Below are 72,089 nucleotides of genomic sequence, written 5' to 3'. Positions count from 1 at the left end.
CCTGTCTGAGTTGTATTACTGGCCTCACCCCAATATGATCAATGCAAAACCTTTCAGTTATCAACTGCCTGGTTGTCTTGTCTTATTTATAGTCATGTTGAGTCAGTAAAAAATGTCCTTTGTCAGGCAGATGGTAGGGTGAGGGATTGAAGACTTAAGAGAGGAATGAAATAGAGCATGTTCTCAAATCATATGCATTTGCATATACATTTGGTCACTTTACTGGCTCAGTGTACTGGTATTCTGTATTTGATTTATTTCATAAACCAATAGTGCTCTTTCAGCACAGCATTCCAATAAATCTGTAAAGTGACATTGGAAATGGATTGCTCCATAAAACCTTTTAAGGATTTTGTTGCATGGAGTGATATGGGTTGTATGGGCTGTGATACTGAGGTAAATTAATATGATTTTTCTACAACTGTGAGTCAGCACAAAAACATCCTGCAAAGTATATCTGAAAGACCGACATAAAGCTTCTCCAAATCATTCTAAATGTTCAGCATTCTGATATCAGCAGACAGCCTGTCAATACCGACCTACCTCCGTTTCTCTGTCTGGTTTTGCTTCAAGTCCACCGATTTGAACATTTTGAACTGTTATCTGTTATGCAGTGGGAAGAACAACACTGACCTTGATTTAAAGTATGTTATATTTCAACCTGTCATAAGATTAAGGACAAAACAATAAATTGACACGTAAAATGCACAATCACTCAAACTGAGCCAGGTTGATTTTTCAGCAGCACCTACTTGGCAGACTCCCAAACAACATGTTTAGAGTGATCAGTTTGTATGCATCAAAGTCAAGAGCATGTATTGGGTAGCAACAAATGTTTGCAATCAGGGGTGTGTGTGGGTGTGTGTGTGTGTGTGGGGGGGGGGTAACTGTTGGGGAGTAATTGTTTGCAGAGTTATTCTAAACAAGAAAGTAATCCCAAGTTTGTCGTATAAATTCTAAATTTTGTTGTAGGACAGTGGCTTGTTAATGGGAACTCTATACAAATTAGCTCATCAGCTCAGAGCAGTGCATGGTGGAGTAGTAGCTGTTTAATGTGGAGGGAATTTCCGTATTAATTAGCCTCATTCGGGAAAATGAAATTGAGTCAAAAGGTTGAAATAGAAATGAAAAGATCTTATTGCAACCAGAGGAACTTTCATGGCTGACCTAGAGAACAGCCACTTTATTTCATTGTATCATCGTCCTAGCTGTTGACAATCCAAATGGTCAATGAGATACAGCAGTAAGCATTTTACATGTCAGTTGTACCTGTGTGACATAACCCTGGCTACCGCCAAGGGCTGCTGTAGGGATTAAAGATGTGGATTAGTAGTGTCCTCATTAAAATACTTGCTGTCTCTTTTAATGTGTGTAAACATTACAAGATGTTTGGGATCACATGCTTTGGGATTTAAAATGGAGCAAAACAGGCTGTCTAGTTGAGATTAACTTGGTGTGTTTTTGAAGTCAGTGACAGTATATTGCAGGGATTCTTCTTATTCTCTGTGGCAACTTGAACTAACTAAATAAATAACTTAAGGCATTGTAACTAAGGACAGGTCATTTTGTTGCCTACCAGTAGACCATGTACCAGCTCAACATTCTTGAACCCCATGTTTGAATCATGTTTAGAACTTGTTTGAATCCCAAAACACTCATAGACAAAATAACTGCTTGAGGGGGCTGAACTTGACTAAATTAATGAGATTCGTGGATCTGTTTTCCAAGAGAGGAGAGAAATGCCAGTAACACAAAGCATCAAGTGAATATCCAGCACTGTCTACTGCAATTTCACATTTTCTCTGCTCAGTCTCCATTGTGTATCACGCATGTCTATCCAATTGTACCCCAGGGAGCAATAGGCATTCATTTCTTCAACTGTAGCCTTTAGACCACATCTGATTTCATGAGGCCATAGCTCTAAAGCAGACTTGGATTCAAAAACCAGCAATAACAAATGCAGTATATATTTTTTGTTACTTTTTTTGCCTTTATTTATCACCCAAACCACATACTGTAGCGAAAAACAGAGTGAAGAGTTTTTCTTTACATCACAAAAGTCAATCACTGTTTACAGAATTGTTTGTGGGCCATATCTCAACTATGCACACCTCTCTGAAATCAATCTCTGACCTCTACAGTAACCCAATTAACATCAACCTCTCTTTTTCCTGTCACCCAGTCAACCTCCATTGGGCCAAAATATAAACATTATTTTGAATATGAACGCCTGAATTTAAGTGTGATGCTAAAAATGGTGATTCATCCTTATTTTTTGTTTGCACTTTGCAGTTTGAAACTGTCATGTTTTGTGATGCTGTGTTTGATTCACAAGGGGAAGCATTAATTTGTTTGAGAGCACTGGATGGAATGAACAGAGGCTGATCATGCATGGGTTTTACATTCAAAATAGGTTTTGTTTGAAGAACTATAATTGCGTGTTGGGCTTTGATGTGATCCAGAGTGTGATACATGTCGAGGAGTGTGTTAGTAATTGAGGTGTCTATGATGCTTGAAACAATACCACTGGTATTCATGAGCCTCTCTCCTTTATTGAAGGGTCTCACTGTGCTGTCTGACACAATGGTGTCTAAAACCCACAGTAGATAAATCAACAATCTATGTCAACAATTGGTTGGAATTACCAAAATGGTGGATTTTTTTTTAGCTGCAATCAGTTGCTTTTTTTGAGAATATGATGATTTTTGTTCAAGGTAACATTGTGAGTGTACGCCTATAGCTCTTGAAATTTGTCCTGTATGTTCCTGTCACGCCTTGGTCTCAGTATTTTGTGTTTTAGTTAATTAGTCGGGCAGGCACCGTGTTATGCAGTGGTGCGCATGGTGTCCCCAGTGCGGGTGCATAGCCCGGTGTGGTATATTTCAGCTCCGCGTATCGGCCGGGCTAGATTGAGCGTCGAGTCAAATGCCATGAAGCCGGCTCTACGCATCTGGTCCCCAGTGCGTCTCCTTGGGCCGGCTTACATGGCACCAGCCTTGCGCTCGGTGTCTCCGGTTCACCTACATAGCCCAGTGCGGGCTATTCCACCTCGCCGCACTGGCAGGGCGACCCGAGAGTATTCAACCGGGTAAGGTTGGGCAGGCTCGGTGCTCAAGAGCTCCAGTGCGCCTGCACGGTCCGGTCTATCCAGTACCACCTCCACACCCCAGGCCTCCGGTAGCAGCTCCCCACACCAGGCTTCCTGTGCGTGTCCTCGGCCCAATACCACCAGTGCCAGCACCACGCATCAGGCCTACAGTGAGCCTCGCCTCTCCTGCGCTGTCGGAGCCTCCTGCCTGTTCATCGCTTCTAGAGCCTTCCTCCTCTACAGCGCTGCTGGAGTCTCCTGTCTGTTCAGCGCTATCAGAGCCTTTCTCCTCTCCTGCGCTACCGGAGTCTCCCGCCTGTTCAGCGCTTCTAGAGCCTTCCTCCTCTACAGCACTGCCGGAGCCTCCTGTCTGTTCGGAGCAGCCAGAGCTGCCAGTTTGCATGGAGCAGCTAGAGCTGCCAGTCTGCATGGAGCAGCCAGAGCTGTCAGTCTGCTTGGAGCAGCCAGAGCTGCCAGTCTGCATGGAGCTGCCAGTCTGCATGGAGCTGCCAGTCTGCAAGGAGCTGCCAGTCTGCAAGGAGCTGCCAGTCTGCAAGGAGCTGCCAGTCTGCATGGAGCAGCTAGAGCTGTCAGTCTACATGGAGCAGCCAGAACTGTCAGTCTGCTTGGAGCAGCCAGAGCTGCCAGTCTGCATGGAGCTGCCAGTCTGCAAGGAGCTGCCAGTCTGCAAGGAGCTGCCAGTCGGCAAGGAGCTGCTAAAGCTGTCAGTCTGCATGGAACAGTCAGAGCTGTCAGTCTGCAAGAAGCCGCCAGAGCTGTCAATCAGCATGGAGCAGCCAGAGCCATCAGTCAGCATGAAGCAGCCAGAGCCGTCAGTCTGCCAGGATCCGCCAGTCAGCCAGACTCTTCCAGATCCGCCAGTCAGCCAGACTCTTCCAGATCCGCCAGTCAGCCAGACTCTTCCAGATCCGCCAGTCAGCCAGACACTTCCAGATCCGCCAGTCAGCCAGACTCTTCCAGATCCGCCAGTCAGCCAGACTCTTCCAGATCCGCCAGTCAGCCAGACTCTTCCAGATCCGCCAGTCAGCCAGACTCTTCCAGATCCGCCAGTCAGCCAGACTCTTCCAGATCTGCCAGTCAGCCAGACTCTTCCAGATCTGCCAGTCAGCCAGACTCTTCCAGATCTGCCAGTCAACCAGAATCTTCCAGATCTGCCAGTCAACCAGAATCTTCCAGATCTGCTAGTCAACCAGACTCTTCCAGATCTGCTAGTCAACCAGACTCTTCCAGATCTGCTAGTCAACCAGACTCTTCCAGATCCGCCAGTCAGCCAGGATCTGCCGGATTCAACTGCCTGGCTGGGCTTCCTCTCAGTGCTGGGCTGCTTCTGTCCCGAGCTGCCCCTCAGTCCCGAGCTTCCCCTCAGTCACGAGCTGCTTCTGTCCCGAGCTGCCCCTCAGTCCCGAGCTGCCCCTCAGTCACGAGCTACTCCTCAGTTCAGTGGGGTTCTGGGTGAGGACTATTAGGCCATGGTCGGCGTCGAGGGTGGATTATCCCAGGACGCGAAGGGGAGGAACTATGACATATATGGAGTGGGGTCCACGTCCCGAGCCGGAACCGCCACCATGGACAGACGCCCACCCGGACCCTCCCTATGGTTTTGAGGTGCGTCCTGGAGTCCGCAGCTTAGGGGGGGGTTCTGTCACGCCTTGGTCTTAGTATTTTGTGTTTTAGTTAATTAGTTGGTCAGGCCAGGGTGTGACATGGGTTTATGTTATTGTGTTGTCGTATTGGGGTTTTTGTAGGCATTGGGATTGTGGTTGATTAGGGGTGTGTTTAGTTTAGGTTTGGCTGCCTGAGGCGGTTCTCAATCAGAGTCAGGTGATTCTTGTTGTCTCTGATGGGGAACCGTATTTAGGTAGCCTGGGTTTCACTGTGTATTTCGTGGGTGATTGTTCCTGTCTCTGTGTAGTGTTCACCAGATAGGCTGTAATAGATTTCACGTTCCGTTTTTTTTTTTTGTTGTATTTATTAGTTATTTCATGTATCGTTCCGTTTTTCTTCATTAAAGACATGAGTAACCACCACGCTGCATTTCGGTCCGACTCTCATTCAACAAACGAAGAACGCCTTTACAGTTCCTAAATATTTTGAAGCTCTTACAAATTATAATTACATTGTGATCTTTGATTACGAAAACACTCGCCATAGCAGGATTAAACTGTTAATTAATATAAGTATCAGATCAAATTGGGTGATTTAATGAATTGTGTATGTGTAAAAAAAACTAAAAACGAAGATAAAAGTTTGTGTTTGAAGAATATCCTGAAGATGAAATAGAATAAGTATTTACTTAAAACAAGTTTTTTGGGGGGTGATTTGCAATCATAAAAGACCTGGAACTACTTCAATAGACTAGACTTGAGGGGTAGACTTCTGCTACATTACAGAGGCAGTAGTTTGATTTATAAACTGTTTTACAGTAAGTAGTATGTACTTTCACAAACTAGAGGCTCAGGACTTTGGAGAAATGAGCCTCTACGATGAATTCCTAAATGAATGATGTGTAGTATGATACAATGGCCTAGCAGCTGATGGATCACCACACACACACACACACACACACACACACACACACACACACACACACACACACACACACACACACACACACACACACACACACACACACACACACACACACACACACACACACACACACACACACACACACACAAAATATAGTCACTTTCTCAGAGACCATATTATTCTACAGTGTTGGATGTCCACAGTGTTGGTTGTCCATTGTAATCCTTGATTGCACACAGTTGTTTTTCTGTGGTACAAAGCCAATGGTTTACACCTGAGGGAAAAAGCAAGATATATGTCAGCAGGACAAAAGAGCTATTCCTTCCTGTCAATTCTTACATGAAAACACTTTATCTTAACCCAAAGCAAATGTGTGTGTGTAGAACCAATGACAGATTACTGAATCCAATGCTTTACAGATCCAATGGTAACAGTGTTGTGTTCAATACTTATCTGTGTATTGCAGTCTGACTATAAACCTAATTTCCTATGGGTCCGGTCTTGTTTGTTGTTGATAGGGATGACAGGAATTGATGATAGTGACAGTTTGCACTATAAATATAATTAGAGTTTGTACTCCAGGGAGCAACAAATCCACAGATGATGCCATCTCTATTGCACTCTACACTGTCCTTTCACACCTGGACATAAGGAACACCTATGTAAGAATGCTAGTCATTGACTACAGCTCAGCGTTCAACACCATAGTGCCCTCGAAGCTCATCACTAAGCTAATGACCCTGGGACTGAACACCTCCCTCTGCAACTGGATCCTGGACATCCTGACGGGCCGCCCCCAGGTGGTAAGGGTAATAACTCTACTGACATGTACATATTACCTCAATTACCTCAACATATTGACTCTGTACCGGTACCCCCGTATATAGCCCTGCTATTGTTATTTTACGGCTGCTCTTTAATTATTTGTTATTCTTGTCTCTTTTTAGGTATTCGCTTAGAACTGCATTGTTGGTTAAGGGCTTGTCATGTCTTGAACTATAATTAATGTGAAGACTTATATTATCAAATCAATTCTCTATGTGTAATTATTACGTGATTAAACTAATCATGTAAACATGAATTAACTAGGAAGTTGGGGCACCACAGGAAAATGTTGTTTTTTCCCAGATTTAACTCCCGTCAGATATTTTCATATCTTATCGATTACAGTCACTTATTAATATATTACCTCATCAGTTATATTCTGAATGTTGCAAACTCCTGGATGTCTGCACCAACCCTAGCATAAATTATGAATCAACGGCATAAGAAGGTAGGTAAGAAAGAGCGGGAGAAAAGACAAAGGACTCCACTATCGTACACACAGCTGATAACTAGGCTCATGGAAATGCTAATACTTTGCACATGAACAACCGCTCATTTGAAAAGAAATAGCAAGTCTTATTTTATTGGTCACATACACATGGTTAGCAGATGTTAATGTGAGTGTAACGTAGTGCTTGTGCTTCTAGTTCCAACAGTGCAGTAATATCTAACAAATAATAGAACAATTCCCAACAACTACCTAATACACACAAATCTAACAAGTAATCTAACAATTCCCCAACAACTACCTAATACACACAAATCTAAAAGGGTGAATGAGAATATGTACATATAAATACATGGATGAGCGATGGCCGAGCGGCATAGGCAAGGTGCAATAGATGGTATAAAATACAGTATATACACGTGATATGAGTGATGTAAGATATGTAGACATTATTAAAGTGGCATTATTTTTAGTGTCATTGTGACTAGTGATCCATTTATTAAAGTGTCCAGTAATCGGGGCTCAATGTGGGCAGCAGCCTCTCTGAGCTAGTGATTGCTGTTTAGCAGTCTGATGGCCTTGAGATAGAAGCTGTTTCTCAATCTCTCGGTCCCAGCTTTGTTGCACCTGTACTGACCTCGCCTTCTGGATGATAGCAGTGTGAACAGCTGGTGGCTTGGGTGGTTGTTGTCCTTGATGATCTTTTTGGCCTTCCTATTACATTAGGTGCTGTAGGTGTCATGGAGGGCAGGTAGTTTACCCATGTGATGCATTGTGCTTACCGCACCACCCTCTGGATTGCCTTGAAGTTGAGGGTGGTGCAGTTGCCGTGCCATGCTGTGATACAGCCCGACAGGATTCTCTCGATTGTGCATCTGTAAAAGTTTGTCAGGGTTTTGGGTTACAAGCCAAATTTCTTCAGCCTCCTGAGGTTGATAAGGCGCTGTTGCACCTTCTTCACCACACTGTCTGTGTGGGTGGACCATTTCAGTCTGTCTGTGATGTGTACGCCCAGGAACTTAAGACTTTCCACCTTCTCCACTGCTGACCCTTCTATGTGGATAGGGGGGTGCTCCCTCTGAGGTTTCCTGAAGTCCACGATCATCTCCTTTGTTTTGTTGATGTTGAGTGAGAGGTTGTTTTCCTGACACCACACTCCAAGTGCCATCACCTCCTCCCTGTAGGCTGTCTCAATGTTGTTGGTGATCAAGCCCACCAGTGTTGTGTTATCTGCAAACTTGATGATTGAGTTGGAGGCGTGCATGGCCATGCAGTCATGGGTGAACAGGAGTACAGGAGAGGGCTGAGCACACACCCTTGTGGGGCCCCAGGGTTGAGGGTCAGTGAAGTGGAGAAGTTGTCTCCTACCTTCACCACCTGAGGGCAGCCCGTCAGAAAGTCCAGGACCCAGTTGCACAGGGAGGGGTTGAGACCCAAGGCATCCAGCTTGATGATGAGCTTGGAGGGTACTATGGTGTTGAATACTGAGCTGTAGTCAATGAACAACATTCTTACATAGGTATTATTTTTGTCCAGATGGGATAGGGCAGTGAGCAGTGCGATTGCCTCATCTGTGGACCTGTTGCGGCGGTTTGCAAACTGAAGTGTGTCTAGGGTCGCCGGTAAGGTGCCGGTGATATGCTCCTTGACTAGCCTCTCAAAACACTTCATGATGACAGAAGAGAGTGCTACGGTGCGGTAGTCATTTAGTTCAGTTATCTTTGCCTTCTTCAGTACAGGAACAATGGTAGCCATCTTGAAACTTCTGGGGACAACAGACTGGGATGGGGAGCAATTAAATATGTCCGTAAACTCACCAGCCAGCTCGTCTGCGCATGCTCTGAGGATGCGGCTAGGGATCCCGTCTGGGCCAGCAGCCTTGCGAGTGTTAACATGTTTAAATGAGACGGGGAGGGGTGGGCCGCAGACTTTGTTAGCATGCCGCGATGGTGGCACTGTATTATCCTCAAAGCGGGCATAGGTGTTTAGTTTGTCTGGAAGCATGACGTCGGTATCTGTGATGTGTCTGTTTTTTTTGTAGTCTGTGATTTTCTGTAGACCCTGCCACAGGCGTCTCGTGTCTGAGCTGTTGAATTGCAACTCCACCTTGTCACTGTACCGGCATTTCGCTTGTTTGATTACCTTGCGGTGGAAATAACTACACTGTTTATATTCAGCCATATCACCAGACCTCTCTCCGTAGTTAAATGCGGTGAATCATGCTTTCAGTTTTCTGCGAATGCCGCCATCCATCCACGGTTTCTGGTTAGGGTAGATCTTAATAGTCACAGTTGTTACAACATCTCCAATGCACTTATTTATAAATGCACTCACCGAGTCAGCGCATAGATCAATGTCGTTCTCTGAGCCTGACTGGAACATATTCCAGTCTGCATGATAAAAACAATCTTGGAGCGTGGCTTCTGATTGGTCAGTCCAGCGTTGAATGGTTCTCGTCACTATTACATCCTGTTTAAGTTTCTGGTGAGCGATGTGCTCGTTTACGAAGCCTGACCAGAAGACCGCTCCATCTGCTCCTTCTGCGTCGCCGATGTTTTCGGTCAACTGCTGGGATTTGATCCATTGTCCTGGGTGGTGGTTTGAAGAGAGGATCTGTTTCGGGAAAGTCGTATTCCTGGTCATAATGTTGGTAAGTTGATGTTGCTCTTATATCCAATAGTTCTTCCGGCTGTATGTAATAATAATTAAGATTTCCTAGGCTAACAATGTAAGAAATAATACATAAAAAACAGAATACTGGATAGTTTCCTAAGAACGCGAAGCGAGGCGACCATCTCTGTCGGCGCCATCTTAATTTAAATAGGCCTGTCTGTAAACTAGTTGTAGCTTGTTCCCTTTGTTCTGCAAGCGTCTGTTATAATAGATATGTCAGATGTACCAATGATTGTTTGATAGGGAAATGTTCTCCAGAATGGATCAATCAAAATACCACCCGTTGGTTCTCCTTCGCATTTACCAGACTAATTTACTTAAACAGCTGCAGAGACTGAATGTTCCATTGTAGTCTTTAGTTTTGTAGATATTTTCTTCTTCTCTGCTGAAAGTTTCAGAGTTCTAGCCATTATGTCCCTCTCAGCTAACGCTGTTGGTCTCGTTGTCCTAATGTACATTTTGTCGGAAATGGGTTTTATACACTTCTGGGCAAAGGGGGTTCCATGACGCTGATGTGGGCATGGCCACTGACTTGGTTAAGACTTCATATGAAAAACAATAGAAGGCTAACATCACATTACATCTTCTCACAAATAGTTTCATAATTAAACATATACATTCCGCAACATTTTGATGTGACCCTGACAACAGGGAAATATATACATTCAGAGATGCAGTTATGCTGTTAGACTGTCTTTAGTTACATCACAAATTATTAACAAATTTGACATGATTGTTCTTTAAATACCCACAGACTATTCCAAATGTTTGGAATACAGAAATACTGTTTAATTATTCAACCTTTGGATGTTACCGGGCTCTGGCTGGGCCACTCAAGGACATTCAGAGACTTGTCCCGAAGCCAGTCCTGCGTTGTCTTGGCTGTGTTCTTAGGGTCATTGTCCTGTTGGAAAGTAAACCTTCTCCCCAGTCCTCCAGATGTGGCATTTAGGCCAAAGAGTTCAATCTTGGTTTCATCAGACCAGAGAATCTTGTTTCCCATGTTCTGAGAGTCCTTTAGATGCTGCCATGTGCCTTTTGTGGCTTCCTTCTAGCATGACCAGCGGCTTCTTGGTCACCTCCCTGACCAAGGCCCTTCTCACCAGATTGCTCAGTTTGTCTTGGTGATTCCAAATGTCTTCCATTTAAGAATGATGGAAGCCACTGTGTTCTTGGGGACCTTCAATGCTTCAGAATTGTTATGGTACCCTTCCCCAGGTCTGTGCCTCAACACAATCCTGTCTCTGTGCTCGACGGACAATTCCTTCGACCTTATGGCATGGTTTTTGCTCTGACATGCACTGATAAATGTGGGACCTTATATAGACAGGTGTGTGTCTTTCCAAATAATGTCCAATCAATTGAATTTACCACAGGTGGACTCCAATCAAGTTGTAGAAACATCTCAAGTTGATCAATGGAAATAGGATGCACTTGAGCTCAATTTCTATTGTCATTGCAAAGGGTCTGAATACTTATCTGTTTTTTATTTTTAATACAGTTGAAAAAATGTCTAAAAACCTGTTTTCACTTTGTCATTATGGGGTATTGTGTGTAGATTGCTGAGGATGTTTTATTTATTTAATCTATTAAGGCTGTAACACAGAATAAGGCTGTAACACTTCAAAATGTGGAAAAAGTGCTTTCAGATTTGCAATATACAGATTAATCTAAAAATGCATTAGGGCTGCAAGAAATATTTGATTCTAAGGAGAGAGACAGGAAACAGAGGGAAAGCATAATACATCCTTGATAAATCACCAATAATTGAATGCCAGTCTCAAGATGCTGCAAAATCAAACCAGGCAAATAATTTTGCTTTGTTTATTTGTACAGTATATGTGTTTGTGTGTGTGTGTGTATATGTGTGTGTGTGTGTGTGTGAAAACATCATCAAACACATCCCATAATGTTACAATCTTTATTATGTTGTACGACTTCCTCTGTTATTATTTTCATTATCAAGGGCTATCAAATAAGGGCTATCAAAGAAGAACTATTAACATGCACACACTGAAATTGTGAGGCCATTTTATAGCACAATGTTTTTCTGCTTTAAAGATAGAGGCACAATACTGTACACACGGGACACATGAAAAACCTCCAGCTTAAACATAGAGGGATGTGAAGACTATTTTTCCTGTTTCCTCCAGCCAGAGGAGTGGAGAGTCATGTGGGCTGATAGATTCTGTCGTGTCTGTCCTACTGTTTTGCCAAACGCTTTGTTGGCTACAACTAAAAAAAGATGCTATCTAGAACACAGGAGGCTGCTGAGGGGAGGGTTCATAATAACGTATGGAATGGAGTGGATGGAATGGTATCATGGAACACATGGAAAACATGTTTGGTGAGTTCGACACCATTCTATTCATAGCGTTCCAGCCATTACTATGAGCCCGCCCTCCCTAATTAAGGTGCCACTAACCTCGTGTGATCTAGAATCTAAAAGGGTTCTTTGGCTGTCCCCACAGGAGAACCCTTTGAAGAAGTATTTTTGGTTCCAGGTAGAACCCTTTTGGGTTTAACCTTTTGGAGTGTGTAGAATGAGTGTGTAGAGTAGAGTGATGATTAGCTCTAAGCCGCCTTGCATTCTCTTCCCCTCCACCTGCAATGGCTCAAAAGAGAATCTAAGCCATATCAATAATAACTCTAATCTACTTACCAAGCTGACCAGATGAAAGCACTGTGCAGTTGTCCATTCACATTTTCAAAAGACACTCAGCATTCATCAAGTACAAAGTACCAATAGGTCATACATATGCTCTGGGAAGCTATTTAAATATATTCTGACAAACTGAAATCAATCACTACACCTGTATTTGAATCATTTTAGGACCTGGACATCAGAATAAAGAGGGCTGATTGCTGAGTGCTTTAGACACATATTAAATATACAGATCATTCATTTCTCTGTCTACGCGTACAGTGTATGTCAGTACATACATTTCTCTGTCTACGCGTACAGTGCATGTCAGTACATACATTTCTCTGTCTACGCGTACAGTGCATGTCAGTACATACATTTCTCTGTCTACGCGTACAGTGCATGTCAGTACATACATTTCTCTGTCTACGCGTACAGTGCATGTCAGTACATACATTTCTCTGTCTACGCGTACAGTGCATGTCAGTACATACATTTCTCTGTCTACGCGTACAGTGCATGTCAGTACATACATTTCTCTGTCTACGCGTACAGTGCATGTCAGTACATACATTTCTCTGTCTATGCGTACAGTGCATGTCAGTACATACATTTCTCTGTCTATGCGTACAGTGCATGTCAGTACATACATTTCTCTGTCTATGCGTACAGTGCATGTCAGTACATACATTTTCTCTGTAAAGAAATAAAGTGAAAATGACACCATGTCTGGTTTATTTTCTGAAAAATATTTTATTTCCAGAGTAAAATAAATGATATATTGCCATACAAAAAAGTGTAAGAAAAGGGACAATGCCAAAACTTTAACTGTAGAGAAAATGGAAAATAAGAAGTTAGATGTGCCATCAAGCCTTGAGGGTTTTCAAATAAATATGTCAAGGGATAACAAAATAAGAACGCCTATTACCTTGTAGGATTATCAGCCATTGCATGTAAATTAGTCCAAGTACCTTTTGTGAGACTTCCCATGTAGATTCTGCATGCCTAAAGCAACAAGCAGTGTTACTCTGCCCTATGAAAAGCCCTGTTTTAGTTTGCTTTGATCTTGTTCATTGTTTTGTTTCTTATTCCTTTCTTGTTATGACATTGGCTCCCATTCCAACTGAAAATGTCTTAATAATTAAATATCAAATTATTATATTATCATCTCAGTTTAGTTATCTCTAATTAAATATTCTGAACCTCACAAGTACAAATATATAAACTTTAATATTCATGGTTTAGCTTGAAGAGATATGGTATGTCATTATAACACACACAAAAATACTTGTTGATTTTCCAATCTTTGCTTTTCCCACTATGGTCCAAAAGCTATGGTCCCCCCCCCAAACATAAATAATATTCTTATCTAGTAATCCCTCATGTTAAAAAATATTAGGGTTTAATAAACTAGGCAAATAAAAAGCAAAGACCCTTCAGAAATGAGTCTGCAGAAAGACAGATATACAGTATCTCTTTCACAATGATAGAAATGGATATGAATAATATAAGATAACCCATAGAAAGACAAACTGTATTCTATGTTCATAGTCAAAAACAGTGTTTCTGTTCCAGCAAGAGTACTGTTTTTGTACAATGTATGCTGACATTAACACCATTTCAGCTACCTCCTCTGAACTGCATTCTGACACTGAAAGCATACAGTAACTTCAGACTATCATCCTACATAAGCGTTCTACTTCCTCTACTATATAGAGTACATGAGAAAGTGCTTTGTTCGTTTCATCAAAGTAAAACGTAAATTACACAACACCGAATCATTTACACGTATATATTAGTTCCCTGGCGGAACGAGATGTAACACATAGTAATACTGACCGAACAGGACCTGTCATTTTCACTGACTGGATCCATGTTATACTCAAGCGAGTATGGCGCCCACAGTAGTATAATATTGACCATCTAATCAGCTATGAGCAGGACAGAACCAGACAGTAGTTGTCTTCTACTAACAATCACAACAGAGTTCACTGGCACTGGACGACATCCTCGCTGATAACACCTCTACAAACAAAATGGCCTCTATCAAAAGTTACCAATTTGGAGAAGAGAGCAGCAACAGTCTTCCAGAGCCTGAATAGGACTTCAGATAAAAAATGTTCTGTCATTTAATAAATAAAGAAAGACAGAAAGACGATAATCCTTCAAGAGAATTATGAAGGTAGCAGATAGTCCTCTTGATGGTTCAGAAACTATAAAACCGACTCCATATTTTCGCACCACTCATGGTCCTCGAGGTTGTATATAAACTTTGTCCTGTTTGGGTTCTGACTCCCATCCTTCATGTTGTCCATTGTGAGACTGGAGGGGAACAGTTCAGTTGGTGTTGTATAGCCCTCGTGATTTTTGATGTATTTCTTATAGTTCTTGCGTAAACAGTACCAAGTAGTGGTGTACAGAATGAAGGCGGTGACCTTAAGACCAATGGCCAGGCTCACATACAGATGTCTGTAGGCGATATTGTCGTACAGCAGGCAGGCTCCCTTATCCCCACACTCTGTACTCCAGAAAAGGCAAGTTGAGTCAATCCCAGCACCAAAGATCAGAGGAGGGGGGATGAATCCTACAGAACAGGTGTGTAGAGAAATCAATACTAACGCATCTGAAACCTCAGTATGTTTGATTTATAAACAAAATAATGTAATAGTGCAACCTGACTAGTTCAGATGCAAGTCTAACAGTACTGTAACTTACCAAGTAGTCGCAGCAAGAGAAACAAAACTCCAAGAGCATATGATTTCAGCTCAGGGCTCACAGTCCTAGGAAGAAGAGACAACAGTATTTGGTACACACAGAAAAGAGAGAGCTGTCTCTGAGTAATGTAAACCCTCTGTACAGGTTGACTGGGTTCTACTGGGAAAGTTATAGCATGGTGGTAAGGTGAGTGCCAGTGGGGCTACCTGATGAGGATGATGACGGAGGGTGTTTGAGCCATGGAGCCGATCATGCAGCAGGCACAGATGACACAGAGGAAGGTGAGGAAGGCCTCCTGGCAGCCTGGACTGGGACACTTCCCTGGGACAGCTGTGGCCATCTCGCTGTCACTGGATATACATGTACACCCTGTCAGATTCTGAAGACAGGAGAATAGATGCATCTGCGTTAGTATCACTGTCTTAAATTATGTGACAAAAAGCCAGATTAACAAAGAGAGAACAAAACAGTCTCCCATCTCTCTATAGGTAGGATTTTGGGGCTTTGGTTCACTGCACAGGGATAAGCATCTGACTACAGAGCAAGGTGTAACAATGAAGACCATATAGCCCAGGGATGGGCCACTTTGATAGGGGTGGGGACCACAAAAGATCTGAACTCATAAGGGACCTCAGTGGCTCGTGGGTCTGTGTACCCAGATCCTTCCCCACACATGAAGTCAACTGATTGTGCAACCAATCTACAGTACCAGTCAAAAGTTTGGACAACCTACTCATTCAAGGTTTTTTTGTATTATTATTTTTTTTACAATTTTCTACATTGTGGAATAATAGTGAAGAGATCAAAACTATGAAATAACCAACAAAGTGTTAATCAAATCAAAATATAAGTCATATTTGAGATTCTTCAAATTAGCCACTCTTTCCCTTGATGACAGCTTTGCACACGCTTGTCATTCGCTCAACCAGCTTCATGAGGTAGTCACCTGGAATGCATTTCAATTAACAAGTGTGCCTCGATAAAGTTTATTTGTGGAATTTCTTTCCACCCTAATGCGTTTGAGCCAATCAGTTGTGCTGTGACAAGGTAAGGGTGGTGTACAGCAGATAGCCCTATTTGGTAAAATACCAAGTCCATATCATGGAAATAAAAGCTCAAATAAGCAAAGAGAAACGACAGTCCATCATTACTTTGAGACATGAAGGTCAGTCAATTTTGAAAATTTCAAGAACTTTGAAAGTTTCTTCAAGTGCAGTCGCAAAAAAGATCAAGCATTATGATGAAACTTGCTTTCATAAGGACCGCCACAGGAAAAGAAGACCCAGAGTTACCTCTGCTGCAGAGAATAACTTCATTAGAGTTAACTGCTCCTCAGATTGCAGCCCAAATAAATGTTTTACAGAGTTCAAGTAACAGACACATCTCAACGTCAACTGTTCAGAGGAGACTGCGTGAATAAGGCTTTCATGGACAAAATGCTGCAAAGAAACCACTACTAAAGGACACCAATAATAAGAAGAGACTTGCTTGGGCCAAGAAACACGAGCAATGGACATTAGACCGGCGGAAATCTATGCTTTGGTCGGATGAGTCCAAATTTTAGAACCGCTGTGTCTTTTTGAGATGCAGAGTAGGTGAACGGATTATCTCCGCATGTGTGGTTCCCACCGAGAAGCATGGAGGAGGATGTGTGATGGTGTGTGCTTTGCTGGTGAAACTGTCTGTGATTTATTTACATTTCAAGGCACAATTAACCAGCATGGCTCCCAAGCATTCTGCAGTTAATATGCCATTCCATCTGGTTTGCGCTTAGTGGGACTATCATTTGTTTTTCAGCAGGAAAATGACCAACACACCTCCAGGCTGTGTAAGGGCTATTTGACCAATAAGGAGAGTGATGGAGTGCTCCATCAGAAGACCTGGCCCCACAATCACCAGACCTCAACCCAACTGAGATGGTTTGGGATGAGTTGGACCGCAGAGTGAAGGAAAAGCAGCCAACAAGTGCTCAGCATATGTGGGAACTCCTTGAAGACTGTTGGAAATGCATTCCAGGAGAAGCTGGTTGAGAGAATGCCAAGAGTGTGCAAAACTGTCATCAAGGTGGCTACTTTGAAGAATCTCACATATAAAATATATTTAGATTTGTTGAACACTTTTTTTGGTTACATGATTCCATATGTGTTATTTCATAGTTTTGATGTCTTCACTATTATTCTACAATATAGAAAAAATTAAAATAAAGTGTGTCTAAACTTTTGACTGGTACTGTATTTGTGAAGATAAACTACTTAACTATCTTACCTAAATGCATTATACCAGTAGCCAGGGTTAGCCCTAGCCTTTTGGGTGCCCTAAGCAAGATTTGGTTGACCCTTTTTTGTGTGTTTGTAATTAAATTTCCTGCAATTTTGCCATGAGGCATAGAAACAGTGTTGCAGTTGTGTGCATTTTGTCATGGGGTGGAGAGAAATTGGGCAATTTTACACCAAAATCTCATGCAATTCTACTGATTTTGCCATGGGGCAGAGATGATTTTCCTTCAGCTTTGTAGCTAATTTCCTACAATTGTATCCATTTTACCATGAAGTGGAGATATGTTTGAAGTTTTAAAGCTAATTTCCTGCAACTCTACACATTTTGCCATGACTTATGCCATGTTAATATGATATCTGAGTGAGAGTGACTAAAAAAATCAATAGGGCCCGGTCGGTGTTTGGCCATAATGACTACAGGTTTAGATAACTGGCAAGACTAACTTACCAATCTAAAAATTGTTAGCTAACATGGCTAATTGAGTGACTGTCCGTGACTGACATAACAAGAGAAAAACTAGTGATGCACTATCACATTTCTAAATCACACCTTGTGTATTCTATTATTCAAATGCTCAAAAGTAATTTAAAACCCTGACTAAATTCCAAAAAACATAAAAAATGGAGATGAGGGTGGAAGCCTTCCAGGGTAGATGCCTGTACTTACTGTTGTAGTGCAGCCTGCGAAGCAGGAGGACAGGTAGGTGACTCCGTTGGAGCCGCATACTGGGCTGACTGATGAGGTGTAGCAGTTACAGTTACTCATGCAGGGGACCTCTGGCTTCTCGCCCACCCGCAGTGTCCTGGAGAGCGTGAGAGCGAAAGAGATAGAGAAAGCTGTTTAGACTATGCTGTGTACATATCAGAAAGGAATAAAAAGCACATAAACGTTTCTGAAAGTTTCTGTAGCTACTATGTATCTAATTGAGCATGTTTTAAATTATGGAAATCACATTTCTGTGGAACTAGACAGTATAAGCTACTATCTCAGCTATTATCTCAGAAATCAGTGAAAGTGCTATTTCCAAACAGATTGTAAGTAACTTGTATATTGACTAATGTTTCTGTAGTCAGTGTGTGGCTGACCTTGTTCCTACTTTCATCAAAACCACTTCCCCCAAGAGAAGCGCTGCTATTACAAATGCTAATCCAGTGGTGTAGGTACAGGCTGTTCTTACTCGTTGCCATAGGCGACGGTCACCCCAGCGACAGGCCCTGTGTCACAGCCAAGGAAGAGGAAGGAGACGTAGCAGGCGGTGGAGATCAGGTTGACCAGCATGGCCATGCGAATGGCCCCCAGCGCTGAGAGGTTCAGCTTTTTGACCAGAAGCCCCCCCAGGAATATCCCCAGACAAGCACAGGGGATGGCAGTCATTCCTGAAGAGAGTTAATACCGCCATATGTTAACCTTATCACCTTCTCATAGACTGTACTGATGCTTCTCACTGTACTGCTCCCTGTGTACTGTGTTGCACCAGGGGGTCTGTGGCTGTGTGTATTTGTGTGTGTCATGTATGTGCTTGCCACTTGCCCTAACCTAGTAGTTGATTAGCTGAGGAGGTGGTGAGGTTAAACTGCTGCTCCAAGTACTTCCCCAGGAAGGCAGCGAAGCCAGCCACCACACCGATCTCCATACAGGCTGCCAGCGTGATGCAAGTGAACACCGGGTTTGACAGAAGGTGCTTGGTAACCTTAGGGATCACTGAGAAGAGAAGATGAAGAGATCCTTCATTTTAAAGTGCCACATGGACACAGACAACTGCTAACAAGTCTATTGTTTGCTATTTCTGATATATTTTAGATTTTTTTTTCTGCCAGTTATAATTTAACTGGAGTAAGGGTAATATCAAAATCTGAAAACATTTTGTAATCTTATGTGGAATGTATATTTCTCTTTTTTCTTATTTAGTAAAAAGCTAAATAGTATCTGTGGAAGCAGAGGATTTAATTCCCTTTATTTTCTCATAACAGACAGCATAAATCATACACTACCCCTGGCTTATCAGAGAATAGTCTATACCAGGGCTCTCCAACCCTGTTCCCAGAGAGCTACCCTCCTGTGGATTTTCGCTCCAACCCCAGTTAACTAACCTGATTCAGCTTGTCAACTGGCTAATTATTAGAATCATGTGGGCTAGATTACGATTGGAGTGAAAACCTACAGGACAGTAGCTCTCCAGGAACAGGGTTGGAGAGCCCTGGTCTACACTTTACAAACAGCATCTGAAACTAGGTTTAAAAAAAATCTTTATTGTAGTTTTGAGAAAAAACATACATGCGGTAAAGAGGTCAATGAAACGCAGACTATGGGGGAAAGCCCAAGGACACCATCAATGAGAGGCATTCAAAAAAATCGACATTAGTAAAATCCGTAATGATTTATGTGTTCTAACAAGTCCACAATGTGGTTATTAAAATCCGATTTTAATATGTATTGCTTTTTTTGCTGCATAATATTTACAAGTTGTCCTTTTCAGGATTATAAACATGACTGCTAAATGCTAACTTCTGTTTCATTAAGCTGGTGGACTGGCTAGCCAAATAGAATCGGTGGTGCTAGTTGAAGCTGTTTTTATGTGTAATGTAGTTGATTGGTGACACCCATACAAGCATATACTCAGATTTGTACCCCAACATTGATGGGGTAAATGTTCCCATTTAGTGTCTGCTCTCTTGCACAGGTGTTAAATTAATACATAGTTTGTGGGGACTACATTATGTTTATTTGGTCTTACACTGAATTCTCCGCCATTGACATGAGTATTGTATAGAACTATGTGTGGGCACATAATAGCCAAACAAATCATGGTGGGATAGAGATGGAGAATAAGTGACGTGATATGGTATATACAATAGCATAACAATTGTTCATTTAACTGCACAAATACTACATGTACTATAAAGGGACAGAAAACAATTCTCACCTCTGAGCTGCTGAAAGCAGGTGGGACCATTGATGGGCTCATGGTTGTTGCGTCCCACCCCGTTGCTGGACTTGGGCATCTCATTATAGTCCAGGGGCAGAGAGGAAGAGGGGAGCATGGCCTGTTCACTCTCCCCTCCACCGTCCCTGTCCTTCTCTCGGTCTGACAGGGTTTGGGGAAAGCCAAACATGAAGAGGGATGAGAAGAAGAGTAAGGCACCACACAGGAGGAAGCCCCCCCACCAGGCTCCGATCCACCGAGGGTCATCAGAGGTAATGTCCAGCTTACCTGTGGAGGGACAGAAAAAAACACATACAAGCATTGTTAACATCAAACACACATTTCAGTGATTTCCCCATAATCAATTTACAGATTAATGTTATTTTGGTTAACCTTGAATAGCACACTACTTAGTTCAAATTATTTGGTATTTTATTAGGATCCCTATTAGCTGTTGCAAAAGCAGGAGCTACTCTTCCTGGTGTCCACACAAAACATGAAGCATAATACAGAATGACATAATACAGAATGTCAATAGACAAGAACACCTCAAGGACAGAACTAAATACTTTTTTTTAAAGGCACACGTAACCTACATATCAATACATACACACAATATCTAGGTCAAATAGGGGAGAGGCGTTGTGCCGTGAGGTGTTGCTTTATCTGTTTTTTTAAAACCAGGTTTGCTGTTTATTTGAGCAATATGAGATGGAAGGAAGTTCCATGCATTGCTAGTTCATTTAACTTCTTAAAGAATGCAGTTTTGTATAGCCTGTGCTCTGTTTGTGTTTTTTCCACAGTATTGGTGTAAGGTGAGGTCGGTTGTATTTCCCAGTGACTTACTTGTGTCGATGAAGACAAAGTCCACATAGAACTTGGTGCAGAGGGACCCCAGGAGGAAACCACAGGCAGGTCCAAACACCAGAGTAGAAAAGACGATCCCTGGGATGACATGGAGAGATTAGTTCAGTTGACAACACAGGTATGAACAAGTTATCACCAGTTCCTGGGTGTAATATAACAATTCTTAATTTAACCACAAGGTGTCGCACCTTGTTCACTAATCCACAGCCTTTTCCAGAGGGCAGCATGAGGCAAGCTCAGAGCGGATTTTTTTTAATGCATGCTATGCAAATTATTATGCAAAACAAATGTATCAGCTTTAAGGAAGCTGAATTGAACTACACTTGAATATGTGTATCAGCTCTGATCATAACGAGCCAGATCTTGACAATCATCATCACTGATGATGCCATACAATAAGGAGAGAAATATAAACTTGCGCTAGCTACATACATCATGAAAAAGATTCAGTTGACCTACTAAAATAAACCTACTCCAAAAAAGTCTGAGTCTAACAGTGTGGCCAGCTGGAGCAACACTGTGTGACCACAAATCCTCATTAAAGTGCTGATTGTCAGAGGGTGAGAGCCTGGCACAGGGAGTCAGACAGACAGGGGAAGACAAAGGGCCAGAGCTCATGAGGACCTGGGAGGCTCTATTTGGCCTCCAAATATCCTGTTTAACCTTTCAACACATCTCATTTAGTGTAAATTGATCCATTCAAAGTGGAACATAAAAACACATTTGAATGTGTTAGTGAGCCAGTGCTATACAAGGCAATGGATAATATGAATAACTTGGGTACGAGCAGAAGAAGGATGCTCTTGGACCAACTGATACTCGCCAGAGCCTCCTGCTGATCCCCCTCAGTCCTGCTCAGGCTTAGGCTCAGGCACAGGCCAGTTGGGTCTTGTGCTGGGGAGGCTCAAAGCCCATGGTCATGTCATTCCTGAAATAAAATCCTGCTTAGCACAATACTGAGCTTTGGCAGACGCGGTTTGAAATGCCTGACGGACAGACAGACAATGGGAGGTGGGTAGACAGGCAGCACTTCAACTAACACAAGTCGATTCACAGCCCAAAAACCATAGATACTGTAAATGTCAGAAAATAGAAGTGTGGTTCGTTCATTTTCATCAGGTCTGTACAAGATACAGTATGTTTGCAGAGTGTGTTTCACCTTTCCCGCTAATGCATGGCAGTAGTCACATTAAAAACTTTTATTGTTACAAATAATCCAATTAAATATTTACTAATAATAAGTTACAGATAGTAAGAAGTCTTTTAATCCCAACATTTTTAATATGCATAATGGGTTTAAGCCCTAAAATGTTTCAATCAAGCAATGTGTTTCCTGGAATTAAATTAGAAAATGTGCAAACAAAAAACAAATGTTCTTGATTATCACAAATCAATCCTCTCTAGCAAGTACTGAAAACACTTAAGCAGCGGGTGTGGCATTAGGCCCTAGCTGGTTGACTAATTAGGGTGATTCAGAGATACTCAAAAGCAGTAGCACTCCTTGCTATCCCAGCTCCCTTTGCAGTTGTGCTCCATCAAAGTGAGGTGGTGGAGGTAGGGAGCGGGAGCCCCATTAAGTTGAACAGCCACCTGACATTAGCCCGTGCTGGCTCTGGGTCGGCCTTAGCACTGCTGCTGATAGGAACCACAGCTACAGTCAGCATGACAGATGCTACGCATACACCTCAAGCAGCTAATGAATGAGTCAGTATCATCATTCACTTAATTACATTGGCTCAGGTCAAAGCTGTATATAATGTACATCCCTGTGAACACTGACAATGAGTCCCTGCTTCCTGACCACACCACCATACTGCCCACCTATTCATTATATCCCACAGGCTATGTTTTACTTTGCTGCTTATAAGGTTATACTCTCAATAAATGACTATGTTTATCTTACTCAAGGCAATGCAAATCAAATCAAATTGTATTTGTCACATACACATGGTTAGCAGATGTTAATGTGAGTGTAGCGAAATGTTTGTGCAATAAAGTAGTGCACACTGTTCCTGTCATAACACAGGACAAATCAGGTGACTTTTTCTGGATAAGGAGAGGGGAGTCAAGAGTGTTCGCTTTACGGTTGTCAAGCTGGAACAAAAATATATTGCTTCTTCCTGAGACCTAAGGGAAACCCTGGTTGTCTGGAAGGTTGACGGTAAAGGCCAACGTGGTCTGTTGGTTGAAGGCAAATATAGATGCAGCACACTTGGCAAAAACTGGTTGAATCAACATTGTTTCCATTTCAACCCAAAAGATCTATGTGATGACATTGAATCAACGTGGAAAACTGATTGGATTTGCAAAACGTCATCAACATATGGGAATTTTGTGTTTTTTTCACCCAACTTTGAACCTAAATCCTATGACATGGTGACATTTTTAGTTGATTTCACGTTGAATTCACGTTAGTTGACAACTCAACCAAATGTAAATTAAAACTAGACATTGAACTGACGTCTGTGCATAGTGGGAGCTACTGTATATATGTATCCTTAAAACACTATTGTACAGCAGGATCATTTTCCTGTTCCAGAGTGAATATATCACTAAGTCAATCGTACAACATGTATCACGCATAGGCCTCCTAGATTACTCTACGATCAATCACTTTGGCTCTAGTCTAGTACAGTATGTTGTCTATTTCTCCAACCAGCTGTAACAACAACTGCTGATCTGAAGCCATCTCTTACTGGGATTGGATAGCCTGCAAGTCAATTCCAGTGAAACAGTAACTTATGCACCAAATCATCACTGGTAGCTTCACCATGGTGTTCTACAGTAAGTGGATGTCTTAAAAAATACTACATGAAACAAACTATGCTCAAAATAGTACCTGAGTTGTACATTTTTTATAATAGCAGGAGAGTTAGCACAGTAAGCAGATATACCAATGAAATTTTTTATGCAGTCAGACAGACTTTTTTAGGATTAAAAATTCAAATTAATGCTGTGCATGTGCTGAGAGTGTTGTCTCATAGCAACAACACCATCATTGCTCTCACCACAGAAAACCTCATAGAGGAAACTGAGTTAGGGAAATCACCTTCCAGGGGATGACGGTTAGACCACAACCACTCACAGGCTAAAAGTTTCCACCAAACTCCCCGCCTCTGAGTGCTTACAGAAACACAGTACAGTCACCTTGGTAATCACACTCAACTATCCTACATCTGGTGCACAGTACATGTCATGAACCTAACATATTTCAACCTATCAAGGACCACGCGTTCTGTGCATCTGACAGTTTTAATACCTTGTATTGAGAAGATGTTATTGTCATCCTGCTGGTTTAACCGTTCCAGATGAGGGAAATAGCAGGGAACAGAAGATATTCTTAGTACTGTATCTGGGACTCCAAGGGAGTCTTATCTGGAAGACATGAGATGGCCAGATACTCAGGTTGAGGAGAGTTTTTTTTTTGAGCTGTCAGAAAAAGATCTCTGAGGATGAGCAAAAACACGCCCTGTTCCTCTCTCCATGCAGGAAGGTGCACCACATGAGCCTACCCCTCTGCAACAGAGGACATGCAGGCAGCCCCCATCTACTTCTCTTTCTCAGGGCTTTATTCAAAGGGCTTTATTGGCATGGGAAACATATGTTTACATTGCCAAAGCAAGTGAAATAGATCATAAAAAAAGTTAAATAAACAATCAAAAATAAACAGTAAATATTACGCTCACAAAAGTTCCAACGGAATAGAGAGATTTCAAATGTAATATCATGGCTATATACAGGTTTAAGAGGTGGAAACTTTTAGCCTGTGAGTAGTTGTAGACTCACCCTAACCGTCATCTCCTGGAAGGTGATTTCACTAACCGAGTTTCCTCTATGAGGTTTCCTGTGGTGAAAGCAAGGATGGTGTTGTTGCTATGCGGAGACAACACTCGCTGTTTCTAAGGAAACACTTGAAACAGTGCCTGCACAGTATTCATTTGATGCACAACAGGCCAGTTAGCATGTATAACAAGATGCTACAGTTTCTCCTAAAAAAGTCTGTCAGACTGCATAAACAATTTCATTGGTATATCTGCTTACTGTGCTAACTCTCCTGTTTTTATAAAAATGTTACAACTCAGGTACTATTTTGAGCATAGTTTGTTCCATGTAGTATTTTTTAAGACGTCTACTTACTGTAGAACACCATGGTGAAGCTACCAGTGATGATTTGGTGCATAAGTTACTGTTTCACTGGAATTGACTTGTAGGCTATCCAATCCCAGTAAGAGATGGCTTCAGATCAGCAGTTGTTGTTACAGCTGGTTGGAGAAATAGACAACATACTGTACTAGACTAGAGCCAAAGTGATTGATCGTAGAGTAATCTAGGAGGCCTATATGTGATACATGTTGTACGATTGACTTAGTGATATAGTCTCTTTCTCTCTCTCACTCTATTTGTCATCTCAGGACAGTACGTGAAAAGTAAGTGTTCCTTTCCCCCGTTCCTGACGTCAAGTGGATAGGCCTCATTTCTACCTATTACATTTCTCTATCTCTCGCTCTCTTTGTCTTTCTTGCTTTTGCTCAGAGTTCTAAGGTCTACCGGTTGAACTCTGTGGGATGATGAATGTGGTGTGGCCATATGGAGAGGTGTGATTTTGCATGGTTTATTTAGGAGATTCCCCACTAGGCCACTGACAAGCTTGTAAAGGTGTAAGCATGCTTCAGTTCGGCTGGCACCTAGCCGAACCGAACAAATGTGCTCACCTACTCCCTTAAAAGACCTTTGCTTGAAAAATGAGAAGCAAATGGTAATAGTACCGTTTGTCCATTTTGAGACGCTGTAGCCGGTATACACTTCGTCAAAATAGTCAGAATTAATGTAAAATAACTCAAGAAATCTGTCATTAATTTAGTTGCACAATTTTACATCTAACTAAGATGTTTGGTGCAGTATTTCTTAATTAATTTTTTGGCATGAAAACGAGTCGTCTCTCACTGAATGACAACAAAGACTTTATTGAACAATCACTACTGATTCCGAACAGCCAAAATATCCCTCACCAAAGTCCAAAACAAACAAAAAATTCACAAAATGTTGTCTTAATATATGCACGATGTCACATCTACTCCCGCTCCCCCTCTCTGCCGCTCGTTTTCGCCAGTTTACTCATTATTACGCACACCTGTCACCATCGTTACGCGCACCTGTGCCTCATGACACACACTTAAATCCATCACCTTCCTGATTAACTCCCCTATATCTGTCACTCCCTTTGGTTCTTTGCTCAGGCGTTATTGTTTGTGTTGATCTCTTTCATGCCTGTACGCTACTCGTGTTTCTTGTTTTGTTCCATGTTCGTTTATTTATTAAATTCACTCCCTGTACTTAATTCACTCCCTGTAATTCACTCCCTGAACTGTTTCGGCTGGGAAGCATGCAGATGTCTTTACATTTAGCATGGCCTCTGGTTATTCCCACCCATCTTGTGGGTGAAGCAGCTCAAATGTTTACAAACTTCAAGTCTTTCCACTAGATCTGAGCATTGATAGATGAATGTGATAGAAAGCATTTTTCTCTGCATGGGGAGGTTACAGTACAAGCAATTGAGAATGAAAATCAGAAACACTTTAAACTAGAAAAAGAATTCCATTGATTTCATGAAAGCAGTTAAGACATAACTGCTATATAAAACTATGCTAGGGAACTAATGGGCATTTTTGTTTCATGAAATAGATCTTAATTAAGGCCATGATCAGAGCCAAATGGGCTTGTTTGTAAACGTCCATAGTATTTCCCTTAATGTGCGTCTGAAATCCCCTTTGGAACAAGTACAAAACAAATACATTTCTTCTTGTTGTATTTTGTTCAAGAATGTATGTATCCCGTGAATTACTCTTGGTAGAGCATGGGTAGGCAACTACATTTTTGTCAGAGTGGATGGTCGGGGGGCCCGGAACATAATTATAATAATTTGTACACTGCAAATTGACCACAACTAAGCCCATAAAGTAGTTGAAAATAATCATTTTATACCTTGATTACATTGAGACATGATCACAGATGTCTTTTTATTTTATTTGTGGGAATATTTGGGAACAGATTTCCTAAACAACCTTTTTATTTTTATTTTTTTACAGTTGTTTACAGATGAAACTGATATTGTTGCATCAGCTAGTCTCCCGTTTCATATGTGCTATTGCAGCTACGAGATTCACAGGCACAGGAAATCGTTATTTTGTCTGGATAGGACAGAAAATGTGACGTGCCGCTCACTATTCAAAGAGACGATTCCCTGCGTTTGTGAACCTCACAGCTGCGCTTGCAAGAATAGTGCATATGAGTCGGGACAACCTACGCTTTTAGGGAATCTAAAGCAATTGATGTTGGGATGTTCACAGAGGGCGCTGTACACAGAAATATCCATCGCAACCGGTCCAGAACCACTCAAAGTATCCTATATAGGGAACTTAACATCTATGCTAAAACATAATGCAGGTCACAAAAAGAGACAGTGAGAAGCCTTGCAGTGAGCAGCCTTGCACAGCCTTGCAGTCAGCAGCCTTGCACAGCCTTGCAGTGAGTAGCCTTGCACAGCCTTGCAGTGAGCAGCTTTGCAATGGCACATAATAATGTCTGGAATTTAGTGAATGGAATAGTATCAAACACATGGAAACCATACCATTCCATTAATTCTGTTCCATTCTGTTCCAGCCACAATCCCTGAGCTGACAAGGTAAAAAAAAGCTGTTGTTCTGCCCCTGAACAAGAGAGTTAACCCACTGCTCCTAGACTGTCAATGTAAATAAGAATTTGTTCTTAACTGAATTGCCTAGTTAAATAAAAGTTAAATAAATTAAAAAAACTGCTCCAGCTCCTTCAAGTTGGATGGGTTCTGCTGGTGTACAGTAATCTTTAAGTCATACCACAGATTCTCAATTGGATTGAGGTCTGGGCTTTGACTAGGCCATTCCAAGACATTTAAAATGTTTCCTCTTAAACTACTCAAGTGTTGCTTTAGCAGTATGCTTAGGGTCATTGTCCTGCTGGAAGGTGAACCTCCGTCCCAGTCCCAAATCTCTGAAAGACTGAAACAGGTTTCTCTGTATTTAGCGCTATCCATCAATCCTTCAATTCTGACCAGTTTCCCAGTCCCAGCCAATGAAAAACATCCCCACAGCATGATGCCACCACCACCATGCTTCAATGTGGGGATGGTGTTCTCGGGGGGATGTTGGGTTTGTGCCAGACATAGCGTTTTCCTTGATGGCCAAGAAGCTTAATTTTAGTCTCTTCCATATGTTTGGGGAGTCTCCAACATGCCGTTTGCTTATTTTCTTCTTTAAGCAATGGCTTTTTTTCTGTCCACTCTTCTGTAAAGCCCAGCTCTGTGGAGTGTACGGCTTAACGTGGTCCTATGACAGATACTACAATCTCTGCTGTGGAGATTTGCAGCTCCTTCAGGGTAATCTTTGTTCTCTTTGTTGCCTCTCTGATTAATGCCCTCCTTGCCAGGAGCAAAAACAGTTAAAACATTTATTGGGGCAAATTTATTACAAATAAAAACAGAAATACCGTATTTACATAAGTATTCAGACCCTTTGTTATGGGACTTGGAATTGAGCTCAGGAAAATCCTGTTTCCAGTGATCATCCTTGAGATGTTTCTACAACTTGATTGGAGCCCACCTGTGGTAAATTCAATTGATTGGACATGATTTGGAAAGCCACACACCTGTCTATGTAAGGTCCCACAGTTCACCGTGCATGTCAGAGCAAAAACTAAGTCATGAGGTTGAAGGAATTGTCCAAAGAGCTCCGAGACAAGATTGTGTTGAGGCACAGATCTGGGGAAGAGTACTAAGAAAATTCTGCAGCATTGAAGGTCCCTAAGAACACAGTGGCCTCCATCATTCTTAAATGGAAGACGTTAGGAACCACCAAGACTCTTCTTTGAGCTGGTCGCCCGGATAAACTGAGCAATCGGGGGAGAAGGGCCTTGGTGAGGGAGGTGACCAAGAAGCTGATGGTCACTCTGACAGAGATCCAGAATTTCTCTGTGGAGATGGGAAGACCTTCCAGAAGGACAACCAGCTCCACCAATCACGTCTCTATAGTAGAGTGGCCAGACAGAAGCCACTCCTCAGTAAAAGGCATATGACAGCCCGTTAAAGGACTCTCACACCATGAGAAACAAGATTCTCTGGTCTGACGAAACCAAGATTGAACTCTTTGGCATGAATGCCAAGCGTTAAGTCTGGAGAAAACCTTGCACCATCCCTTACGGTTCAGCATGTTGGTGGCAGCATCATGCTTTGGGGATTTTTTCAGCGGCAGGGAGAGGGAGACTAGTCAGGGTTGAGGGAAAGATGAATGGAGCAAAGTACAGAGAGATCCTTGATGAAAACCTGCTCCAGAGCGCTCAGGACCTCAGACTGGGGGAAAGTTTACCTTCCAACAGGACAACAACCCAAAGCACACAGCCAAGACAACGCAGTAGTGGCTTCGGGACAAGTTTCTGAATGTCTTTGAGTGGCCCAGCCAGAGCTCAGACTTGATCCTGTTGTAACATCTCTGGAGAGACCTGAAAATTGCTGTACAGCGACGTTCCCCATCCAACCTGATAGAGCTTGAGAGGATCTGCAGAGAAGAATGGGATAAACTCCCCAAACACAGGTATTTCAAGCTTGTAGTGTCCACCAGAGAAATACAGGTGTGCCAAGCTTGGAGCGTCCACCAGAGCTGTTACCAGAGCATTGAATGTTGATTTTTCTACCATAAGCCGCATCCAACATCGTTTTAGAGAATTTGGCAGTACGTCCAAACGGCCTCACAACCGCAGACCACATGTAACCATGCTAGCCCAGAACCTCTACATCTGGCTTCTTCACATGTGGTATCATCTGAGACCAGCCACCTGGACAGCTGATGAAACTGAGGCATATTTATGTCTGTAATAAAGCCCTTTTGTGAGGAAAAACTCATTCTGATTGGCTGGGCCTGGCTCCCCAGTGGGTGGGCCTGGCTCCTAAATGGGTGGGCCTACTGTATGACCTCCCAGGCCCAACCATGGCTGCACCCCTGCCCAGTTATGTGAAATCCAAAGATTAGGACCTACGGAATGTATTTAAATTGACTGACTTCCTTATATGGACTGTAACTAAATTATTACATGTTTATATTTTTGTTCATTATATATGAGTCATTTATATTCTAAATAAAGGCTAGCGATCATTAGCCTACACGTTGGGGAAAAAATATAAGGAAGTGTGAACATAATAAAGGCTGCTGAACCTAATAGCGTAGAGCTTATGCCGTTAGCCTTAGTTCAATTCTTTGCCTTGCTCTCTCTGCAGAGGGCAATCCTTGTTCCCTCCATTAATCCTGCTCAAGTTTACTAAGCATCCAGGAGAGTAATCCTTCTGAGCTCAGTTAGAGCTTGGGGACGCAGTGCAATGTGGGAGGCCAAGCAACATCCTGCCCAGCCCAGCACAATTTCACATGGGACCAGATTGAGAGGCAGAGACAGAGATCATCCTTAAGCTAGTACCAACTGCCAGTGTTTCAGAGTCTGAGACCTTTCTGAATTAGGGTATACACCGAACGGGTATCACAAAAAACAACACATGGTACAGGTGAGGAAGGGCAGGAGGGCATTTGTACAACTACCCGGACGGGACACAAAACACATGTTAGTTTACTGTAACATTGTTTGCTTCAGTAATATCACTTTCTATTGACCTTCAGATAAAGCCATGAGTGTTAAGTACAGTGAACTCCTGCTGCCTGGAGTGATTAAAGGGATACTTCAGGATCTAGGCAATGAATTTATCTACTTCCGCAAAATGTATTTATTTGACTAGGCACGTCAATTAAGAACTAATTCTTATTTACAATGACGGCCTACCCTAACGACACTGGGCCAATTGTGTGTTGCTCTATAAGACTCCCAACCACAGGCGGTTGTGATACAGCCTGGAATTGAACCAGGGTCTGTAGTGATGCTTCAAGCACTGAGTAGGAGTGCCTTAGACCATTGAGCCACTTGGGAGTCCTAACATCAACCCCAAAAAATAAGATGAACCCATGGATAACATTTTTATGTATGCATAAAGTATGAAGTAGGTTAGAAGTAGTTTCACAAGCCAATGCTAACTAGCGTTAGTGCAATGATGAAGTCTTTGGTATCTACGAGCATGCTATCAGTTAACACAGACTTCTAGTCATTGTGATAACGCTAGTTAGCAACATCCTTCAAACTGCACGCAGAGACATAAAAATGGTATCCACAACTTCACCAGACTTCTGGGGAATGCAGAGCTATGTGAAGAGTGAAGGCGCCATATTTTCTAGAGCTGTCACATATAGTTTACACAATGTGCTCCCTGGTCTCGCCCAACTCGTTTCCTCTTCCCTCTCTTTCCATTGAGCTAAATGTGCACTGAAATTGCACCTTATTGTTCTGTCAAGTCATTTTTGTTAAGGGTAGTCTAGGATGGGGGAAATGTAACTAAATACATTATGAGTCTTTGCTTTTCTAACAAGGAAAGGACAGTTGCCAAAATGGACAGTTGCCAAACTTCTTTATTCAACTGCTGCTGATGTTAGCTCTCCAACAATGCCCTATCTATGAGGTTATCTGTTGTCAAACAAAACATTACCACCAATGTTATTCAAATTCTAACATTCTAAGAGAAAATAGGTATGAAATATAGTATATTAAAATAAAATTAAGACTCCTTAACATACAGAGCAAAATTGCAGTGCAATAACATTACAACATTTTAGGTATTGCGTATTTGAACGATAAACCTAGTAACATAAATGTTGTTGTAGCCTACAGTTCTTTTCAACCTGGATTATTAAGTTGATGGGGTGTTTTCACAGTTGCTTGAGTCTGTCCAATTTAGACTGGTGATTAAGTCAGCATCAGTTCTAGTGAAACATGGGTCTGTTTTCAGAGCTCACCACTGTATTAAGAGATGTAAATCACACTGACTTTGATTTCTTGTCAGATGGAGAGTATACTGTATGCCTTTGAGTGGAAAATATAATCACACATTACTGAGCTGGTTAGAAAATTGACTCTAATTGAATACCCCAAATAGCCTTAGAAGATATAATGTCAGTGTAGCTGACATTAGAAGCCTACAGCCAGAATAATACCCTACTAATTATATTATTTATGTACTTTTGTTGTACATGAGGAAATTATTACAATAAATTATTGTGGTAAATATAGTATTATACTGTATCAAATGAAACATTCTAATTTTCTATGTAGGATTCCCATGGGAATATTAGAAGGAGCTTAAAAATCACTCATGAGAATATATCAGAGGCAAATAAATACTGGAGCGTATAACAATTCACCCAGAAACCCTAACCCAGCATTCCTTAGAGAGCAACTTTCACTTTCACTTCTGACCCTGAGTTGATATAATTTGGGATACATTTCTGAATGTATCATTCAGACTACCCATCCCGGATCCGGGATAATTGTCATCAACTGACACTAATTAGCATAACGCAACGGACAAAAAATATTACTAGAAAATATTCATATTCATGAAATCACGAGTGAAATATATTTAAACACAGCTTAACCTTTTGTTAATCACCCTGTCATCTCAGATTTTGAAATTATGCTTTACAGCAAAAGCAAGACAAACATTTGTGTAAGTTTATCGATAGCCTAGCATAGCATTATGCCTAGCTAGCAGCAGGCAGCTTAGTCACGAAAATGAGAAAAGCAATCAAATTAAATCGTTTACCTTTGATGAGCTTCGGATGTTTTCACTCACGAGACTCCCAGTTAGACAGCAAATGTTAATTTTGTCCCATAAAGATTAATTTTATAGCCGAAATACCTCGGTTTGTACTTCACGTTTGGTTGAGAAATCCACCGGAAACTGCGGTCACGACAACGGCGAAAAATATTCCAAATTAGATCCATAATATCGACAGAAACGTGGCAAATGTTTTTTATAATCAATCCTCAAGGTGTTTTCCAAATATCTATTCGATAATATATCAACCGGGACAGGTGGCTTCTTAGTAGGAAAAAGAGAAACAATAGCCGCATTTGTCTATTACACACAAATCACTCTGAGACCCTCCAGCTGACTACTGACACAATGTTGTCGTTCAGGCTCATTTTTCAAAATAAAAGCCTGAAACTATGTATTGTAACACTAGACACATTAGGGAAGCCATAGAAAAAGGAATCTGGTTGATATCCCTTTCACTGCTCAATAGGGACGCATAGGAACGCAGAGCTTTCTAAATAAGAGTCCCTTCCTGATTGGATTTTTCTCAGGCTTTCGCCTGCAATATCAGTTCTGTTATACTCACAGACAATATTTTTACAGTTTTGGAAACTTTAGAGTGTTTTCTATCCTAAGCTGTCAATTATATGCACATTCTAGCATCTTGTCCTGACAAAATAGCCTGTTTACTTTGGGAATGTTATTTTTCCAAAAATGAAAATAGTGACCCCTAGTTTCAAGAGGTTTTAATAAGAAGGTGGAAGATGGTGAGATGCCATAACCTCTGGTTATCAAATGGTAGCCCTGTGAGGATCAACGCTGGAGACCGGAAGCAGGTACAGGGAGAACATTTAATGAACAACGGACATGAAACAGGACAGGAACAGCATCTGGACAGGGGAAAAATAACGACATCAGTGCAGACACCGGGAACAAACGGGGGAGCAGACAGTTATAGATGGGGCAATCAACAAAGGGAAGGAGTCCAGGTGAGTCCAATGAGCGCTGCTGCGCGTAATGATGGTGACAGGTGTGTGTAATGAAGGGCAGCCTGGCGCCCTCGAGCGCCAGAGAGGGAGAGCGGGAGCAGGCGTGACAAGTCCATAGAATAGTGTGATAATATCAGTGTCGTTTCTAGACATACGCAACATAAGCAACCGCTTTTGGGGATTCAACTAACTGTTAGTTAGAATAGTAGAATACACAACATGCAACGTCCAATCAAATCTTGTTTAGGGTACCCAAAAAAGCTAGAACAGCCCTGGATAATATCCATATTGGTTGAGACTTCAAATAGATTACTACATTTGCGCCGTTGAGTCATACTGTACTGTAACATTTTGAAAGGAAACATACTATATGTCTTACCTGAAATACATTTGTCTACACAATGAGGGAGCAGGCTGCACCATCCCAGTGTCACAGAGGGGTAATCAGAACTTAATGAAAGCATTTTACTGCTATTTGATATGAGAGCAAAGCAAACTGTCTTGAATCTTCCTATGGGAAGGAGTGTGAGAATGTGCTGCCACTGGTGAGGTGATTCAGCAGCAACAACACTATTTGGTAGACATTCATTTTTGATTGGGCTCTGTCTTTCTGCAGCAGCTTCCAGCGGTCTCATTGATATTAGGAGATTCCCTGTAACTCATTAGCTATGCAAGGTCCCCTGACCAACCCCAGAGGATAACTGAGGTAATTATAACAGGAATAGAGATGCTCATTTCATGCCCTGCTCAAGGACATAGGTCTTCAGAGTTGCCACATTCTCTGTCTCTCACAGTCACTAAAATGGCTTCTCTCCTTGCTGTAACGTACTTGACCATTTCAAACATACAACCAACCTGTCCAAAAGAGTACAGACTGTGGGAGTGTCATTCATTAGTTTGGTAAAAAGCACATTTAGCTGTATTATCCCTTACAAAAAAAAGACTGCAGTAACTGCAGTTGACTCTGGTATTTTGGACACACTATTTGCAGAATAACTAGTGTACTGCAGTAATACTACACTGTAACTGCAGTTACACTGCCAAATTACCGCAGTAAATTGTTGTTTTATATTGGACGCCGTATTTGCAGCATACTGCAGTTATGCTGCATTCTAACTGCAGTTATACAGCACTCTAACTGCAATATTTTTTCATAAGGGATGTCAACAGTGACCGCTCAGACCAAGCAAACAGGACAAATAACGGACGAACCCGCTGAGTAAACTTAGGTGAGGACGTCTATTTTCATCGAGTACACCGTATAAGAGGGGATTAGGCCTAGCCCGATCTGCATCCTGTCTACCAGTCACAACTAACAGCATTACCCTGCCTGGCCTGTAAAGTCTTCAGGCTATGGTGTATCACAATGTCAACATGTTGTTCTGCAGGCAACTGCTTTAAACCGAGTTAAACACAGACAAATGTATCTTACTGATGTGTCCGGATATGCCTCCAGACACACATGGTCTTATACATATAGTTTGTGAAACAGTATCATTGTTTCAACATAAGGATTTAGGTTGGGTTTCAGTCAGTTGTTTTGTAAACAGCACAGGTGTTAACTGAGAACTTCCTAACTGTCCTGTTTTGAGGTTGACCACGCACATTTTTCACATTTGGGATGATATGTTAATCAACTGTCATAATGTTACCAGTATAACACTCCACAACTATGTTGACCTAAATAACAAGCCAAAGAACTAAAGTAGGCTCTCAACTCATAGTCAAATGCCATTACAATACATCAGGATCATCCTGCTTACTGCTGCCCCCCTAGACACCACTCACGTCAAACCATCAGCATGTAAACCAGCCTGCTGCTCAGGGTGTTTTAGCTAGTTATTGTGCAGTATTGTGTAGGTCAGGAGGAGAGGAGGGGGATTGAGGCTTTCTGTGGAAGTGATTGGTCTGGTATTTTATTTAGCTGACTGGAAAATAAAAGTGTACATTTGAAATACATAAAAAACAATAATAAGCATAACTTTACAGATAATCATTCCTTTCAGCAAATGACCTGGCGTAGGCAATTTGGGAAACGTCACACAGACACAACACTGTACAAAATACTATGCTAGAACTGGGACGATAAACCCAAAATTATCGACACCGACCACACAGACCACTTATTGCAAGCGGTTTTGCTTATATCGTTCATTACAATAAGTAGCCTATACTAAGTGTGAAGTTTGAAATGCAATAAGTCTGCTAATATGGGTGACTGTTAATGAGGCAATTGATGGCTACAAAAATCAAACTGGTAGTAGTAGTTTAAAGGGTAATAAAAAAAATGTGGTGCACATTAATGTTATAAACTTATCGTTCCATTTATCCTTATTATCTATGTTCCCAACTCCGTACTGTGTCCTACTAAAACAGCACACTCCAACATGCCTTTCCCTTGTAGGGCTATGAGCCTAAATATGTGAGTGCCTTTGAGTGTCATAGTTCTCTACAACTTGCACCTTTGTTCATTAGCCTGAGGACACAAGTCTGGTTCAGGAATTTCAGGGGGAGTTTTCAAGTGCTGGGCCAAACTAACCAGTCTCCTGCAGGCCCCTGCAGTCCAGTGTCTGTGTCTGTGTGGATCTACAGTAAACCTCAAAGAGATCACAACCCTGAATGGGAGTTCGGTGTCAGGGCTTGCTGATGGGTTGAAAGCATCACATCAAGTGGACAACATCAGATATTTTAAGCCCAAATGCAGCACAGAGCAGCAAATTCTATGCTGATACTTGTGACTGTGCCCCTGTGCCCCTGTGCCTTCATCATGCACAGAGTAATTTAACAAGACATTAAACAAATAACTGTTGTACACAACTAAATCTCTAAAGATATATGCAATATAGCCAGTCAAATAAAACTATATACCCTTCCGTAAACAGCTCTTTTAAAAAGGCAAATATTTTCAGTCACTTGAACCAATGTCCAGTTTGAGGTAACCTAAGGAGAGGGAACATTTAGTGTGGCCTATATTTGTCAAAATAGCCCCTCAACTGATCAGGTCTCCAATCACATCTATAGCCATGAAATTCTTTGAAAGGCTGATCATGGCTCACATCCTCCCAGACACCCTAGACCCACTCCAATTCACATACCGCTCTTAACAGATCCACAACTGACGCAATCGCTATTGCACTCAACACTGCCCTCACCCACGTTGACAAAAGTAATACCAATGTAAGAATGTGGTTCATGGACAACAGCTCAGCATTCAACGCCATAGTCCACTCCAAGCTCATCACCAAGCTCAGGACCCTGGGACTGAACACCTTCCTCTGCAACTGGATCCTGGACTTCCTGACGGGCCGCCCCCCAGGTGATGAGGGTAGGCAACAACACATCCACCACGCTGACCATCAACACGGGGGCCCTTCAGGGTTGTGTGGTTAGTCCCCTCCTGTGCTCCCTGTTCACCCATGACTGCACGACGGTGCACAACTCCAATATCATCAACAAGTTTGCTGATTACACAACAATGGTAGGACTGATCACTGACGACGATGAGGCAGCCTATAGGGAGAAGGTCAGAGACCTGGCAGTGTGGTGCCAGGACAACAACCTCTCCCTCAATGTCAGCAAGACAAATGAGTTGATCATGGACTACAGGAAACGGAGGGGATAGCACGCCCCCATCCACATCAATGGGGCTGTAGTGGAGCAGGTCGAGAGCTTCATGTTCCTTGGGTTCCACATCACCAAGGAATTAACATGGTCCACACACACACACACACACACACACACACACACACACACACACACACACACACACACACACACACACACACACACACACACACACACACACACACACACACACACACACACACACACACACACACACAGTTGTGAAGAGGGCACGACAGTTCCTCTTCCACCTCAGGAGGCTGAAATGATGTGGCATCCTCAAAAAGTTCTACAGCTACACAATTGACAGCATCTTGACTGGCTGCATCACTGCTTGGTACGGCAACTGCAAAGCCCTACAGAGGGTGGTGAGTACGGCCCAGTGCATCACTGGGGCCAAGCTCCCTGCTTTCCAGGACCTCTCTACCAGGAGGTTGGTTCCAAGTCTGGAACAAACAGGACCCTGAACAGATTCTTTCCCCAAGTCATGCGATTGCTAAAATAGGCTGCTAAATAGCTAATGAAATGGCTGCCCGGAATACCTACATTGACCCTTCTTGGAACTAATTCTCTTGCACTGACGCTTTGCACACACACTGGTCTCTACCCACACACCAACACATACTTACACTGACACCCCAACACACATACGTCCACACACACATAACATTTACACATATGCATACTGACGCCACAAACACACACACACTTTCACACTCACCACATACGCTGCTGCTACAGCTCAGTCTATTATCTATCCTGTTGCCTAGTCACTTCACCTCTACACACTTAACCAGCATGGCTACCGCAGCATTCTGCAGCAATACACCATCCCACCTGGTTTGCGCTTAGTGGAACTATAATTTGTTTTTCAACAGGCTGTGTTAAGACCATTTGACCAAGAAGGAGAGTAATGGAGTGCTGAATCAGATGACCTGGCCTCCACAATCACCTGACCTCAACCCAATTGAGATGGTTTGGAATGAGTTAGACCGCAGAGTGAAGGAAAAGCAGCCAACAAGTGCTCAGCATATGTGGAAACTCCTTCAAGACTGTTGGAAAAGCATTCCAAGAGAAGCTGGTTGAGAGAGTGCCAAGAGTGTGCAAAGCTTCCATCAAGGCAAAGGGTGGCTACTTTGAAGAATCTCAAATATAAAATACAGTGAGGAGAACAAGTATTTGATACACTGCCGATTTTGCAGGCTTTCCTACTTACAAAGCATGTAGAGGTCTGTAATTTTCTCATAGGTACACTTCAACTATGAGAGACGGAATCTAAAACAAAAATCCAGAAAATCACATTGTATGATTTTTAAGTAATTCATTTGCATTTTATTGCATGACATAAGTATTTGATCACCTACCAACCAGTAAGAATTCCGTCTCTCACAGACCTATTAGTTTTTCTTTAAGAATCCCTCCTGTCCTCCACTCAGTATTAACTGCACCTGTTTGAACTCGTTACCTGTATAAAAGACACCTGTCCACACACTCAATCAAACAGACACCAAACTCTCCACAATGGCCAAGACCAGAGAGCTGTGTAAGGACATCAGGGATAGAATCGTAGACCTGCACAAGGCTGGGATGGGCTACAGGACAATAGGCAAGCAGCTTGGTGAGAAGGCAACAACTGTTGGCGCAATTATTAGAAAATGAAGAAGTTCAATATGATGGTCAATTACCCTCGGTCTGGGGCTCCATGCAAGATCTCACCTCATGGGGCATCAATGATCATGAGGAAGGTGAGGGATCAGCCCAGAACTACACGGCAAGACCTGGTCAATGACCTGAAGAGAGCTGGGACCGCAGTCTCAAAGAAAACCACTAGTAACACACTATGCCATCATGGATTAAAATCCTGCAGAGCATGCAAGGTCCCCCTGCTCAAGCCAGCGCATGTTCAGGCCCGTCTGAAGTTTGCCAATGACCATCTGGATGATCCAGAGGAGGAATGGGAGAAGGTCATGTGCTCTGATGAGAAAAAAATAGAGCTTTTTGGTCTAAACTCCACTCGCCGTGTTTGGAGGAAGAAGAAGGATGAGTACAACCCCAAGAACACCATCCCAACCGTGAAGCATGGAGGTGGAAACATCATTATTTGGGGATTCTTTTCTGCAAACAGGACAGGAAGACTGCACCGTATTGAGGGGAGGATGTATGGGACCATGTATTGTGAGATCTTGGCCAACAACCTCCTTCCCTCAGTAAGAGCATTGAAGATGGGTCGTGGCTGGGTCTTCCAGCATGACAACGACCCGAAACAGACAGCCAGGGCAACTAAGGAGTGGCTCCGAAAGAAGCATCTCAAGGTCCTGGAGTGGCCTAGCCAGTCTCCAGACCTGAACCCAATAGAAAATCTTTAGAGGGTTCTGAAAGTCCATATTGCCCAGCAACAGCCCCTTGAAGGATCTGGAGAAGGTTTGTATGGAGGAGTGGGCCAAAATCCCTGCTGCAGTGTGTGCAAACCTGGTCAAGAACTACAGGAAACGTACAATCTCTGTAATTGCAAACAAAGGTTATTTGTACCAAATATTAAGTTCTGCTTTTCTGATGTATCAAATACTTATGTCATGCAATACAATGCAAATTAATTACTTAAAAATCATACAGTGTGATTTTCTGGATTTTCTCACAGTTGAAGTGTACCTATGATAAAAATTACAGACCTCTACATGCTTTGTAAGTAGGAAAATCTGCAAAATCGGCAGTGTATCAAATACTTGTTCTCCCCACTATATTTTTTTATTTGTTGAACACTTTTTTGGTTACATGATTCCATATGTGTTATTTCATAGTTTGATGTCTTCACTATTATTCTACAATGTAGAAAATAGTCAAAATAAATAAAACCCCTTAAATGAGTCAGTGTGTCCAAATTATTGACTGGGATTGTATTTGTAAATATCTACCTCAATTACCTCGTACCCCTGCACATCGTCTCGGCACTGGTACTCCCTGCAAATAGCCATTTTATTTTTACTTGTTATTGCTATTCGTTATTAACTGTTTATTTATTCCTTGTGTCACTATTTGTATTTTTATTTTATATTTTTGCATCTTTATCTTTAACTCTGCATTGTTGGAAAAGGACCTGTAAGTAAAAATAGTTAGTTCACATCTGTTGTTTATGAAGCATATGACAAATAACATGTTATTTGAATCAGTCCTATTTCCTTGTTTTGGGAATGCAACACCATCGCTTGTGACCATCTTGTGATAGAGTGGATGTCAATAAAGAATAAAATCACTGAAGTAAAGACACTACAAGCTGCTGAAGGCTAAAAACAGCAATTTATTGAATGGACACATGACACACTCCAGGACATTGTCATAGCAATAAATGCTCTTTGGATCTATAAAAGAACATGTCCAAGTCATTCAGAGACAATGTGCGGCTATTGCATTAGGATGTATGATATTGATGTACTTTGTGTGGGGCTTCCTTTAAAGGAGAATAATAATACGTAACGGGGACAGAAGGATTATGTCGCACATCCAGAGCAAGACACAAACAGAGTAGCAGGCACTTTTTGTCTATATCAAGTCTTTGCTATGATTAGAAATCACTTTCGAGTTAACATTCTAAATGTGGATTGTCATTAACATTGAACAATCCAGTTTGGGTGAAGACAGAGCTTGACACCAGCAACATGACCCTGCATAAACCAGAGAGACCATTTAAGGACAATAGCTTGCAGTCCTAAGCCTTCCCTCTCCCCTCATTGATGATACCCAGCTAGGATATTGGTTCCCAGAATGTTTCTGTTTGTTTGGTTAGGGATAATGTTCTGTGAGCCACAGTCTCATCCACACACCCGACTAAAGAACTGGGGGGACGCTTCAGTCACACTGGCTCCGGAGATAAAAATGAGTCACTGAAGTGTCATCCTGTGTGTTAATCTGGGAGAGTATATACTAAACCACATAGTTCCTAACTTTTATTTCAAAAAGGAGTCATACATTCATGTCATGTTTCATGCTTTTAGCATCAATCAAATATGTGTTTGTCTATGTGTGCGTACATTCTGTATGTGTGAGTACATACTGTATGTGTGTGTTTGTCTGTGTGTGCACATACTGTATGTGTGTTTGTGTGTCTATGTGTGTGTATGTCTATGTGTGCGTACATACTGTATGTGTGTGTATGTCTATGTGTGCGTACATAATGTCTGTGTGTGTATGTCTATGTGTGTGTATATACTGTATGTGTGTATGTCTATGTGTGCATACATACTGTCTGTGTTTGTCTGTGTGCGTGTATACTGTCTGTGTGTATGTGTATGTGTGCATACATACTATCTGTGTGTGTATGTCTATGTGTACAGTACATACTGTCTGTGTGCGTACATACTGTCTGTGTGTGTATGTCTATGTGTACGTACATACTGTCTGTGTGTGTGTGTTCCTGTTTTGTCTGTTGTCTGCCTACATACGTGGGAAGAGTTTGATCTTCTAAACACTGTAAGTCAACATCATAAACTTGTGTCACCACACTCAGGGTTTCCCAAACTCACTAGACAGCTGATACAAATAATCAAAGCTCGATGATGACTTGGTTATTTCAATCAACTGTGCAGTGCTAGGGCAAAAATCTAAACGTGCACGTTCCTGCTGAGAAATAAAAAATAGATATTCTCTTGTTTACAGCCTGTGATTTGCAATTATTTCAATAATGCTAGGTTAGAGCCCGTTCACAATGATAATTATAGTCATTCTGTGCTGTAAGACTGCATAAACAGATTCAGCATGTTTGCAAACAGGGCATTGATGTGGAACTGGAACATTGGTGGACTGTCAGACTGCCACCTCTGTGTCAGCACCAGGTCAGGGAGGGAGGGAGAGGGAGAGAAGGAAAGAGAGAGAGACGCCATAGGCAGACCTGGCTCTCAAGAGAAGACAGGCTATGTGCAAATTTCCCACAAAATGAGATGGAAACTGAGCTGCACTTACTAACCTCCTGCCAAAGGTATGACCATATTAGACACACATATTTCCCTCAGATTACACAGATACACAAAGAATTTGAAAACAAACCCAATTTTAATAAACTCCCATATCAATTGTGTGAAATACCACAGTGTGTCATCACAGCAGCAATATGTGTGACCTGTTGCCACAAGAAAAGGGCAACCAGTGAAGAACAAACCCATATTTATGTTTATTTACTTTCCCCTTTGTACTTTAAATGTTTGCACTTAATATGACATTCATAATATCTTTATTATTTTGGAACTTTTGTGAGTGTAATGTTTACTGTTAATTTTGATTGTTTATTTAACCTTTGTTTATTATCTAGTTCACTTGCTTTGGCAATGTTAACATGTGTTTCCCATGCCAATAAAGCCCTTACATTTGATTGAAATTTAATTGAGAGAGAGAGAGAGAGAGAGAGAGAGAGAGAGAGAGAGAGAGAGAGAGAGAGAGAGAGAGAGAGAGAGAGGAAGAAGGATATAGAGGGAGGAGGGCACCGTTTAACATCCATAGCAACCCTGTGCTGGGCCTTGTTGCAATTTGTATGATCTGTTTGTTATGCTGACTCAGATGTTTTCCTGAGGCCTGGAGTGTGACACACAGTGCCCATTGTGCTTATGGGTGGAGGCAGGCAGGGCAGAACATCAGGCGGTCTATGGGAGGCTAAGGCGGGGTGCAGCGCTCTGCTCTCTTCTACTGGAGTGCCCCCAGCTGCCACATAGAAGGAGAGGAGGAGCCAGTGCAGGGTAAAGGGATCAGTGACTGACTGCAGCTGGTAGCAGCTCCTTCAGCAGGTGGCTTGGCCTAATTACCAGGCTAAAGATGCCAACAGCAGAGCCCCTCCTTCCTCAACCAGGAAAATATAATGAAGCTGCTTGGACAAGAGAATATCTGCCACAAATTACAATTAAGTAGTCATTTTTCTGCATCCTGAGGAAGAGGGTAAATTGATGGGTTTTGCCAAATGTGAGGTTGGCAGTGATCTGTAATGTGGAGAGCGTTCAGCGCTATTGACTATCCACAGTGAGCTCATTTCTGAAAGTGAAATATGGAAGTGATATTGTAATGTGGTGAGGCCAGAATATTTTCCCCCAAGGCATTATTGAATGGAAAATAGATAGGCCTACTGTTCATCAGGTTTTGTATCACGTATTTTTTTTTTCTCAGATTACACATACTAAACTCCTGTGAATTCATTGAAAACCAACAGAATACAGGAGGACCAGCGAGAGGGATCTCCTAACCTGGCTACTTAATAAAAGTTGATTCAGTCAAACGTCTGATTTTTTGTAATAATTACTGCCCATCCTATTGATTCAAGTCCATTTAATTAGGCAATGTTATCCTGTCAGCATTGATACAGGGATGAAGTGCTGAACATGCTACTGGGTAATCCTTGAATCCTGCAGAGCCACTACTTACAGACCACTCAATCAATGAGGTTGGGGATTTGTGTTAATGCCAGGAGAGGACAGTGAATCTGCACACTTTGACCAACAACCACAAGGTCAACCTAACCTCGGAAAATGAACAGCTACTGTGCATCCAAGAACTGATCTAACCAGAGGCCTGCGTGGATCTTGCGTTCTTCTAAAGCGGAAGGGCCAGTTCCTGGGCTATGATTTGTGAACACTTCTCTGTGTCACTGGGTTGTGAGCAGAGGCTCGCTTCTCACATCAGCCTGAGCCCTCTGACAGCTGCATCCTTCCCAGCAGGCATATGGCCAGAGCTGACAGCCGTGCCAGGGAAAGGCTGAGTATCTCAATCCAATAGTCAAAACCAGCTAGACAAACAGGCATTTCCGCGGCAATGGCATGGTGATGTTGTTGTGTTTATGGTCTGCCTCTGCCCCCTTTTATCCCTTTGACCCCCCTCAGACCGAAAACAATGTCCCCTTATTAATCAGCGGAAGGTGCACACAGCTAGAGGATGAGGCGAAGTGAGAGGTTTCACTTTCCCCCCGGGTGACACAAGCTTATCACACTGCCTTCCCACCTTTGGAACAATGACTCCCATTTTTAGGTTGGCGACATGAGCATCTCATCGTTATATGCAGGCCTCTGACACAGCACAGAAAGAGTGAAGGAGACGAGACCAAAAAGACAATATGAGAACCAGTGGACATAAACACACAAATACAAAAATTGATTAATGCGATACAGGCGTCTGGAATAAAAAATACACATGCAAATTAATCAAATGAATTTGATATATCGGCCAGCCCTACGACAGGGCCTGACCCAGATTGCCTTGAGAAGGCTGCATGGTGGTTTACTGATGGGACTAGAGATAGATAGAGAGGGAGATGAGGACGTTACGACGTCCACCCCTCTGCCTAGCCCAACACACATCCACTCTACCTTCCCTAAGCATTCAGACACAGAGCTGGCCCGGGCCTTACAGTAACAGGGCTCAGAGTGATACAGTAGGGGCCAGAGATGGGGTGCGGTGCTTTGGGATGGGTGGGAAATGTGTGGGCAGTGGACCAGGCCTGTGCTGCAGATGGTGGCCTATACAGTACAGTGAGTGATATGCTGAGAGGCAGGCCATGGGTGGCAGGCAGCACACTGCTCTGGTGTTAACGTGTTAAGGCCTCCATCTGGGGCTCTGGGCCACATCTGTTATCCAACACTGACCCACTTCATTCAAAGGTCTGACCTATTTTGAGGCTTCAAACTCAACCTCCACATCCCTCTCTGGTGAGACCAGTTGGAATTCAAGGGACGGATGCATGGTGCTCATCTGGCTTGCCCAGCACCCGTGAGCCACACTGGAGCTTTTAGGCTCTGAGTAAAGTGCTCAATGTCTCCAAAGCAGAGATATACCAGGGCATCTGGACAGCAGCATGACTGGTGAAGCTCTTTCCTTTGCTCTGATGAAACTGCCCTGCCAAATAACATACATGGGTCAGTGCTCAGTGCTCTGGGTCTGGTGAGGGCAGGGAAGCAGGGCATGGTCAAGGCTGCAGACAACCTTTTAACACCAGTGCAGCATGCTCTGGTCAGTCATCTTTAACTCTTCATGGTTGACTAGACTCTAACTCAAATGATAGAAGCACTAGCAAGAGCTACAAGGGAGATGACACAAAGACCTTTTAAAGCATAATTCTAAGGCATGTTGAAGGACATCTTTTAGATACATAGCTATAAACATTGGCAATAAAGGTGCTGTGTTATATTGGCATCAATAAAGATATAGTAGCATAAATGAATAAAGAAACCATTCAGCTCTTATCCCTCACCTTCATCTAAATTTACACAGAGCACTGCGACATCATTGCTTGGGTGACAAGTTAATGCCCATATTTGTCATATGTTCATGGCCACTCAGAAAGTATAGCCTTCACACAATGTGGTATCACATAAGGGACAACAGCAGAAAGCAGGTTCATACAGCGGATAAAGGCCTTACTGCTGCAGCTACCCTTACATCAGTAGAACACACATTGTAAACAAATCCCGTGAAACGTTTTACATGTGAAATAGCTGTTTTCACATGTTGAGCTTAAATTTCACATCTGAAATGTTCACATATATTAAATGTTAACACCACATTTTCACATGTGACATTTTTCATGTGATTTGTTCACAAGTGTGTTCTACTGATGGGGGAAAAATTGATACAGTTACAAATCGCAATATTATTTTGCAACGATATTATAGCGATATTTTACTCAAGTATTGATTCATAAAAAAAACAAAATAATTGCATTTGTATTTTTTGCTACTGTAGGTAGCATTAGCTAGCGCTAGGTGGCTGTACCTGCACCAAAACTCTGGTATTTTCATTCTATAGCTTGTTCTCCATCTTTTTTTAAAATAGTGAGTCAACATGTTTTCAGTACTTATATTTCCCTGATCAAAACTAGCTCTCATGCCCTCTCTTGTCTCTCTGTAGCAAACATACAGTGATCAAAATGTTTGGAACTTGAAATCACAATAAAAACACAGTATCGAATCACAATAGATATAAAATTATAAGAATCACAATACACATTGTATTGGCACCAAAGTATTGTGATAATATTGTATCGTGAGGTCCATGGCAATTCCCAGCCCTAGTGTGTTCTGAAAACCACATGTTTTTTCACATGATTTGTCATGTGTTTTTTTTGTAAGGTTATCCCAGGCTTCATCTCATACAGAATCTGAGGATTAACAAGTATGCAGCAATTCTGTGTCCAGACACCCTAACAGCACACAAAGGAATTTAGTGACACTATCTAACATTTCACTAAGAGCAGCCAAACCAGACACACAACAACAAAGTTGTGCCATGGGCAGCTGTAATGATTCCTGTTCGTATCGTCTCAAACACAGCATTATGTGATTGCTTCCCATGATTTCATTTTCCAACGTATGTGTAGCTGTAATTTCTAGGTGCTCTCCTCACATGCTCTCATGTTGCTGTGCATTTAGATCCAATTGACATGGCTCAGTAAGGCCACTCTGCTCTGACAACTGGTGTGTAGTTACTATAGTGGTGCCTCTGAAGCATTCAGGGAATTATGCAGCCAAGCAGATGATGACAAGCCTGCCATCAGTCTAGTGGAAGTGCAGATCCACGCAGAACAGAAAGATGAAGAGAACTTCTCTGCTGCCTGTTGATGAATCCATGCTGTTTATTGCCTAAGAATAAAACAAACTGGTGTTGCTAGGGCACTCTCAACATGGAGCTTATCACAGAGATGGAAAAACCCATTTAGAATCTAATCCTTCAAGATGACATAACAGAGCTGAGTTTAAGTAGCTTTTAAACATGCCCCGCGGAAGCCACTGATTGGATTCAGAACATTTTAGCAGAATGTTGACGTGTCTTTCTAGGATCCCTCCGAGGTTTATGCCACTGCAACAGAACCAAAGCTGAAGTGACATTTGTAACAGAGCAAACATGAACCTACGTTATGTCGCAAAATGTGGTGGATGCTGATACTGTAAATACAGTACTATACTACATAGATACAGTATAGCGAAATTGTCTTGTGAAGTGACTTGATATCTCAGGAGAGTACAGTGCATTTGGAAAGTATTGATACCCCTTGACTTTTTCCACATTTTGTTACGTTACAGCCTTATTCTAAAATTGATTAAATTGTTTGCTTTCCTCATCAAGCTACACACAATACCCCATAATGACAAAGCAAAAACAGGTTTTTAGAATTCTGACCCTTTACTCAGTACTTTGTTAAAGCACATTTGGCAGCGATTACAGCCTCGAGTCCTCTTGGGTATGACGCTACAAGCTTGGCACACCTGTATTTGAGGAGTTTCTTCCATTCTTCTCAAGCTCTGTCAGGTTGGATGGGGATCGTCACTGCACAGCTATTTTCAGGTCTCTTCAGGGAGATTCAAGTCCGGGCTCTGGCTGGGCCACTCAAGGACATTCAGAGACTTGTCCCGAAGCCACTCCTACATTGTCTTGGCTGTGTGCTAGGGTTGTTGTCCTGTTGGAAGGTGAACCTTGCCACATCGGGTTCTTGGTCACCTCCCTGACCAAGGCCCTTCTCCCCCAATTGCTCAGTTTGGCCGGGCGGCAAGCTCTAGGAAGAGTCTTGGTGGTTCCAAACTTTTTTAATTTAAGAATGATGGAGGCCACTTTGTTCTTGGGGACCTTCAATTCTGCAGATATTTTTTGGTACCCTTCCCCAGATCTGTGCCTCGCCCCAGTCCTGTCTCAGAGCTCTACGTACAATTCCTTTGTCCTCAATGCTTGGTTTTGCTCTGACATGCACTGTCAACTGTGGGACCTTATATAGACAGGTGTGTGCCTTTCCAAATCATGTCCAATCAATTGAATTTACCACAGGTGGACTCCAATCAAGTTGTAGAAACATCTCAAGGATGATTAATGGAAACAGGATGCACCTGAGCTCAATTTCATAGCAAATGGTCTGAATACTTACAAAAATAAGGTCTCTGTTTTACATTTTTTTGAGAAATGTACAAACATTTCGAAAAGCCTGTTTTCACTTTGTCTTTATGGGGTATTTATGTATTTAATACATTTTAGAATAAGGCTGTAATGTAACAAAATGTGGAAAAAGTCAAGGGGCTGAATGCACTGTATATTTTTTTTAAATAAGACCGTTTTAAATGAATCATTTAACAAACTCCCGGATTAAACTCTAAAAGGTCTTCAGATCTATAGGTAAAGAGTAAGTGGACTAGTTACAGTTTTGACTTGAAAATCTATGACAAGGCGTGAGAATGGCTGTCTAGCAATGATCAACAACCAACTTGACAGAGCTTGAAGAATTTAAAAAAGAATAATGTGCAAATGTCCATTTTGAGTTCAGCCTGTAACACAACAAAATGTGGAATAAGTCAAGGGGTATGAATACTTCTGAAGGCACTGTAGCTTGGTAAAAAGCTGAAGAATATGGATGCCTGATGAAGTGTGCAGCGGTTTCCTTTTTATTCTACTCAAGCTTGGTAAAACATGGTTGGCAAATAAGCAACATTTTGGCTTGCTAGCGAAATTGTACAGTCAGGATTTTGTCTATATCGATGCTGTTACAATTACCAAACGTTTGGTTAAACACATCATTTATGAAACCATGATGTGATGTTTGACAGGATTGGATGTTGCAATCAATTTCAATTGCATTTTGAATTTCTTTGTGTGTCAGCAAAGTTGCTTGAGATGATGGTCAATTGCAACTAGCATCTGCAACAGAAATTGCATCCAAATTGCATTTGTGTAACATAGGCTTAAGAGTGCCGATTTGACACACAATGGAATTGCATTTCAAAAGGCCACATTTCACGACACCTCTCTGATAGTGGCTTTTGATTGAACCTTATATCTTTATCAATGAAAATGCATGAAGCATTAACTGAAAAAGACAAGATCGAAAAGATCCAAGCTTGAGAGTTCATGGACCTCCCCTCACATTTAGGAGAACGTCTCTGAAACCTGTGAAGTTAATATGATCTTCAGTTACAAGATGGACAGCAGTGATAACACTTTTCCAATCATCAAACAACTATGTGTTATAGACCCTATATCATAGGAACACAGCCTTTTAAAAAGCACATATCCAATTTATACATTGACACTGAATAAACTAACGCGATCCTTTCAGTCTTTATCTAGGTCCTCTCGTGTTACAGGAGATTACCCAGGATGGAAAAAGCCTCAAAAGCTGTGAGAGGTGGATGGGTGGGGTTAAGTTAATGCTTTATGGAGGGAGCATCATTGCTAAGCTACAGTCAGTTCATACATGTATGTACAGTATGTTTTTGCAACCTGAGGCCCTGTGGGAAGAGCCATAGTTAGAATGAGATGGTGAAGGATCATAGAGCAGTGGGAACGGACGGATATCCTGTTGACACTAACTCTCTAATCCTATTTGTTTCCTTTGGCCCAAATGACATGGAAAACAAGATCAACTCGTAAAACACAGTGTTTATCCACAGCACCACTTTCAACATCAAGTTGTGATGGTAGCCATTTCACTCCTTCCTAGACAAAATCCTTTCAACCCTCAATAATACATTTGAGCAAAATAATACAATGTTCAGTGATCAACATGACTGGACCTGCAAATTCAACAGTGACCGATCACAAAACTGAAAGTAAAAAAAATATAGAAAATGCTAACATAGTTTGAATCCGTTTTATCTGCTGTTAAAGTACTATAATTCCTGCCTAGTCGACAGGCCAGCCCAGCTCTGCCACTGAGTTAGTAGGAGTTGTTTTTCACAGAGCTATGTGGTATGCATGTGCAGTCGGGCCGGTCAGACCCACCTCATGGCTGGCTGGTTGGCATTCCTGCCTCACTCTGTAATTATGGCTCCACTCCTACAAACCACTGCTCTCTTTGCTCTCTCTTCCCCAAAACACACTCTCACACTTACACAGGCCTTCCACTGATGTCATCCTGCCATTACCTCAACAGTTTATCCCAGTGGCTATTTACAATAGGCTATGCCTGGGGCTATAGGTGGTGTCATTGCCATCGTCACCATCATCAGTTTGTGATGATAGTAATTTAGAAATGAACATATCACATCAGAACATACATCTGAGCAGAGACTTCTACCAATGGTGTGGTAGTTTATTAGTCTAATCACCATAGTTTCATCTCACACTCTGGGTCCTACTGCACTACGAGGAGACAAGGCAATATTTTACTGTGAGCTGCAGATTAATATTCATGTTACCTGACACATTGATGTACAGTATGAACCTGGTTGTGTCAGACTAAGAACAGACTCAAGACAGTGATAAATCTTGCCAGCAGCTTTCTTTAACATGTTCAAATAGTACATACGTCTTTCTCGCCCTTTACAAGGATCACACTGCATAGTTCTGCAGGAGTACCATCCTCTCTCACTGCTCTCTGACTGCCTATCCTACTACCATCTCTTCCTCTTCTGTCAACAGTTTCTATGCCCTTTAACCCTTTAAATGCACCGCAATGCTCCATCCATGTTATGGACAGTATGTGAGGCTGTTCATTCAGGTTATCCTTACAGCATTAATGCATAGTAGTGAAATATAAAGAGTTAAATCTGCCATGGCTAGCATGTAACAGAATTGTTTAGGCTGGACAGATGGACAGACACACAGACTGCAGGAGACAGGAGACGAGGGGGCGAAAGGGTAATCACTATGCTGACTGTCTATTTTAGTCATTTAACATACAGAATAAATTAGGCTACTATAACACCAGCTATTAACCTTCATATTGTGGGCCTTTGGGATGTATTAAGCCCATATAAAACAACATATTCAGCCTTCCCCCGTGTAGGTGCTGTATGTTGAGTTTTTTGTTGTTGTTGTAACATCTATGGGTGTGTTTGGTCTACATTCGTCAACAATAATATACTTCTGTAGGGCCTCCCGAGTGGCGCAGTGGTCTAAGGCTATGCCACTAGCTATGCCACTAGAGATTCTAGGTTTGAGTCCAGGCTCTGTCGCAGCCGGCCATTACCTGGAGACCCACTGGGCGGTGCACAATTGGCCCAGCGTCATCTGGGTTAGGGGAGGGTTTGGCCGGCAGGGATGTCCTTGTGCACTAACAACTCCTGTGGTGGGCCGGGTGTAGTGCACACTGACACGGTCGCCATGTGTACGGTGTTTCCTCTGACACATTGGTGTGGCTGGCTTCCGGGTGAAGTGGGCATAGTGTCAAGAAGCAGTGTGGCTTGGTTGGTTGTGTTTCGGAGGACGCACAGCTCTTGACCGTTGCCTCTTCTGAGTCCATACAGGAGTTGCAGCGATGAGACAAGACTGTAACTACCAATTGGATACCATGAAATTGGGGTAAAGAAAAAGAAAAATATATATATATTTCTGTATGTGGAAATATAGAAGCATCTACAGTATTTCAGTTTTTCGAGGTAGTGAAATTCAATGCTGTCATGCTGAATTCGGAGTGTGTTGCAAAAGTGTTTGAAAAATATTTAACAAAGGAAAAATACGGCAAATTACAACTAAAGTAAAACTTTTTCTGATTACCTTAACAATGTGTATTTTCCCTGCGTACAATGATGTGTACATTAATGAACAATCATTGAATACATTATCAGCATGTGAAAAAAAATCTTTGAGAGATTCAGACAATCTCGTCCATTCATGCTGCGACAAGCACATGACATGCCCACAGCATGAGGATTAGAACGATCAGCTGAGCACATGCTCCCAACTCAATAACACATTGTTCTCCAACGCTCACCACTTGTTTTCCTCCAACTCTCCATGTAGCTTATCTGAGGAGAACAGCACCAAATCTCCCTCTGTGCCTGCCAAACTTTAATCAATGAGAGTCCACTTCCTACTGTACAGTGTTAACAAGGCGCTGCAGTTGTGCATTACGTCAAAGCTGTTGTGTTCTGTGCTTGTTTGTTTCTGTCACTTCTAGAAAAAACATAACTCGCTGTGAAAAATAGCTAGGACTCGAAACAAAGTGCATATGAGTAAGAATGAAAGTTAGGGAGGTCTACGCTGCTGGCCTAAGATCACACAAGACACCGAAGGCCTTTATCCTTGAGTTTGACCATCACATCCTAGTTACACTAACAAATATCATCTCCACTACTAATGTTGTGAGTGTTTCCGGAAGTTGTCTCCCATTCAGCCGTACTTTCAGTCTGCTGTACTGCTGAGAAATCAAACATGGCCACGTATGCAGCCAGCAGCTGATTCACAAAGGCACGTCGTCTCTATCCCACCAAAGGCTACTAATGTGCATACATGGACAACACGTTATGGCCATGCCTCTATCAAAACATGCCTGCTTTGAAGAGAATTGGGTACTGTATATATCAACAAATAATACAGAAGAAAGAGCACATGTTGGGCCTCCCGAGTGGCGCAGCGGTCTAAGACACTGCGGCGCTTGAAGCGCCAGTACATATCCGGGTTCGATCCTGGGCTGTGTTGCAGCTGGCCGCAACCGGGAGACCATGAGGTGACTCATAATTGGCCCAGCGTCGTCTGGGTTAGGGGAGGGTTTTTGGCCGGCTGGGATGTCCTTGTCCCATCGTGCTCTAGTGACTCCTGTGGCGTGCCAGGTGCATGCACGCTGACACGGTCGCCAGTTGTACGGGGTTTCCTCCGGCACATTGGTGCAGCTAGCTTCTGGGTTAAGTGAGCAGTGTGGTTTGGCAGGGTTGAGTTTTGGAGGACGCATGGCTCTCGACCTTCGCCTCTCTCGAGTCCGTACGGGAGTTGCAGCGATGGGACAAGACTGTAACTACCAATTGGATATCACAAAATTGGGGAGAAAAAGGGGTGTAATTTTTTTTTAAATGTTTTTGAAAAATAATAATTATAATAAACAAGAAAGAGCACATGTTGCAGGGAAATGTCCAATAATCCCTCAAAGATTTATCACCTTGACAACTGTAGGTCTTCAAAGCGAGCTGCAGTCAGAGAAATGAGTTGTGCTTCATCTGACTGTGAATTATCTCTGTAGGTGGTCTTCCTCTTGCAGTAGATTTGAGCCAGCAGCCTGCATCTAGCCTAATGGCTGTGCTGTAACATGCCCTGTGTACGCCCTTCAGCCAATCAGAATGGAGTATTAAGCCATGGTGTGTAATTGTGGTCATACAAGATGGTCTCATGTTAAGATTACACACATACTGAATGCTCAATGTACGCCTGCCAGCTTTTACAGTTAGGCAGAAAAACATTAGTGATCAAGTGCCTTCAACAATGATGTCAAAACACGGGCCTTTACAGTATCCTTAAGGTCCATTCACAAATAATAATCTGCTATTTAAGGTTATCTCAGAAAGTGCTTTGAATGCACTGTAAAACCTTGAAAAGCCACGTCAGCAGTGAAATACTTGCGTCAGAGAGCAAGTCAGCTGAGTGGAGATATTTTGCACTTTAATGCTCCTTTTCCATCCCTGGCATCTGCACTTGACTGCACTTGTAATTGAGATTATAAACCCCTCACAGATCTGCTCACCTTGCGGTCACTTAGGTCAGATTGTGCTTCGGACAAAAGAAAGACTGAGCACAACACAGAGAATACATTCACGCTGTATTGACTCAGAGGCAGGGATGTGTACACACTGCACCTCCCCGCAGTGAGACGAACACGACCACTGTTAGTTCTTCCACCATAGAGATGTACCAATTTAAGTAGTCTTGTGAATCCCTTAGCGCTGGAACAAATTCATTTTGAAATGGTAGTGTGATAACAATGTCCTTAAAATAAATATTATTTCAATATATAATATATGCCATTTAGCAGACGCTTTTATCCAAAGCGACTTGCGTGTTTACATTTTTTAAGTATGGGTGGTGCTGGAAATCAAACCCACTATCCTGGCATTACAAGAGCCTTGCTCTAACAATTGAGCTACAGAGGACCACACAAAATATTTTGCCATTTTGAAGCTACTTTCCAGTAATTCTACACAGTTTGTCATGGAGCTGAGAGACAGTTTTTCAGTTTTAAAGCTAATTTCCTGCAATTCTATGCATTTTGCCATAGCTCATGTTGTGTTCCTCTTCTCAGACATTACAACACAACCAACGGAAATGTGCCCCGATTGCCCGCTTTTGAGAATTCGTAGGTTCTCCCTAATTTATTATTATTTATTTTTTTACAGCGGACCCCCGTTTGAAAACCCCTGTATTCATGCATCTACCTCACTTACCTATATACAGAGAGGAGTCTTTCCTCTTCACATGGTCATCTATGTAGGACACACCCAGGGGCTGAACTGGGGTGGCTCCAATCCCCAGCAGCATCTGGGCCCCAATCAGCAACAGGTACATCATGTTGGTGTTGGCCTTGTTTGAACACATCTCCTCTATGTACTGCCCACCATTCCTGGTACTGTTGGCGCACCCATTCCTGCCCACCTCAGTCCTCCATGTCTGCCCTGGCTGGTACTCGTATTGTTTGGTTAGAAACTCCGGCAGTGCTGACAGAAGAGCTCCTAGCGCCATGACGATACCCCCACAGCCAATCAACCTTGGCCGGTGGGCTTTGGCCCCGAAGTAGCTGACGAATAGGATGAGAGCCAGGTTGCCAATCTCAAAGCTGCTGGCGATCACACCCACGTCGGCACTTTGGAGATTGAATCGTCGCTCCAGGGTTGTCAGGACACTCACCTGAGAAAGCAACAGCGGAGGAAATATGTTACTCATAAAAGGCAATCATAACTAACTTCACAAAACTGATTAACTTTGTAAATGGCAGGGTATCATCATTATGCGGCTGAAATATGACCAGTCTTAAAGCCTATTGCTTTCACATTAGCTGAGAATAATGTCACTGAGAGGAACATGAAAACACCTGGCTTACAAATAGCAACTAAATAAATAGGTTACAGTTTTACCATGAGTAAGAAAATTAGAATCACTTGAAACATTTGATGCATTTGAATGAATGGCCTTTGGTATAAGGAATAGCATCACAGATGCATACAGTTGACATTTAAAAACAAATAACCAAGACTGTAGGCCTAAACATTGAGAAAAAAAAAACATTTGTATTTAGGGTATTTTTGAATTCCAATTAAGTGTCATATGATTTTGGTTATTAAAGAACAACTTCATATAAGTCAAATTAAATGTTTCTATATTAAACTTCTCTGAAAGAAGTGATTCTACCAAAAGTAATACAAAATAATGATATAAAACTCTATATATTGGAATAATAAGGGTTAACGTGCCGAGGGGTTTCCAAACTTTCGGTATATGCAAATGAGAGGAAATATGATATTATTTGCATGGTGGAATTTTGAATCAAGTAGCACACAGACCGCAAGAGGGTTTAGAGCAGATGAGAGAAATGAAGCATGGCTATGAAAATACCATGTTATGGAGGTTGTGTCGTTTTACATAATCCCTTTCCTTTGGATCTACTGACTCACAGACCTCTTCGGATGTTTCTCATTGTGGTCTTAGTAAAATCCCGTTTGCCAAGATCCATCCCTGTCTTTCATTAGCTGGGCACTGCAGCACTTACTCCCAAGGCTTTATTGAAAGTGCCTTCTCCCCTAACGCTCACTCTCTCTCTCTGAGTTAATGGTGCAGCATTTAATGCAAGTGAAAGATAAGAGCATAACACTGTCTCCAGATAGAAGCTGGGGCAACAGGGGATTTTGTCTCCCCTCTGCCATTGTTGGTAAAATACATGGAAGTCAGACATTATGGGTTGCATTTCAGTTCATAAGATAAGATCCTAACTCAATATAATGATCAAATTGATCTCCATTTCATTTAGATTTTCTTCATGTGATATGCGCTCCATCACAGACTGTCATGAAAGCAGACAGTGAATGACCAGTTTTTTTTACAAGGCACTGATTCCAATGATGAACGCAACCTGAATGATAAAAAAAACAACTTCACACAGGCTCAGGAGGACTGTACATAGTTTGATAGCAATGACCTTGGTGAATCTGGCCAACTGAGTCTTCTGTTTTTGGTACAAGAATATGGTTGAAGCCCAGCTACCTGCATTGGTTGGCTCCTAGTTGGTGATACGGAACAGCCCCAACTAATAGGGTAGAAAGATTCTTAAAGAACATAGCCAAAAACAACCACCCACACATTTGTATCAACACTGTACAGGCAACAACGATGTATAGAAAGACCAAGACAAGACTCTGAAACAGAAATGTATGGAATAAACACAAATGCGCTACCATAAAGAAGAGGGGCAATATCCCTTACTCTGCAGGAAGTATAATACGCTGCCTATTCTCAAATGTGTGTATCCTCCGATTTATCTAATTTTGCATGCAGCATCCTCATCTGCCTTTACTTCAATTGGTAAGTATTGCCTGGAAGGATTTCACAACAAATAATGTGGGTTTGTAATGTCTGAGAACCAACTGCTGAGCCATATCCCACCCGTCACATTTTCACAAATGTATCGAACTATTTTCAGATGTGTCCCAAAATGCCCTTGAAAGGGCATGGTCCTGTTCCATTCCCACAGCAATGTCAAACAGGCTAACAGGCTAAGTTAAGCTCCTCTAAGGACCATTGGAGACAGGAAAATAGAAGCTAGAAGCAGGAAAAATGATATTTTCTCTGTGATTACAAAGTGACTTAAATTACATTAAATGGAAGGTGTGATTGAGTAATAACTATACTAATACAACTAGCTACACTTTGATTAAATGTGAACACAACAACAGGATGATCAATGTAGTGATGTCATCCTTTGCACAAGGCTTATTATTTTAAAATGTTTTATTCTCCTAAAACTACAGCTCAGCAATAGGGATGCTATGGGTGTCCAAAATGGGCTTGCAGTCTCATCTGCCAGAGAATGTAATGTGGCTTCCCAGCAATACTGGAAGCTTGAAGAGTTGGGTTGGAAACATCACCATTTGCTCCTATCCTCAGGGCCCATTCCAAGCCAATGCAACCTGCTCACGGCACAGCTGGAGCTCTCAGCACTCAGCAGACACCTGCACAGACTACTGAACTTCCACCTCACCACCACACCACAGCAGAGGAATGGCAGCCAGACCAGGTAGACCATGTCATGTCATCTGCTGCCCAGGCCAGAATCAGGCAGCATTTGGACTGACAGCTTAGTGAGCCCTGTAAAAAATGCAGTGAATTTAGAAGAGTACCTGTCCCCTAAATTCCAATGCACTCTGCCAGTGAAGCATTTTACTAAAGAGTAGGCACAGCATTCCGAGATACTCAATAATTGACAAAAATATCTTTAGTTCCAGAAAGAAGAGTAACTCTGGCTACAGTAAGCTAGTTAAAGATGGACATGGAACCTTGAACCAAAAACCAAACAGTCAGTCACGAAAGTGTGTTTATTTATTGCAGCATGGTTACAATGCAAACTTGTCTGGCTGCGTTTTCGTGGACAATGTGACTGTCACCTCAACATTACCTCAGAGGAACCAAGCCCCACACAGACATCCCTTTTTAAACAGGAGGATGAGGCTTGTGTAAGCACAGTATGAGACATAACAACAGCCGATTGCTAAATAAAAGTGTTGAAGTGCGTCTCAGGTTCCTATTCTGTATAGAAGCCCTTTCAAAAGGACAATTCAGAGTCAGCCAGAGGTCTTTTTCTGACAAAATCCTATCTAATTCCACAACATAAAGTTGATCCCTTGGCAATTAAATATTTCACTGACTGTCTGTACTCTCTAAGGTTTACCAATCTGCAAATTGCAAGATTGGAGACTGCATGGTAGTAACAACAAACTTTAACTAACACCTAACCTGAATGGATTAAAGTCTCAAAAAAGTTGGTGTTTAATTATCATAATCAATTATTAAGCTGGGTTTGAAAATCGAATATATGAGGGAAAAATTATAAAATACATAGATAGTTAAGCCTGTTTTCCCACGAGTAGGTGGAGCACATAACAGGAAACACATTCACCACTGTCACTTATTACCACAGTTGAATTTCCGAGAACTGAGAACTAAAGGTAGGCCTACACACCATTTCCAGATACTTCTCAAAATGAACTAGGGAAGCTGACAGTCATATGACCCCATAGTGTTGAGAGTAATTGCATGCAGGTATGTGCACTGACTGTTTAACCAGAGACTATGTTGCCTGGAAAAGAGCCTGTCCACTGTAAGCTGCTAACGTGGAGCAAGAGCATAGGCCACGACCCCTGACTTCCAGCCTGGCTGCCTGGCAGCACAAAAACACTTTAAGTAGCCTCATCCTATCATGGACACAAGAGTACCTCTGACAGGAGAACATCTAATGAGGTCATGACAGGGTCATCAACTTGTCCCTGTAGCTAGAGCTGGTGCCTGGTTTCCAGCCCATGCAAATGGAGCAGGTGCCATGTGAAAGAGACTACCTGTGCTGACGACCATAGAGCATGCAGAAGGCCTGTCCTGTTTGCTTAGGCAAGTCATGCGCTTCCCTCTCAGATCCATCATTGGCAAATACCTGCCTGAGCCCCAGAGTATACTTTACAAGCAGACATACCTGCTGAGTGACTAGCCTTCCACCAACTCATCTTTGCTTACCAATTTAAAGTACACCCTTTTTAGTTCAATGTTTGTTAACCTTCTTTAGAATAACCTCCTGAAAAGTGTAGTTGAAAACATTTACATTCTCAAAGTGAAACAGGGCTTTAAATGGCAGTTCTACTGTAGGTGTCAACATTTGAGCTAAACTAAGCTATAAGTGCCTATGTATAAATGAGGACACAAAGCCATCAGTCCCATGGAGGCACCACTGCAGATGTGCCATATTCCATTTCAACTACATTTTAATAAAATGAGACATGACTGAACCAATTATCACAGAGGAGTCCTGATAGAACCATTTCTTCCACTGTGACTGGCAAGTGGGTACATAGCAGAGACACATCACAAAAAAATGACTGCAATGTTCAATCCAAGTGAGAGAGAAAGGGTGGATACTACTGGTTTTCTTTCGGGTCTAATTTCACAAGAACTTTACTTCACATGCACGTAGTGTTATAAAGTTAGTCAAATCAAATAGATTTAAGAAACATATATAACAACATGTTATAAAAATAGAATAAAGAGATCGAATAAAAAATAAAATAATACCAAGTATGTGGGAAAACATTCCACTCAATAATTTGGGGTCATTAAACTCATTATCAAAAGCAGGATGTGATGGATTCTCGTTAATTGTACTTTTGGCTTAAAAATCCAAGTTCTCTCCTTACAGGGGAAATTCTGACTGTATACCAACATGCCACGAACATTCCCATGGCCAGGAGGAGGCTTTCAGTTCAGTGCTACAGAATAGATGACATGTTCCACTCCAAATAAGGCTAAAGCATTTCAGTTTACATCTTTGATTCGCCTGGGAAGTGGCACTAGCCCAGCATGTGACCTAAAATAACCTACTCATTCATCATTTGTTGTTTCATTTGATATGACAACTGTGGTAAAAAAAATGTTGATCACCACAGGACTAAAACAATGTAAAAGCCTTAACCAAGTAGGCTTACAGAATATCAAAACCATCAAGTTTGAACTAGAGATAAGAGTTGAATAGTCTTGCCTGCTCATCTTAATCAAGATAGGATTGCTTTCAAGCCTGACACTGATATTACAGGTAGGGACCTAACATTTCACTCATCTACATCAATAAATGGTGTTATTGCAGTACATAACACTACTGTATATTACAGCTATAGAAACCCTTTGCCGCATAGACTTCTACCAAGTCACCGGTTCATTCTTGTCCTCTATGGAATCTGAGTGTTGTTTTGGACAATTGGATTATTTAGGGGCGGCATTAGGAAATTAAATCATCAACAACTGTTTTGTTGACAGAGGAGAAATATGCTATGTTTGCTGTTGACAAACGGTCAATGTTCAACTGCAACCAGACGAAAATGTGTTGCATCTCCCAGATGTGTATGGGCACTGGCTACTGCGTATAAAAAAACGGTTTGATGTCAAGCCTTCTTAAACCGGTTAGCTACACATTATCTCATTATGTCATAGCTGTTACACGTTTCATGACAGACACTTTGCTTACACGCACACTACTGGCACGTATATAGAGTTATAGCTAAGATAAAACGGCCCAAATACTAAAATACATATAAAACATGCGTCTGGCAAGATGTTCTCATGAGAGACATGACAGACAATGACACAGTTTAAAATGTTTCACTCACCAGGTAGGCTCCAACAGTGCCCTGTGCCAGCATCAGGGCACATTCCGAAATCAAGAATATCTTGATGTTTGAGAAGCATGATGACTTTTTACGGATGCTCTCTCCAGGGCTCCTGTCGGAACACATTTGTTTTTTCACCTGCATCCTTTTGAGAAGCTATTTTGTATCACAGCGAGAAACGAAAGCCAGAGGGTAACCGGCCAGCCTGGAGATAAACATAGAAGACACCGACTATGTTTCCCCTGTAGGCTACATTCAGTGGGTGTCTGACGCACGGTCTCGGTCTATTTTCTCTTTCAACCTATGCTTTACATCTTACAAACTATGACTGTAAATATACAGCCAGACTCCAAAAGTCTTCCACTCCACAAGCTTTAAAAATTGCCACTTCGTCGAATAAGACACATGAACTCACCGACGATTTTCTCATATGCATACGAGAACAACAGACGCCGGGTTTTCTCTCAAATAACATGTTTGACGAATCTTGACGCTCGTTTACGAATGTTAAGCGTAACAATGCATAGATTCTAAAAATAATCGATAAGAACCTTGCCACGGCGTCGCTGCTCCAGCTATACTTGGCATGGTCCTTGTAGCCTGCTGTACAGTATGCGAGCATACACTCACTCCCTCCACCACTTGTGTAGCCTACTAGTATGTTCTGAGTCCGCGCCTCTTCCAACCACTAAGAGCCGTGGCCTATAGTGGCGATGTGTAGCATGCACCATATTCTAAACTGACTTGCGTTCGAATAGACTCTCTCTCTATAAAACATACACGTTGATATAGGGAATTTGTTCATTCTAATTTATAGGCCTATTTAAAATAGTAATCATTTCACATATTGAGCCTAAAGTAAAAGGGCCATTTCAAGATACTAGCAACACACTGTGTGTTGCTATGGATTACCCAATGTTGTGAACAACATGATTAAATAAATGGCCCACATGATGCCAACAATTACCGTCACAAATCCTTCCTGTATGATATACATGCACACGTTAAATCATCCATCCTATTATTCTGTTTGCCCACATAACTGAGGTCTGAGATGATTATATTAGTTTTAGCTTAGTAAATGGTCTTTAAGTGAGAAGTAGACAGGACAGAGGACCATGACCTTTTGCCTCGACATGATATCACAGCTGGTCTTCTATGAGCAAAAAATACTCTCTTATCTTACATTCCAGCAACCTCTAACTTTTACCTTTTTACACTGTCATTATGTGTACCCGAACCCCCAAGCAGTGGACATCCGTGTGTCCAACAGAGAGCCATATGACAGGTGATAATCTACAAAGGGAAAATATATAGTAGTTTAGTGTTTGTGGTTCCATAAACCTGGTCAGTATAACTAGTGCTTGTTAAAGGGATAGTTCACCCAAATTGCAAAATTATACATTCGTTTCCTTACCCTGTAAGCAGTCTATGGACATGGTATGACAGCAATTAATGCTTTGGTTTAATTTCCCTGCCTTTGTTTCCACATGCTAAAGTTTTAGCATTTATAGTACAGATCCCATTCAAGTCATGGGACTGATATTAGCATTTTTTTCCATTATGTCCAAATCATCTGAAAGTATTTCAAATTGATTGTGAAGCTCAACAAAGTCAGTAATAGACAATTTGATCATGATGCGCAAAAAAGCCAATATCAGTCCCATGACGTTTTCCCCCACATGATTTGTTAATGGGTTTTCTTTTGGTAAGGGATGTGATAAGCAGGGCCTTCAACAGTAGCATTTCATGGTGAGAGAAGTATACAAATGCTGATTATCATTCTACAACAGTTTATATCTATTGCTTCCCTGTGTGCCTGTTCCTAAATAATAATGCTTTGATCCCTTTCACAGCACTCAAGGACATGATAGAGATACGAATGGAATGTATGCAATTTCATTTACAATTCTAGAGGTGAGATTTTGTAAATTATAACAGTGTGTCACAGTCCAACTGAAATGCTGTTCCACTGTTATGCCTGCCTATGTGTGATTTCACAGTGCAAAGTAATTTATTTTAATCTGTGTACAGTTCTTTCAGTGAAACACGTTGAAGCAAATGTTGCAAATAATGAAATCAATTCTGTAATTTAAAACACATGGACGTCCTCCTTCCCTCTACCCTTTTTTCTGCATGAGAAACAACATCACTGAGGTGAATAGAGGAAGGTAATTTGTTTCTGCCAGCGATTAATAATTGCCTCCAAACTAGAAGATCATATTCTGTTGGGTGCCCATTAATTCAAATTATGTTATGGTGTAGAGGGCATGGAGAGAGAGGAGAACTCAGGCAATGCTATATCATTTAAAACAAAACACAGGTGAAAGATTAACCTTCTTTAATAATCATTTCATGAACTCTGACCAATTATTGGCACATTGCCAATTACTTGTGTATTTAAATCACTTACTCTGGGTCAACGTTTGGGGACATTTATCAAGTGGGACATATATCAATATTCAACAGAACTATTCTGCATATAGTTTTCCATTAATGTAGAGTCCTCACAAGTGCTGTTCGATGACTCGCTTCTGACAGTAATTTCACTTGTCAGGATCAACATTATTCAACTACAGTTAATCAATAAGAAGACACCAATAGATCATTTGGTGTGTCAATAATCAATCTACGGTTCACTGATTTTGTTTGTCACTAATTTTAGAGGGTTAGACTTTCAGGTTGTTTGCTGCTTGTTTTAGTGGTTAGATGTATATATGTAATAATACATAATAAATAATAAATTAATTCATGAATGAGTGAGAGTATGTAAAAGCTTATAGAAAGTCTGTGTCTGTTTGCATATGGGTGTGGTACGCCTGCCTATTTGCCTGTGTGTGTTGTGTTCAAGCATCCTGCCACACACCCTTTCCCAACAGTCTTCTCAGTACATGAGTCAGGTTGGAGGTGCAGAAGTGAGTGGGTGGACTTGACTGGTACTGCCAGGAATGTATGAATGGAAAATAGTGCTGCTCTTTGGAATAGCTGTTATTTATAGGATATGTAAAAGGGCGGACCGCCAAAGAACAGCCCAGCCCTTCTGTCCGGTCCCATCAGGGAAAAGCAGGAAAAGGAGGAACAATGACTAAATAAATACTCAAAGTACTCTGAAAACACTGTGATTTTACATCCAATTGTAAGCTTAGAATTAATTAATCCACTAATTAATACATCCTCTGTCATTATTTGTTATTTAAAAAAACATAGTAAACAGAACCAGAATTCCTAAACACAGTTGTTATTAACTTGCGTAGAGTTGTTTGGCAGCTAGGTTATTAATCCAAAAATAAAGATAGGTTGCACATTGATTCTGTGAATGACAATCACTGCTCTTATGTTATTTCTATGAGGGCTGTGGTGAATGTGCCCCATGGGCTCTATATTTCAGCTAGAGTGAGAATGGAAAAAGAGCCCTGAAATGTAATTTTACTTTCATGATCTATGACAATATGGGACAAGGTAAGGTGCTCTTTATTGTATCACAGGTACCACGCAGATTATGTGCTTCATTCAAACATAATGTAAATCATTGCTACACACTAAGAAAAAAAGGGTTCAAGGGTTATTTGGGAAGGGTGATGGTTCTATGAGGAACCATAATGACTTAAATACATATTTGAGCCCTTCAATTGGTCTTTACTGTTAACAAAAGGGTTCTTTGCTCTTTTTGTGATAATTAAAATGTAGGGATGGTGGCTCATTAGAATATTTTCTTGTTTTGTTTGCTCATGGCTCTTTTTGTGCAACCGTGAGTGAGAGTGTCATTCCAGTTCATGTAATCTGTGGTGTTATGCTATTACCTCTCATATATGACTATGACCAGGGAAGGTGTCTTGTGAAATAGTCACGTATGGCCTTGTGTCAGTTGAGAACGTTAGACTAAGTCAGTGGTTCTCTATTCTCTCCTCAGAAACCCCCAGTTCCAGAGCTAAAACATCTGATTCAACTTGTCAATTAAAACAATAATAACACTTATGGAATATTAACAATATAATATGGATCACCAGAAAATAATACACTGTATGGCTCTTCAAAAGGATCTACAAAGAACCTTTGAGATTGAGACATTTTCTTTATAGAACCATTCTCCATTAAGGTTCTATAAAAAAACAGAAAAAATGATTTTAAATAGCCCCAAAAAGGGTTGTAACCATAGCGTAACCCTTTTTTGGTGCTATATAGAACCTTTTTTAAATTATTATTTCTAGAACTTTAGGAAAGGGTTCTTTATAGCACCATACAGGCTTCATTTAGAACATTATGAGCATGGTTCTTTATAGAAACTTCCATTTAAAAAAAAAAAATTAAAATGCCAAAAAGGGCTCCACTATGGTTACAAGCCAAATGACTCTTATCTAGTACAATATAGAACCATTTGTTTTTAGTGTTCATCTCTTTTTGATGGAAGTTTGTGTTAAATATTGAAAGGTAAAAGGACATTTTAATAATTATGCCATAAAGTACGTAGGTAAGTAAGGCATTATGATTCCCCAACTGCCCTCAGGTGGCGCCAGGTAAATTACTGTCGTCATTATCTGCACCTCTCAGACTGATGCTGAAGAGAAGGCAATTTAACACAGTGCCTTTTGAGGTATTTTCCAGGATCAGTATGACCCTGGAGATATGACATCATAGAAGTGAATGCGTTCACAAAACATACTCTGCTTCTCAAGGTGTTTCTTATTCACACACAGTCCTGGGGGCTGTAATAGTGCCAAGAAAAGCATTTATCCACTGCTTATGTCATCAGTTGTTGTGGTCTATGTGCACACCTAAACCACTACCATGCCTGTAAGATGAGGCATAACATGTCCTTACACTACTAATCAAATCAACATAACAAAGAGAGTCAATTAAAGTACATGCTTTATATTCAATTGCACAAGATGAACAATAGATGGAAGTCAGGGTTTGACATGATACAGAATGAACTGTAACAGCCATTATTCTAAGAGAACCCAATGTGGGGTCTAGTCTATGCATGCATACAATATCTTAGTATATCACTTTAGAATATTCACGACTCTATAAGAATACAAGAGTCAGAGAGTAAAGAGGAGACTTTCTAACAATAACATCATTGACCTTTTGATGATGCTCCATGTGGCACACGTATGTTTAGTGTGAGTTAGAAAAGGATGTGACAAAGAGTTGTCAAATAGATAGCAAATAGCCTTCTGTCTCTGGGGTTCAAGTAATCCACTCCTGTGTCCACACACATCAAGATGTTTTACCTTTTATTTCCAATGGAGATGGTGTGTCACACACAGTATGGACAACTCACATATCATTATGCTTGACTGACACCACTCATGATGTATATGCATTCATATTGCTCCATCAATTAATATCACCTGGAATCTATTGGCATTATTTATGTGATTGTCATTCGAATTCACAGATGAGTAAGATACTAATGCAAAGTGTATAATTGTACCAACTAGTTCTCACAGTATTAGACGTTCATCCATGTCTCTCAAACGTCAAAGTTTGAAGTTGTTCCAATCATCAAAGTAAAGTTAAGGCATTAACACCAAATTCTTAAGATTGGGCATTAACTCTGAATGGTTAAGGTAAGGGTTAAGGTTTGGGATGGGCTTAAAAAAAATGTATCTTGCTGGATTTGAACATGCAACATTTGAAATCAGAGGCAGTTGCTTATGACTGTCCGCCATCTCCATCCACAACACCAAAGCCTACTTGAAGGTAACAGCACTCACGGTTGCCCCTAGTGGCCGGTTTCCACGTCATCTCTCGACGTCCTCAGACATGGATGGACATCGAATGCTGACTTGTATCATAGGCGACCTGGCTGATTGTACAGTCTCCGCAAATATGCATAACACTTTCAATGAAGCAAAAAGGGCATAATTCATACAGTGTTACTATAAACCTCAACATTCTGTTTCCAATTGAATATGTCAGCAGTGTCCACAAGAGAAGCCTAAAGTCCCTGCATACTATACCACTGCCCATCCCCTCCTAGAGCCATCTCCATGGCAACTGCTGTGGCATTAGAACGAGCGGGGCTGAAGATTTTCAGGGGGATGCTGGGATCCTGTGACAGATGAGATGAGGATTATGGAGCATCCATTTGGTTGTTAAATATCTTAGAGGCAAAAATACATACAGGCCGCAATATGGCTTGGAAATTACAGCTTGTGCTGTAAAAATCCCCTAACTGACCATCCGAGTGTAATGCTGCCAAAGTTAGAGACAAATTACTGTGCATTAAAATATTTGATGAGACAAAGTAGGAGGGGCATACAACAAGAGTATTAATGCTGATTACAAAATTCTTGCCAACAGGATGTTGGCATACAACCATTTGCTGCAAATGACAAACGTTAGATAATTTATTCTAAAAACTTGGAAGTCAATCTATTCGATAGACACAATGGAAAAATCTAACGATTTAGTATTTAAATATTGAAATAGCATGGAGAAAAACAAATTGGTACAATTTAAGGCCAAGTGGCAAACAATAATGCAGGCACTAGGGATGGGGGTGTGAGCATGTGGGTCTGGGCAGATGGGATGTAATCATTGTTTGTGTGTGTCTGTAAGTTGTTGTTCATATGTATAAGTTAAAATAATAACTATAAAAAAATATATGTATATATGTGTATGTTTATTCTGGTATTATCCACCATGTAGCTTGTTTATGGCAATTGGAAATCAAATCAGGGTGTTCTACGGAGATACAATAGATGATCAAAAGTAATTGGCACCTGCTCGTCGAACATCTCATTCAAAAATCATGGGCATTAATATGGAGTTGGACCCCCCTTTGCTGCTATAACAGCCTCCACTCTTCTGGGAAGGCTTTCCACTAGATTTTGAAACATTGCTGTGGGGACTTGTTTCCATTCAGCCACAAGAGCATTAGCGACATCGGGCACTGATTTTGGACGATTAGGCCTGGCTTGCAGTCAGCGTTCAAATTCATCCCAAAGGTGTTCGATGGAGTTGAGGTGAGGGCTCGTTGCAGGCCAGTTCTTCTACACCGATCTCAATAAACCATTTCTGTATGGACCTCGCTTAGTGCACGGACAGGGGCATTGTCATGCTGAAACAGGAAAGGGCCTTCACCAAACCGTTGCCACAATGTTGGAAGCACAGACTCGTCTAGAATGTCATTGTATGCGGTAGCGTTAAGATTTCCCTTCACAGGAACTAAGGGGCCTGGCCTGAACTGTGAAAAGTAGCCCCAGACCAATATTCCTCCTCCACCAAACTTTACAGTTGGCACTATGCATTCAAGCAGGTAGCGTTCACCTGGCATCCGTCAAACCCAGATTCGTCCATCGGACTGTCAGATGGTGAAGCGTGATTCATCACTCCAGAGAACATGTTTCCACTGCTCCAGAGTCCAATGGCAGCGAGCTTCACACCACTCCAGCCAACACTTGGCATTGTGCATGGTGATCTTAGGCTTGTGTGCAGCTGCTCGGCTATGGAAACCCGTTTCATGAAGCTCCCGATAAACAGTTTTTGTTCTGACGTTGCATCCAGACGTAGTTTGGAACTCGGTAGTGAGTGTTGCAACCGAGGACAGACGATTTTTACAGGGTTCAGCACTCTGCGGTCCTGTTCTGTGAGATTCTGTGGCCTACCACTTCTAGGCTGAGGCATTGTTGCTCTTAAACGTTTCAGCTTCACAATAACAGCACTTACAGTTGACTGGGGCAGCTTTAACAGGGCAGAATTTTGATGAACTGACTTGTTGAAAAGGTGGCATCCTATGACTGTGCCACGTTGAAAGTCACTGAGATCTTCAGTAAGGCCATTCTACTGCCAATGTTTGTCTTTGGAGATTGCATGGCTGTGTGCTCGATTCTATACACCTGCCAGCAACGGGTGTGGCTGAAATAGCCATATCCACTCATTTTAAGGGGTGTCCACTTACTTTTGTATATATAGTGTATGTGGGATGGGATGAGAGGAGCTGAGGGGTGGGATTAAAGGATAGTGATGTGTAATCGGTGTGACTGAAAACTATTTATAATGTATGCTGGAAATGTCTGAGTACTCCCTATCCATATGTAATGTATATAGAAAACAGTATTTGTTTGGTAACTACTGTGCAAAAACAGTACCGTGTATGAAAAATGTGTGTACAATGTATATAAAACAAAGAAAATGTAAAAGCAAACATGTCAAACAAAGTTACTTTTGTCCTCTGAAGTGCTGATTTCTCAAATGCTGATCTCTCAACACTGGCATAATAAAGTATATGCATGTGCTGCGCAGCCAGCCATTAGGCATACAGCAGACTATGTCAAATAGATCCAACTGCTGAACCTAGATGAACCAAAAACCAGCTACTGGTGTGCCTTTTTCCTCAAAAATTTCCACTATAAAGTTGGCAGTAAAAGTCTCAGCAGTCCAGGTGTTTTCCATGTGCATGCCGCCATATTTTTGTTTTTTTTGCTTGTGTGTTTCCAGGTTACCATGGTGGCAGAGGCAAACACCGGGCTGACAGCTGAGTAGAGAGGGATAAGGGGAGGAGAGGCTGACTGCTCTGTCCCGCAAGGCTCTTTAGGAGGAGACATCTTTCAAACTCCCAGCCTCCCTCTGAGAACTTTGTAATGCAGTGAACCATGCAGGACCTAAGGCACTGTGGGTTCTCTATGTGCAAATGGTTCCTGGGTTTTTTCTATCAGTGTTGATGGCCTGACTGTTCAAGCACACACTGTAGAGATAAGATGACAAGCATTGACTCATACCTTGTGTGTTTACATCTTAGAATTGGGAGGGTCAGTAAAGTTCCCTTCACCTCTTTGTGAATGTGAAAAGGTAATCACACCCTGCTAATGTTTGACAATGTCATAAAACAAGAAGTGTAGTGTTATGAACAACACTGATAAACCTGTATAAAATGAATAAATCTTCTTAGGGCTAGGCCCCTTTTTTCTCAATTTCCTGCCTGAATGACGTGCCCAAAGTAAACTGCCTGTAGCTCAGGCCCTGAAGCCAGGATATGCATATAATTGGTACCATTGGAAAGAAAACACCTCGAAGTTTGTGAAAATTTTAAAATAATGTAGGAGAATATAACACAATAGATATGGTAGGAGAAAATCCCCCCCAAAAACAACAAGCATTATTTTTTGGAGAGACCATCCTCTTAGAAATCCCCCAAAAATGGCATATTGAAAATTAGCTCCCTGGATGCAATTCCTATGACTTCTAGGGGGTGTCAGCAGTCTATGTTCAAATAAGAAATAAGAGTTTTAGTAGAAGGACACATTCTTGGAAATGTGTGTTTGTGCGCGCCATGAAGACATTGTGCACCTGCTAAAATTGGCTTTCTATTGAACATACTTCTTTTCGAAAGAAATATTATAGTTTGATTACATTTTAGGGTATCTAAGGAGTAAATAGAAACATATTTTCACTTGTTGAAACAAAGCTTAGAGGTCGATTTTCGGATTCTTCTCTGCAAGTTGAGCGAGTGGATTACTCAAATCGATGGCGCCAACTAAACCCACTTTTTTTGGATATACAGAAGGATTTTATCTAACAAAATGACAATACATGTTATAGCTGGGAACCTTTGGATGGCAAATCATAGGATGATTTTCAAAAAGTAAGTGAACATTTAATCTTTGTATGTGAATGTATTAAACCTGTGCTGATGGAAAAATATTTTGATGTGTGGCGCCGTCCTCAAACAATCGCATGGCATGTTTTTTCGCTATACTATCTACTGTAAATTGGACAGGGCAGTTAGATGAACAAAAATGTAAGCTTTCAGCCGATATAAGACACTTATAAGTACAGTTAAAGTCGGAAGTTTACATACACTTAGGTTGGAGTCATTAAAACTAGTTTTTCAACCACACCACAAAATTCTTGTTAATAAACTATAGTTTTGACAGGTCGGTTATGACATCTACTTCATGTATGACACAAGTCATTTTTCCAACAATTGTTTACAGACAGATTATTTCACTTATAATTCACTGTTTCACAATTCCAGTGGGTCACTAAGTTCACTGTGCCTTTAAACAGCTTGGAAAATTCCAGAAAATTACGTCATCGCTTTAGAAGCTTCTGATAGGCTAATTGACATATTTTGAGTCAATTGGAGGTGTACCTGGGGATGTAATTCAAGGCCTACCTTCCAACTCACTGCCTCTTTGCTTGACATCATGGGACAACCAAAAGAAATCAGCCAAAACCCCAGAATTCTTTTTGTAAACCTCCACAAGTCTGGTTCATCCTTGGGAGCAATTTCCAAATGCCTGAAGGTACCACGTTCATCTGTACAAACAATAGTATGCAAGTATAAACACCATGGAACTACGCAGTCGTCATACCGCATACAAAAGTATCTATATCCACAGTTAAACAAGTCTTATATCGACATAACCTGAAAGGCCGCTCAGCAAGGAAGAAGCCACTGCTCCAAAACCGCAATAAAAAAAGCCAGACTACGGTTTTCAACACATGGGGACAAAGATCATACTTTTTGGAGAAATGTCCTCTGGTCTGATGAAACAAAAATATAACTGTTTGGCCATAATGACCATCGTTATGTTTGGAGGAAAAAGGGGGTGGCTTGCAAGCCGAAGAACACCATCCCAACTGTGAAGCACGGGGGTGGCAGCATCATGTTGTGGGGGTGCTTTGCTGCAGGACGGACTGGTGCACTTCACAAAATGGATGGCATCACGAGGGGGGAAAATTATGTTGATATATTGATGCAACATCTCAAGACATCAGTCAGGAAGTTAAAGCTTGGTCGCAAATGGGTCTTCCAAATGGACAATGACTCCAAGCATACTTCCAAAGTTGTGTCAAAGTGGCTTAAAACTTCTTAGGGATAGGGGGCAGTATTCGGAAGTTTGGATGACTGAGGTGCCCAAAGTAAACTGCCTCTTACTCAGGCCCAGAAGCTAGGATATGCATATGCATGGTAGTATTGGATTGAAAACACTCTAACATTTCTAAAACTGTTAAAATAATGTTTGTGAGTATAACAGAACTGATTTGGCAGGCGAAACTCCGAGGACAATCCATCCAGGGAATCTTTTGTTGTTGAGGTCATTGGATTTTCCAATACTTTTCTAGGGGGTAGCCAAATTATTAAGACACAGATTACAGTTCCTATGGCTTCAACAAGATGTCAACAGTCTTTAGAAATTGTTAGATGTTTTTTTTTTAAATGAAGAAGTAGTTGTATTCTTTCCAAGAGTCACTCAGGTGGACACTAGTCTTTTGGTGAGCGTGAATGTGATCGCGCTCCGTGTTGTTTTTCTCCAGGAATTGGAAACAGTTTATTCCGTCTTTAAATTTGATTGATTATTTACATTTTAGGGTATCTGAGGTTGGATTAGAAACATTGTTTGAAATGTTTGGACCAAGTTTACAGGTAACTTATTAGATCCTTCCTTTGTAGGCATGTTGGGCGAGTTGGAACCGGTGTATATCTGAATCAAACGCGCCAAATAAACTGACATTTTTGGGATATAAAGAAAGACTATTGAACAAAACGACCATTCATTGTGTAACCGAGTCCTTTGGGATTGCAAAAAGATGAAGATCTTCGAAGGTAATCAATTTATTTTATCACTATTTCTGACTTTCGTGATGCATCTGTTTGGTTGGAAAAAGTTTTTCATGCTTTTGTATGCGGGGCCCTGTCCTCAGATAATCGCATGGTATGCTTTTGCCGTAAAGCCTTT

At 41.7% G+C, this 72,089-nt stretch overlaps 1 protein-coding gene and 1 long non-coding RNA gene across 3 annotated transcripts; one reads left to right on the top strand and one right to left on the bottom strand.

Annotated features, from left to right (window-relative positions):
• Window positions 1-12,956: 12,956 nt before the first annotated feature.
• Window positions 12,957-61,111, bottom strand: slco3a1a (solute carrier organic anion transporter family member 3A1a). Of its 2 annotated transcripts, none has more exons than XM_064951885.1 (10): window positions 60,812-61,111; window positions 54,430-54,889; window positions 20,990-21,088; window positions 20,144-20,431; window positions 18,757-18,921; window positions 18,398-18,596; window positions 17,887-18,022; window positions 15,150-15,322; window positions 14,944-15,008; window positions 12,957-14,812 (listed from the first exon to the last, which is right to left on the bottom strand). In XM_064951885.1, the coding sequence occupies exons 1-10, from the start codon at window positions 61,016-61,018 to the stop codon at window positions 14,442-14,444; spliced, it is 2,163 nt and encodes a 720-aa protein (XP_064807957.1). In that variant the 5' UTR covers window positions 61,019-61,111; the 3' UTR covers window positions 12,957-14,441. The 2 variants fall into 2 exon arrangements, with proteins under 2 accessions (XP_064807957.1, XP_064807958.1); XM_064951886.1 differs by having other exon boundaries at window positions 60,397-61,110.
• LOC135524392 (uncharacterized) lies at window positions 59,681-69,249 on the top strand. Its single transcript, XR_010452942.1, has 3 exons — window positions 59,681-59,825; window positions 62,253-62,313; window positions 68,845-69,249. It is a non-coding gene; the product is annotated as an uncharacterized LOC135524392 (long non-coding RNA).
• Window positions 69,250-72,089: the final 2,840 nt, after the last annotated feature.

This window comes from Oncorhynchus masou, chromosome 31, assembly GCF_036934945.1.
Source record: "Oncorhynchus masou masou isolate Uvic2021 chromosome 31, UVic_Omas_1.1, whole genome shotgun sequence".
In the NCBI taxonomy this organism is placed as follows: domain Eukaryota; kingdom Metazoa; phylum Chordata; class Actinopteri; order Salmoniformes; family Salmonidae; genus Oncorhynchus; species Oncorhynchus masou.
The sequence above is the reverse complement of the archived record's forward strand: the minus strand, read 5'-3'. Positions and strand labels throughout refer to the sequence as shown.

Excerpts from the sequence above, each read along its gene's own strand:
- slco3a1a (XM_064951885.1), bottom strand. The coding sequence starts at position 61,018 with ATGCTCGCATACTGTACAGCAGGCTACAAGGACCATGCCAAGTATAGC. Across the intron at positions 54,890-60,811 it reads TGCATATGAGAAAATCGTCG|GTGAGTGTCCTGACAACCCT; the intron begins GTGAGTTCATGT and ends TTGCTTTCTCAG. Across the intron at positions 18,597-18,756 it reads CTCAGCTAATCAACTACTAG|GAATGACTGCCATCCCCTGT; the intron begins GTTAGGGCAAGT and ends AACTCTCTTCAG.